The 53,594-nt window shown below is 36.6% G+C and overlaps 4 protein-coding genes and 1 long non-coding RNA gene across 5 annotated transcripts; 3 read left to right on the top strand and 2 right to left on the bottom strand.

Annotated features, from left to right (window-relative positions):
• The first annotated feature begins 12,209 nt into the window (after positions 1-12,209).
• LOC119990087 (cytochrome c1-like) lies at positions 12,210-13,390 on the top strand. The gene is made up of 2 exons (XM_038835909.1): positions 12,210-12,369; positions 12,558-13,390. Exons 1-2 carry the CDS (start codon positions 12,355-12,357, stop codon positions 13,053-13,055), a joined length of 513 nt encoding a protein of 170 aa, XP_038691837.1. The 5' UTR covers positions 12,210-12,354; the 3' UTR covers positions 13,056-13,390.
• Positions 13,391-27,691: 14,301 nt separating this feature from the next.
• LOC119989197 (E3 ubiquitin-protein ligase UPL5-like) lies at positions 27,692-34,990 on the bottom strand. The gene is made up of 3 exons (XM_038834564.1): positions 32,899-34,990; positions 29,748-30,337; positions 27,692-28,246 (listed from the first exon to the last, which is right to left on the bottom strand). Exons 1-3 carry the CDS (start codon positions 34,772-34,774, stop codon positions 27,983-27,985), a joined length of 2,730 nt encoding a protein of 909 aa, XP_038690492.1. The 5' UTR covers positions 34,775-34,990; the 3' UTR covers positions 27,692-27,982.
• A 7,527-nt stretch (positions 34,991-42,517) lies between these two features.
• Positions 42,518-48,057, bottom strand: LOC119987906 (PKS-NRPS hybrid synthetase CHGG_01239-like). The gene is made up of 4 exons (XM_038832813.1): positions 48,007-48,057; positions 45,567-47,923; positions 45,330-45,472; positions 42,518-42,825 (listed from the first exon to the last, which is right to left on the bottom strand). Exons 1-4 carry the CDS (start codon positions 48,055-48,057, stop codon positions 42,518-42,520), a joined length of 2,859 nt encoding a protein of 952 aa, XP_038688741.1.
• A 265-nt stretch (positions 48,058-48,322) lies between these two features.
• LOC119987905 (F-box protein CPR1-like) lies at positions 48,323-49,531 on the top strand (the record flags this gene model as incomplete). Its single annotated transcript, XM_038832812.1, has 2 exons — positions 48,323-48,516; positions 48,888-49,531. Coding segments are annotated over exons 1-2 (678 nt in total), but the record flags the coding sequence as incomplete, so codon positions are not given.
• Positions 49,532-50,966, top strand: LOC119988158. The gene is made up of 2 exons (XR_005465560.1): positions 49,532-50,141; positions 50,368-50,966. It is a non-coding gene; the product is annotated as an uncharacterized LOC119988158 (long non-coding RNA).
• Positions 50,967-53,594: the final 2,628 nt, after the last annotated feature.

Below are 53,594 nucleotides of genomic sequence, written 5' to 3'. Positions count from 1 at the left end.
TCTTTTTTTCATATTTTTATTAAATTTTTGTTCAGAGCATTTGTCTTATTAGATTATTTAATGATTTCTCCTTTCTAAAGTACCCTAATATCCTTAACCTTTAACAAGAAAGGCATTTCAGTCCAAGTCATCTCCGGCGAGTCAAAACGACGAAACCACAAACGAAGAGAGCAGGCTGCGAAACTTAACAAAACATAACAGTCGAGCTCGGTGGTGATGGTCCCTAATTGGGATCCTTCGGTACTTTGTTTCCAAGCTTATGCGCTCGTCATAACAAGTTCCTGGTGGTAAGATCTTCGAAGAAGGGCAATTCAAGTAATCAAATCCCTAATATCAACGGCATATAACTGGTTATACCTACACGATGTTGATTTCTTGTGTTTTGGTATTTTCAGGCAAGTGATTGTTAGGGCTAGGAACTTGCGTGCCAGTGCCAATTTCATACCTTCCAAGTCCTTTCGCGCTCGAAAGCTCTATTACAGCAACGAGGTTTGACACTTTTGATGTTGAAATTTTGAATTGCTTGTAATTACTGTACTTTGAATTGATGAAATTCATGGTAGTATCTTATTGACGGGCGATGCTTGAGCTTTGAGAATGGAATGAGTTTATTGATAATTCAGAGATTATAAAGAACTCGGTGTCTGCCTGTGTATTGTTAGATATGCTGAAAAGTAAAAAATTATCCATGATTGAAAAAGAATGCATTTACCAGGTTAGTTTGTGTTCCAAGTTTTATTCTTTCTTGCTAGGATGATGATTGAGTTCAGTATTTGTTGTTGCACGTTCGCAGGAGAATGGTTTGTTACATGTTCCAAAGGGCCAGACTCAAAATCCACAAGCACAAATGTTCTCCGATCCAAACATGGAGTACTGAGGACTGAATTTTTTTGCCACTGTTCTTTACATGATTTGTCAAATGAGATTATTTGGAGTCTTGTTTGAATGTTTCACCTTCTGGCCAGACTCTTACTTTTGCATGGGTCAATTGTTTCACCCTCTTCTCCATGTCCGTTGATTCGTTGTTTCTGAGTTTGATTTTCTTTACCATTGTATGATATGTATTATATTTCAGCAAAGATACCCTTTCCACTAACTCAGAGATTCAGATCAATGTTCCAGAATGGGATTGATTTGAGCACTGTTGACGTTAGCTATGTCAGCAGCCACTCATGGTACTGACTCTATCATCCTGAACATAATGCATTTTCCTCTTGGGGCAGGGATTTGATTCTACAACCCCTGACCAGTCAAAAAAATATTCTGGACACCGGCTTGGTTCTTATCTTTAATTATTTACGATAGCCTTCATCTTTAAATTTCAATTATTTCCTGAATTTGTTTGGACTCATGGGTGTATTTAGTCTCATCCTGGTTGAAGAAACGGGTCAGTATTTTCCTTAAACTTCATTATTCCAACTTTATCATCATTCTGTTTTAATTCTTGCAAATTTTTCTGCACGTTGTGCTGATCCTTATCATATTTTTTTTATATGATTGTTCTTAAAATAGCAACGTATGAATGTATGATGCAAATGAGTGGCTTTGGCTTTGATCCGACAAAGGTACGAACTTTACTTTATGAACTTTACTTTTTTCTCCTCTGTTTATTTTTGCTTGTGTAGGTTTTCCCTTGAGATGCCGAATGTAAGTGCACGTTTTTTCACTTTTGCTATTTTTCAAGTATTTTCTTTCTCCTCGAATGACTTCATGGATATGATTTGTCTGAATAATGTGCTATCAAATATCGATGTAGTTACACTGCAACTTATGCGTTCGATTACTAGAAACTTGGACATTATATGAATTTTATCTACACTATAGTGAAATTGCTTTAGTTTTAATATTTTTGCAAATATATTTCTTTAATATGGAAACCTACCAACCATGATTCTATATCTTATATTTCAAGTATGTCTCTGTTATATACCGTGTATTTCTTTACTTGTTGCTGTTAATGGTTGGATGAACTGACAGATATGTCGGTCTCGGTCTTCCATCTTGGGAATTTCAGAGGTTAGGACTTAGGTCGTTAAATTGTGTTGCTCCTGTTTTTCTTGTTCTCCCTTATGTACCTACCATTGAATTTGTAGAGGAAAAGCGTAAAGATAACAAAATATGTGTAGGTGAAGGGCATCTGAAGGATTTATTTTTGGTGGAGTTAGGTTCCCCAAGAATAAGGCATTGGGGTTATTGAATGGTCAGTGCAGAATGCCTATAGGATCTTGCAATAGGCTATATATGCATTGCTGTGGAGTGGAGCATAATGGGCTTGTTTGGTTACTTTGGTATCTTAGATGACCAGTATTTTTTATCTAATGAAGGCACCGAGCTGGGAAGCCCAGGCTATAGTCATTTCATGAGTAGTAAATGATGAGGCTAGGACTTGGATTACAAACTAGCCTGCTGAGGAAGACGTTTTTCTGTTAAATGGTTTGATGAATGAGTTAAGAGTGAGCTTCTTTTCTCCTTTCTAATAATCTAGATGACATTAAACAAAGGAAATAACAATATATGTTAGTCCTTGCATTCCTAATTTGCTTTTTGGGTGATGCTTGGAGTTTCTATAATACTGGTGCTTTTGCTGATTGAGGCAGTGTTGTTAAAGGCGAAAGGCGCATGACCCGTCAAACGTCAGAGGCGCTTGTGCGCCCAAGCGAAGCTAGGCACAATTTTTCTTTACAAAGGAATAAAAACATGATAAAGCTTGAAAATCCTCTAGATCCTCCTCCATCTCATTCCGTTCTTCTTCTTCTTCGTAGCCCTCCATATCATCCTCTTCCACATAATCCTCGTCTTCCTCTTCAACTATCACTCTACTACTTGAAGTTGATGATGTCACTTCCTTTGTCATTGTTCCCATTTCCAATCTTGTTGCACGCCTAGTATTTATTATTGCTTCTCCAACCATTGATGCTCTTGCCAAATCACCCCATGTCAAAATCATCTTTAGCAAAAACCAATTCATACCCTGCAGTTTCTATCTCTCCAATAAACCATTCATTACCGCCATCAATATCAATCAAAGAAATTGGATTAATGATGTTCCGCATATCATGACGAGCCTTTCAAGCTTGATTGAACTTAATATACACTAGATCATGCAACTTTTTATGCTCAAGTCTGTTCCTTTTTTATGTTTGAATCTGTAGAATAAAATTAAAATATAATAAACATTAATTTATTGATTATATATGGCATTATGAATTTATTCTAAGACCTATATGTACGTAGTAATTGCTTAGTACTTAGCTGTTCGAACATACTCCAATTACATTCACACCCAGCAGCACTACATGTGAGACTCAATATTTTGATCGCAGACTGCTGCAAATGTGGTGTACTACCTCCAAAAAACCCACCATGTGGCTACAAAGTATCTAGTTTTATCAACAAGGAGTCTAATAAATTTCAACATAATAGGAATTAAAATAACTTATAAGATATAACTAACCTGGGGACTTTGTATTCCTTGCTCGAATTGTCATTGCGTTCCCAAATAATCCTTCAGCTTTCTTGTACATATCAACTTCATTCAAAGTTTGATCTTGCACAGCAAGGCCAGGAACTAATTTTTCAATGCATTTGAGCAATCCTCTAGTAACTTCCTTATAACTCTAAATAGATGGATTGCTATAAAAAACACTCGGGGTTAAAAAAATGTCCTACTGCATGCAATGGATGATGGAGTTGCTTTTCCCAACTTTGGTCAATGATTTTGAACACCTATTCGTACTTGTCTTGATTCTCATTGAAAGACATCTGAATGACCTCTTTAGCTCTGTCCATTGCTTCATAAATGTATCCCATGGTAGGCTTTTTCTCATTGTTAGCTAATCGAAGCACTCGTACAAGAGGACCCATGACTTTTAAAATGTATGTCGCATGATTCAAAAAGGATAGCATTATGATAATCTCACATGCCTTTTACCCTTTACTTCCTTTGCCAATTTGTTTTTCATCCACTTCTCCGACGTGTACATATTTCTATGGTTGTGCTTTTGTAGGTGGACTTGTTGCAATTTGCAAAGTGAGGTAAGTTGTTGCAACTCTTGTAACTACATCTCTCACCAATTCTTTATTCTTGGCGAATTCTCTCATCATATTCAAAGCCCTAAGATGGTTGTAAATAAATCCAATGACAAAAATGACTCTCCAATGTTTGTTGAACTTGTGGAATCTTTCCAATATCCTCCAACATGAGATCCACACAATGGGTTGCACAAGGTGTCCTATACAGATTCTTCCTCTTTGCTTTCACCAACTTACCTACAATGATATGATCAAATGAAAACGGTCAATGAACAATTGAATATTTAACTAATTAAACAGTAAATAAAATCACATAAAGTAAATTAAATTTATAAAATGCTTTCCAGCTAACAGATAATTAGATCAATTGTCAATGATCACTTGAACAACACTCTCTCCAATTTTATCCACAAAGCTATTGAGCAACTCAAATATCTTCTCTCGTGTTTTTGTGAAAGAGGATGCAATGATGCATTGATAGATTCTATAAACATGGTTCCCAATGAGAAATTCACAAAGAAATTGATTATGCCTCTTTGCTTCCTATCAGTCCATCCATCCGACACAATAGAACAACCATGTTTTGCCCATTGCTCCTTATGACTACTCAAAAGATCTTTTGCATAATCCAACTCCTTTTTAAGAAGTGGAACTCTAAGCTCATGATAACTTGGAGGCTTTAAGTTTGGGCCATACCTTCCAATTGATTCAATCATTCTTTCGAAACTATCCATTCAAGCAACATTAAATGGAATCCCAGCTTGATAAAAGAATCGATCTATATGTTGAATTGTTCTAGCCCTTGCCTCATTGTCACAAGTATTTGCCTCAATTGTGTTCCTTTTCCTTCCTTTGGGGTCATAAACAAATCCATTGGCGTTTTTTATTGCTTGATGATCCTTTACTACTACCACCCAGTGTTTTCAAATGCGAAAACGTAAGGCGATGCATTATCAGCTCCACAAGGCGAGACGTAAGTATTAATACGTTGAGGTGTAAGTTTCTCGGGAATATATTTTTTTTCTTAAAAATATATAAATATCATATATTTATATTAGTATTAAAAATAATTTTGTATGTGAAATATATGCATATTCATGTAAAAAAATCTATGGTACTAAAATACTCTTGATTGATTGATTTCTTTCCAAAATGGAGACACTAGCAACAAATATGAATTCAAAGTCAAACAACGTATGAACTGTATCATTTTAAATTTAAATAAGAAGAGATGTGGGCTAGTAATAAGATAAGCCCAATTGATTAACATGCATGAAAGCAATCCCAAGGTTCAGATAACACAAGGACGCGCTAAGCTTCAACAAATTATCATATTTTATGTATTTCTTCAAAAACACGTATGCTTAATTGGTTTCATTTAATCAATACCCTTTGGTGCTTTTTCATGCCATTTCGCACCAATTCGCACACCGAAACGTGCATACAAAAGTTTTTGAAAACACTGCTACCACCTAAAGGTCCCAAATTTAATAGTCTACCACTTTTTTGTTCCATTGTTCTCTCCAATTGTGCTACACTATCTTCATCAACATCATCCCCAAGTTCCTCCACATCTTCAAAATCAAACAATTTGCCATGAGTTGTATCCTTTTGTGATATCCTCTTTCACGTACCTCTCCAATTCGACTTTAACTTCTATGGGATATTTTTTGCATGACAATGCATTCTTACAGTTTCCAATATGATGTTATTTTGCCCAATAAATTCCTCCTTTAGTTGTCTTCCCATAGAAATTACAAGTCACACTATTAGTATCCCTAGGATCCTTCAAGTAATTATACTTCCAAGTTAGATTGCTCTTCATATAACATCCAGATGATGTCCTTGCCGCTGCACTCCCTTCACTGGCCTTTATCCTTATCATATGAAAATGAAAAGAATCTAAGAAAGTATAAGTGGGACCGTGCAATGTTGTTAAGAGGTGCCAAGGAGTGCGCTAAAACGCCTACCTTCAACTAGGCGTGGGCTAGGCACGTGCCCCAGTGAAAAAAGGTAAAGTTACATGTTTTTGAAGATTTTTTAAGCGTAAAAGTTTAAGCCCTAGATCTCTGCTACCTCTCGTCTCTCCTCTATTTCCTCTCTCCTCTTCTCTGCTAGTTTGCTGCCTCATTTCTCTTCTCGTCTGCTACCTCGTCTCTCGCCTCCTCTCCTGTCTCATCTCTCTCCTCTGTTGTCGTCGACTTCAATGTCCCTCACTGCCTCTTTATTTCTAATACCGCTCCTAGTCTCCCACAGTCCCATTTATACTTTCTTAGTTTCTTTTCATTTCCATAGGATAAGGATAATGGCAAGTGAAGGGAATGCCACGGCAGGGGCATTATCTGGATGTAATATGAAGAGAGATCCAGCTTTGAAGTATAATTACTAGGAATATTAATAGTGTGACTTGTAATTTCTATGGGAAGACAACTAAACGAGGAATTTATCGGACAAAAACAACATCAAATTCAAAACTATAGAAATGCCTTGTCATGCGAAAAGTGCCCCATAGAAGTTAAAACTAGAATTGGAGAGGTACATGAAAGAGAGAATCACAAAAGGATGCAGCTCATGGCAAACTGTTTGATTTTGAAGATGTTGAGGAACTTGGGGATGATTTTGATGAGGATAGTGTAGCACAATTGGAGAAAACTGTGGAACAGAAAGGAAGTAGAGGATTAAATTTGGGACCTTCGAGTGGTAGTAGTAAAGGATCATCAAGAATAAAAAAAAGGCCAATAGAATTGTTTATGATCCCAAAGAAAGGAAAAGGAACAAAATTGAGGCAAACAAGCATCAATGATGCAGGTGCTAGAACAATTCAACATATAGCTCGATTCTTTTATCGATATTGGATTCCATTTAATGTTGCTCGATTGGATAGTTTAGAAAGAATGATTGAAGCAATTGGAAGGTATGACCAACTTATAGCCTCCAAGTTATCATGAGCTTAGAGTTTCACTTCTTACAAAGGAGTTGGATTATATAAAAGATCTTTTGAGTGGTCATACGGAGTAATGGGCAAAACATGGTTGCTCTATTATGTCGGATGGATGGATCGATAGGAAGCAAAGAAGCATAATCAATTTCTTGGTGAATTGCTCATTTGGAACCATGTTTAAAGAATCTGTCGTTCCATCATCTTTTACAAAAAGAAGAGAAGATTTTTGAGCCACTCGATGGCTTTGTGGATAAAATTGAAGAGATGAGTGTTGTTCGAGTAATCACTGACAATGGATCTAATTATATGTGTGTTGGTAAGTATTTTATACATTTTATATACTTCATGTTATTTTTTACTGTTTAATTAAGTTAAATATTCAATTGTTCATTGTTTGTTTTGGTTTGATCATAGGCTTCATAGCATTGTAGGTAAGTTGTTGAAAGCGCAGAGAAAGAATTTGTATTGAACACCTTGTGCAACCCTTTGTGTGGATTTCATGTTGGAGGATATTGAAAGATTCCACAAGTTAAACAAACATTGAAGGCGGCCATTTTTGTCATTGGATTTATTTACAACTATTTCGGTTTGAGTATGATGAGAAAGTTCACCAAGAATAAAGAGTTGGTGAGACACTGAGTTACAAGATTTGTAACAACTTAACTCACTTTACAACGAGTCTATCTACAAAGGCACAACCTTAGAAATGTGTTCACATCAAAGAAGTGGGTGAAAAGCAAATGAGCAAAGGAAGTAAAGGGTTAAGGGGCATGTGAGATTATCATGAGCCATCCTTTTAGAATCATGTGACTTACATCTTAAAAGTCATGGTTCTTCTTGTATGAGTGCCTCAATTAGCGGACAATGAGAAAAGTCTGCCATGGGGTACATTTATGAAGCAATGGACAGAGCTCCAGAGGCCATTTAGAAATTTTTCAATGAGAATCAAGACAAACGAGGCAGTAGACTAGTAGAGAAGAGGCGAGATGCAGCGGAGATATAGGGCTTAAACTTTTAGGCGTAAAATATCTTCAAGAAAAAAGGTAACTTTACCTTTTCTTTCTGTGGCGCGTGTGCTCTAGGCACCTTGCGCCTAGTCTGGGGTGCTCGCGTAGGCCACGCCTGGTTGAAGGTAGACATTTCAGGAGAGGCAAGGTGAGGCGCGGCCCGCCTTGGTGCCTCTTGGCAACATTGGATTGAGGGTGAGGAGAAATAGGATTCAGTTAAAACTTAAAACTTAAAACTTGTTGGAGATGTTTAATATTTGTAAAATGATAATAGGGTTAATATTTTGGTTAGAAGTTAAAACATGTTGTAACGTGAGGAATTTAGGACTTTTGGTACTGTTGTGAGTGGTTCAAAAGTCACATGGTTACTATAACAGTGTGTGAAGAAGAAGAATGAGAACACCTGGTGCGTAAGGGGGTTTACAGTGGTGGGTGCAAGTAAAGAGAGGTGTTGCAACCTTACCTTTGCAGTGCAAAGCTGACTTTTCTGTGTTTGAACTTGTGACACATAGACATAGGTTATAATAAAGTAAGTCTTCCAGTGCCCGAAGGTATGCCATTTGAGAGAACAGAATAAATAACTAGATATTTGTTGCCATATAATTAATTAGTAATAAAAACTAGATAAAATATCCTCATATAAATTTCTAATCACTTAAAATATATACCATCCTTCTACACTAGTACACTTTCCCTTTCTATGAGACACATGTACATGAAAAGTTCCTTCAAACTTTATATCATAAACTCTCCATGGGACTCATTGGGGTTCTTTTTATCAGCTTTGCATGATTCAAGAGGCCATGGTTCCTTAGTGCCTGAAATGGCTCTGCTTCATTGATAAGCAGGTAGCCAAAAGAGTTAATGAGTAAACCTCTGAATAGGATGGTTTCCTTTATACATATATGTTGCATGATTGGGGTTTAGGATGGACCTGAAAGAACTTATCTGATGAGATTCATCTTATTCTTTCCATGCTTCCATTCAACCTTCAATTAGTGTGGATTATGTGGCATGTTATGGAGGATTGGTATTGATGTGAATAACAGCATTGTGTGCTTGAAAGGTTTTTTCACACATTGCTGGAAATGGGTGTTATTCACTTATTTGTGTTTTAGTTAGAATTAAATTGAAATGTGTAGATCATTGGGAGGTGGGTGGCATTTTCTTTTTGGGTTGAATGATGTGACCACTCAGTCGCGTCTTAATATAGGGATGGGTCATTTGTGACTGCAGTACCATATGCAACATGATTGTCTCCTAATCATGTGTCTTTTTGTTCATGTCAGAGCTTGGTTGCTGAGAAAGATGGTCTTGACATATTTCAAAATGACTGGGCTCTCCCTAAATTTGAGCAGCGCGCTGAAGCTACTCTCAAGAGACTCATCAGCTGAGCATTAGCCATTTGTGTAACTAATTGAGGCTTACACAGAATGTGGTTGTTCACTGATATTTTCCTCCATTCATGGTGGCATGTCACTGCTGGCTGTGAAGTTGGCAAGATTTCAAATTCGAGTTGCTGGGGATGGTTTTCTTCTTAAAACGTTGTTAATTAATTATGTTAGTCACAGGAAATTTTCCTGAGTGATGGCCATATCTACCTGGATCTCTTTTTATGTATAAGTATTCTGCTTAGATTTCTGTCGGAATATTTTTCTTGAATAGACATAATTGTTGTGTGATATGTGGAAACAATTGATATCCATTTTCATGTGATGTTGGACACTTAAAAATGGGGGATTAGACATTTTTGCAGTTTTGAAGCAGTGATGGTGCTTTGCTTTTAGCAAATGATTATAGATCAGACATTCTCAACAATCTCCAGAAACTTTTACACGTAAAAATTATACCAAGCAGTATACTACAAAAGAGAATCTACACCAAATAGGCCATTATCTTTAGAGGGCCTCTAAATCATCACCAACGGTTTAAGAATGGCCCAGGTAGGTTACCAAATTGACTAAAAAGTAAAAGGGATGCATTGCCACCATAACAGGGGAAAAAGAAAGAAGGAAAAAAGGGACATGCCGATTGGTCTGAGTTCAAACAAAAGCATGTTGCCATAAACTTAAAAGCTAATATAATTGGGCCACCCACATAATGCTATGTTCTAACATACCATTATATTATCACATCTCGATAAAAGTATGCTACGCAAGAAGAAGATTCATGTCCCCTGCCAACATTTCTGAGCCTTTCAATTCAAACTCATGGGGCATAATCAGAGCACATTGCACATCAACAATGAAATATGTCCTAGTACCACCACTTTTATGATGTTTTGTTTCTAAAGGTAGTCCTATCAAAACTCAATAGGCAGCAAAATAATATGTATTCTCGAGTTAATGTCACTTTTGACCAGTGATAGATGAGTCATGTTATAACTCAGCTCTCAACGTTTCAAACGTTTCACTTTGACCTTTAAAATTACACAAGTGTAACACGGCTAGGATTTGTTGGGTTTAGGTCAGTCAACTTGCTTATGTGACAATAAAAAGTCAACCTAATCATTTTTTGACAACCAAGTGTACAGGTGGAAATTCTTAATCATTTTTTATCAATATAATACACACATGACAACTGAATACAAGGATTCATAGGAAAGTTATAAACACTGTATCTTCATATGATTTCTGGGCATACAATCTTAAATCTTAATGTCAGGGGTCTCTTCTATTCAATGACCAAAAAACTATTGAATCTCCTTTGATTCCAAATGATTCAGCTAATTAAAGTGCCACATATGCAATTATTATTTGTTGGAAGAATAATATAACGGCTCTGATCGTTGTGGGGTCCATAAGGTAGGTCCATCTCCACCGTCCACCTTCATCATCATCAACCTTTCTTTTCCTCCTCTTTTTTCCACTTTGCAGAGTATGCATCGATCGGTACCTTTAGTATAAGGCTAATAATTATGGACCCTTTTTCACACCACTCCTGCCTTTGCCTATATATACAGATTATAGATCAAATAGAGAACATGAAACATAATAATATGAGTCAATATTGTATTTTGAATCAATATCGCCCTTGGATCCACCAACAGCTATTATGGTGTTTGCAAAAAAAATGTAAAATTATTAATGAGAAGTGGTTTGGTTGGCACTCGATTGAATTATACATATGCGTGTCTAAAATTCGATTTCAATTGCAAACATATTTATGTGTGATATTTCTAAAATAAAATGTAAAATACATAGAATTCGTATAATAATAATGTTTATATTTGCCGGAGATTGTTGAAAATTTTAACCAAAAGCATAAATAGGATGTTGAAACTTGAAACCTGGACGATGGCGTTTAGTGAGGACATGATCAGGGTAAGGGTAGGCGTGATGACTGCGATCATGCGTGGCAAATCAGACCGCAGGCAAGTGGGTCCCAAGTCACGAGGTGTCCTACCTGGAAAGCATCTGCAGGCCCCACAAAAAATGCAATCGCAGGGGGATGGGGCCAAATATCAAGGAAAGAAAAGCCAGACACCACAGCAAATTTGCAATGTTGTGTGGGCCCATGATAAGAATTTTCAATGGTTCTGATTGCAGTTTGGTGATGTAGGTCCCACTTCATGCACCGCCCAATGGCTAATACCCAAATTGTAGCAATCAAACGGCTTTGGATTAGAAAATAAAAAAGGTATAAAAACCGAAAAAAAAAAAAAAAAGCAAACAAATTGACCACTATAGTAAAAGTGGCCCTAATTGTGTCTCAAATCGCTTTTGCAAAAATTAGGCAATATAAGTATTTATACTAATTGCGTCTTGGTCTTCATTAATGATATATTAACAATTTGCATGTTACTTTATATTAAAATTAAAGGTTAGCTAGGGGGGTCAGGCCAGGTTAAAAGTTAACATAAAACTAGTATTAATCAAACATGAAAATCTGATCAAGAACATGAATGAATGATATAGTCCAGCACGAAAACACACTCAAAAGAAAAAAATATATATATATGATTGAAAACGGCCTCCACTATAATATACGTGTTAAACTTGCCAATTCACACAAATTCAACCATTCATCATTGCTTTATTACAGTGTAAGTAGCTATAAGAATCTAGTACCATCCAAAAAAAATATAACAAAATTGTGTATAATTTAATTAATTCAATGCAAGAATACAACTAGATAGGCAGAGAGATGGTAGTGTTCATGTTGTCAGGGTCACATGAAGTGCCCATTTGCCAAGATTCTCTTTAAAATACTAAATAATTAGATATGTTAATTTAATTTGTTGAGGTGTCTACTAATCCACTATAAATACCTCTCTCACATTCACCATCTCCTCACTTCAATCCCTTTTCATCTCTGCAATTCATCTTTAATTTCTTTTCTAAACCACTCCTTTTTTACTCTTTTAATTCCCAAATGGCCTCTGTTGCGGTATATAAAACTAATCAAGTTTCTCTTTCAAATTCCATTTTATTGCCTATGTTTGTTAATTTGTGTGTGTGTATATATATATATATATATATATATATATTGTATTGGTTTTCTTAGATCTTGAATTTTCAAGCTAAATAGTGATCATCAATTAACCATGAAAAGTTGGTTCATATATATGTTTGCAGGTTGAGTCAGCTCCAACAACTTTGCCAGCTGAGACAAAAGAAGTGACCAACACTGAAGAGATCAAGCAAACAATAACCCAAGAAGAGCCAGAGGTTGCAGCACAACCAGCTGCAGCAGAGCCAGTGGTTGATGAGCCAAAAGAGGGAGCAAAACCAACCGTGGAGGAAGCCGCGGCCACTGATGCCCCAGCTGTGGAGGAACCCGCAGCCACCGATGCCCCAGCTGTAGAGAAACCCGTAGACACCGATGCCCCAGCTGCGGAGGAACCCGCAGCAGCCGCTGGCCCTGAAGCTGAGGCTCCAGCTGGTGATGCAGTTGATGAGGAAGAGAAAAAGCCAGTGGTAGAGGAACCAACCACAGAAGACCTGGCACCTGTGGTGGCAGATGTGGTGGCCCCGGCCGAAGCAGCAGAGGAGAAACCAGTTGATGAGGAAGAGAAGAAGCCAGTGGAAGACGAACCAAGCACAGAAGTTGCTGTTGAGAAGACTGAGGAATAGAGGGTTCTTGTTTTGCATGTCAAAGTTGGCAAGTTTTTATTATTATTACATTTTTTGTTGATTTAATATGGTGTTTTTGTTTATTTGAGGGTGTTTGGATGATATTTGGACTAGTAGATTAAAATAATATTAGGCAACTACTTGGATCCACATCAGCACGCTTGCAAAGTGGCTAGTATTCAATGGTGGGGGAGATGTATATGCATGACATGAGAGGATAGTCATGACCAAGTTGCTGCATTGTGGATTAAAAATATTGAGTTTGATGTTGGTGTGATAATTATGTATTCTCTCTAGTTTGAATGTATTAATATATATCGATATTTTTCACTTAATTTTATCGCGAACAGAGAAAATTATTAAGTTGTATTGATGTGCTTAGGATGAAATTAATATATCTAATTCTAATGTTCATTTGATTCATTATGCATTCCGACATGGAATCAACATACCACATGACTTGAGAGTCCTGAATAGTTTAGAAGACACTCATGTGTATGGTATCTCATAAGGTCTCGGGTTTTGAGCCTCCCTCCCCTGTATGTAAAGGAGTTTGTATTGATTACTTTCATTAGCGAATCAAGAAACAATTACAAGTATATATTTCCAGTGCTGCAACGTTCGACTGCACAAGGAGCCCTAGGAACTAGTGATGCTATGACACGTGTAAAGGTTACTGCCTAAATACAAAACTAGCTGTTGAGAGAGCTTATGTACAATTGGGCCTTTGTCAAATATTGTGAGATAAACTGGATTGGGCCGTGGAGTAATATCCTCTATACGCCCCCGCAAGATCGAGGATCCATCAAGAAGACCGATCTTGGGCCTGAGAAAGGAGAAGTGTTGCTTTGGCAAGGCTTGGTGAGTAAGTCTACGAGCTGGAGTAGAGTGTGAACATGATGAACCATAATCTGACGTTTGTTGACAAGGTCACGAAGAAAGTGTAGGTCTATGGCGATGTGTTTCATACGAGAGTGCTGAACTGCATTGAGGCTGAGATTGATGGCGCCAAGATTATCACAGCGGATGATCGGAGGTGAAGGAAGTCGAAGACAAAGTTCTGATAACAAATTGGAGATCCAAATTACTTCAGAAGCAGTGGAGGCGAGAGACCGGTATTCGGCTTCAGTTGAAGAACGAGCAATTGCACGTTGCTTGCGAGATAGCTAGGGGATTGGACTTTGACCAAGAAAAATGATGTAAGCAGTTGTTGAGGATCAGTCATCTGCATTGTTGGCCCAGTCAGAGTTGGAGAAGGCACGAAGAGTAATAGAGCCAGTTGAAGGAAGAAGAATGCCATGATGGAGTGTCCCTTTCAGATACCGCAACAACCTTTTGAGAAAATGTCAGTGAGAGGAGGTAGTCCTGGTCAGATATTGAGCAAGCTGATTGACTGCAAAGCTGATGTTCAGATGAGTAAAGGAAAGATACTGCAATGCATCAATTAGTTGACGAAATTGAGTACAATCTAATAGAGAAGGGTCGGAGTATTGCGACAGATGGAGACTGGAGGGAAGAGGTGTTGCCACAGGTTTGGAATCAATTATGTTGGCACGAGTGAGAATATCTTTGATGTATTTATGTTGACATAAGAAGAGACCAATGTTAGCGCGTATAACCCCAATGCCAAGAAAGTAGGAGAGATCCCCTAAATCTTTGAGAGAGAATTTTGTAGCAAGGGCAGCAACAATCTTGTTAAGAAGAGTGATGTTAGAACCTGTGAGAATTATATCGTCTACATAAACTAATAGATATAGAACATCAAAAAGCAGAGGTGAAAATAAAAAGAAAGCAATATGTTTTAGAGGTAACAAAGCCAAGCTGAAGCAGAGTGTTACACAGAGCAGTAAACCAGGTGCGAGGAGCCTGTTTTAGATAGTGAATAGATTTACGCAGCAGACAGAGGTGTTTGGGGCGATCTTTGTCAGTGAATCCTGATGGTTGTTTCATAACAACTGTTTTCGTAAGGGTGCCATGAAGAAAGGCATTGTTGATGTCCAATTGTTTGAGCGGTCAATGGCGAAGAGTGGCAAGGGAAAGTATGAGGCGAATGGTGGGGGGCTTGACGACGGGACTAAAGGTTTGGGAGTAATCAATGTCAGAGCATTGAAGATAGCCTTGAGCGACAAGCCTCGCTTTGTATCGCTGAATGGTACCGTCAGAATTTCGCTTGATACGAAAGACCCATTTGGAACCAATGGGTTGATGATGAGGTTCTGGAGGAATTAGAGTCCATGTATGGTGTTTGTGGAGAGCTGAAAGCTTATCCTTCATAGCGGCAGTCCATTAGGGACATTTGAGAGCAGCGTGAACTATAGTAGGTTCAAGAGAGGGAGAGACAGGATGTAGAGCAGAAAGGTGGAGAGTTTTTGGTTTAAAAATATTGTTCTTAGACCTAGTGGTCATAGGATGTGTACTGGCAGGAGGTACTGTAGTTTCAATAGGAGGAGGAAGAGAACTAGTAGAGAGGGATTTGATGTGGGGACAGGTGAAGAAATTGAAGAAGTTAGAGTGGGCGAACTAAAAATAGATGAGGTTGGTGAATGTGGAACAAATGAATCCACCGAGAGTGGGAGTGGATAAAGGAGGAATATTGTTGGGATTAGGAAGAGGTCCTAGGACACTAGAAGTGGGAGAAGGAGGTGAACTAGTGGACGAGACAGAGAGTCCAGGGAATAAGTGTTCCTTGAAGAGAACATGACGTGAGAGATATAATTTCTTGGTAGCAGGGTCATAGAATTTGAAGGAGCTCTCAGAAGGAGAATAGCCTACAAAGATACATGGAGTGGATCGAGGATCAAGCTTGTTTGTGGTCTACGGCCTGAACCAGGGATAGCATAAACAGTCAAAGGATTTTATTTTATGATAATTTGGAGGTTGATGAAAGAGAAGTTGGTATGGAGAAAAATTTTGTAAGGGGGTGAGAGGTTGTCGATTAATGAGATAAATGACTGTTTCAAATGCTAGGGACCAAAAAGAGTGAGGAAGATTGGCTTGAGATGACAAGGTTTTTCCTGTTTCAACAAGGTGCCTATGCTTTTGTTCTACTAGACCCACATGTTATGGAGTATAGGGAGAGGATTGCATTCAAGATATGCCAAGGTGTGAAAGAGTGTTTTTCATTTTGAGAAACTCGCCTCCATTATCCATATATAGAGTTTGAACTTTTGCATTGAATCTGTTCTCAACAAGGTTTTTGAACTGAATAAACATAGAGAGAGATTCAGATTTTTGAAGCAAAGGATAAATCCACGTATACCGTGTATAGTGTCAACAAACAACAAGTAGTATTTGTGTCCAAAGAGAGATGGAGTAGAGGCAAGACTCCATACATTGGAAAAAAATAATTTACAGTGGAGCAGAACTAGACAAAGTAAAAGAGCTGAAAGGAAGTTTACAACTTTTATTGATATTGCAAGCATTAGAGTCCAAAGATTTGTCCTCTATGAAAGGTTCTAAGTGAGCAAATTTTAATAGAAACTAAAGAGTTTTGAGAGCAGGATGTCCCAAGCGCTGGTGCCACAAATTCAAGCTTGTCCGTTGAGCAACATTTGTTGAAATAGGTAGTGATGAAAACTGATAGAGACCATTCTACATGTGCCTTGAGCCACCTGTGTTCCTGAATTCAGAGACTTTACAACAAAATAGTCAAGGAAGAATTCAATAGATACACGATTAAATTTAGTAAGTTGATGAACTGAAGTAAGATTCTTTTTCAGAGAGGGAACACAAAGAGTATGGGGAAGAGTGAATGTGTGATCCTTTGTGTGCAAGTTACATGTTCCTGGTGAGTTATAACCAAACCTTATTCGTCTCCAATACGCACTTTATCCGTTCCATTATATTCAAAGTGGATGGATAAATTCCCTAGCTCAGAGGTCATATGATGACTAGCACCGGAATCAACGAGCCAGGGCTGCATATTGGAGAGATTTGAGGTTGTGGAACTAGAAGCATAGTTAACACTTGGGGCATATTCTGAAGCAAATGACTTAAGTTTGCGACAAACTCTGGCTGAGTGTCCTGGTTTTCGCATATTTGACAAAAAATATAGGGTCGAGATCTGAAACCAACATTTTTGTTCTTGGAGTACTGAGATTGGGATCTCCCATTGAACTAATGAGATCGATTACCTCCCCTGTAGTTCCCATTGTGACGAGGAGGGAAAGGTTTTGAGTTTTGGCTCCTATTAGAGAACCCAGAGTGCTGAGAATGACCATTGTTTTATGGCTATTTTTTAGTATAGTTGGCAGTAGTCACATTGATAAATTGGCTTGACTCTAATTTCTTTAAGTAAGCTTCCTGACTGATGAGCCAGTCAGGTAGATCTGGAAATGTAATGGGGTTTTCACTGCCACTAATTGCTTCCACTATGCCTTTGTAATCAGGACCCAACCCATCAAGGATGTATAAGACAATATCATCTTCATCAATAGCGTGTTTGACGAGGGCAAGTTCATCTATGATCTGCCTAGCATAATGAAGATATTTTTTGATTATTAGATTTCCTCATTGTAGATTATGAAGCTGTTGTCTGAGTTGTATTTTTTTGGATCGAGAATTGTTTGCGTACAATTGATGAAGCTTGTTCTATGCGTCATAATTGGTAGAGACATCTCCTAAGAGATGAGAGATTGTTTCATGAAGAGGAGACAATCATTTAGAAGGAGGCTATCTTGTCTATCCCAGTAGTCAAATTCGTCAGTGTCGGATTGAGGTGGACAGGGATAGCTTCCATCCACAAATCGCATAAGCCGGTAGCCTCGAAGAATCGAGACCAGTTGCATTCTCCACAAAGTGAAGTTTGTGGGCTTGAGCTTTTGACCAAGCTGTGTATTGGCGTTTGTCACAATTACTGGTTTTCCATTGGCAACAATCAGGCCAGATTCATCCCCATGCATAGAATTTTGGATGAAATTTGGTAAACGAATTTGATGCTAGAGAAGATAACTAATAAGGTAAAAGCTTGAGATAGACTAAATCACCCACTACAAATTCCCTATCAGTCCTGTGCTCATCCTAACTTGAGCTGATTCCAAATTATGTTTGAGCATATCTAACATCCTATCCCTCTCTAGTAGAGTTTTTTTTTTTCGTAAACTCCAATCTAGCACTACTCTTTTCATAACTACCCATAACAAGAAGAGGATTACCATATAATAGCTAAAGGGAGTTGCTTTCGTAGAGGTATGATATGTTGTGTTGTAGCTCCACTCAACCCAAGGTAACCAATGGAGCCATCTTCTTGGTTGTAAGCTAGTAAAACCCCTCAAATAGGTTTCAAGATATCTATTAACAACCTCTGTTTGACCATCACTCTAGGGATGGTATCTTGAACTCAAGCACAATGTAGAACACTACAACATAGATAATTCCCTTCAAAAGTTGCTGAGAAATATTGGGTCGCTATCACTCACAATTAATTGTGGCCGCAACTTAAGATATATATTCAATGAATAATTGTGGCACTCTAGTAGCAATATATGGGTCTGCCATGGCTATGAAATGATTGTTTTTAGTTTATCTATCTACCATCACCATTATAACAAACTTGCCTTTCTAGTTTGGCAAAGCTACTATGAAGTCCATACTTATGTCTTGCCATATTTGATGAGGTATAGGCAATGGTTGAATGAGCCCTGGAGGGGAAGTAGTATCATACTTATTTTGTTGGCAAATAGTACATTCAGACACCATAAGCCTAATGTCATTTTTCATACCTTGCCAATAAAAACACCTCTTGATCTTATGGTAAGTCTTCAAAATGCCTGAGTGCCCAACTATTGGAGTGGAATGAAATTCCTCAAATATCTTGTGTCTCCATTTAGATTTAGAACTAAGCGATATCTTGGCTTTGTATTTTTAAAAATCATTGTCTAAATAAAACTTGGAATTAAGCTGAGAATTTGAAGTAGCAGGATCAGATTTCAACTCTTGTAATTTGTCAATTAACCAAGAATCCTTTTCATTGTATCTTCTCAAATCATCAAGCCATGTAAAATGAGGATAAGAAGTGTACTACACTCCATTTCAATGGAATCATGTAGAGGAGGAGATTTCTCTAGTAAAGTAGAAGATCTTGGAACTCTTGATAATGCATCAACAACAACATTCTTAACCAATGTTTGTATTGGATCTCATTATCAAGGCCTAGCAATTTAGCCATCCATTTTTGTTGAAATGGGGTATAAGCTCTTTGATGAAAGAAATGCTTCAAACTGTTATGATCAGTCTTAATCACAAAATGTTTTTCATGTAAATAGTTTTGCCATTTTTTTACAGCATGTACAATGGCAATCATCTCCTTTTCATAAGTGGATAGAGATTGATTTCTAGGCCCAAGGACTTGGCTAGTGAATGCAATCGGTCTACTATCTTACTGAAGAATTGCACCAATTCCAAAACCAGAAGCATCACACTCTACGTAAAAACATTCAGTGAAATCTAATAGTGCCAAGACTTGAGGAGATGCCATAATTTATTTCAGTTTCTTTAAAGCTTCAGTTGCCAAATCATACCAAACAAAACCATCATTCTTAGTAAGTTGATAGAGTGGTTGATAAACTTTGCCAAATCCAGGAATAAACTTCTTGCAATAGCCAGTTAACCCTAAGAATCCTCTGAGTTCTTTGACATTTTTTGGAACATGCCAATCTACTATAGCTTGGAGCTTGGATGGATAGCAACACCTTCCTGGATACAATATATCCCAAACATTCCACTTTTGAAATCCCAAAAGTACACTTTTATTGTTTCTCAAAAAGTTAATGTTGCTGTAAAATTTTGAAAGTTTTATCCAAATCCTTCAAAAGTTATTTCCCAAGTTTCACTATAAACCAATATGTCACCAAAAAATACCAAGATGAATTTTCTTAAGTAAGGTTTAAAAATGTCATTCATTAAACCTTGAAAAATGGTTGGGGTATTAGTAAGCCTAAATGACATTACCAAGAACTTATAGTATCCCTCATGAGTTCTAAATGCAGTTTTCTCCACATCATTATTGTGCATTCTAATTTGGTGATATCTAGCCCTAAGGTCAAGCTTTGAGAAATACTTTGCTCTACGTAATTCATCCGCTCCATGTAATTCATCCAGAAGATCATTTATCAAAGGAATTGGGTATCTTTCTTTACTTGTCAACTTATTCAACTCGTTATAGTCCATACACATCCTCCAAGTTCCCTCTTTTTTCTTGACCTAAAAGGACTGAGGAAGAAAAAAGGATGTGACTTGATCTAATTAAATACAGAGTTCAATAATTCTCGTATAACTCTTTCAATTTCAATTTTCTGAAAATGGACCATAGTGGTATGGTCTTCTATTTGGAGGTGTAGAACCATGCAGCAGTGGGATTCTATGATCACGAGGCCTCTGTGGGGGTACTATGGTAAGAGTCTGAATAATGGAATCATACAACTTTAAGATTGTAACAGTCCGCCCCCTCAAGTCTAGTAACACTTTGTCCCATTTTGGACTAGCCCATACTGGCCCGCACGACTTTGTCTTCCTAGAAGGTCACACATCCCAATATTGCTCTCGCAGAAGCACGCTTAACTACAGAGTTTTTATGGAATTTGGTGCTACCACTCCAAGGAAAACTGGTTGTTATTGATTTAATAGTTTGGCCGATTATATTCTGCACTTCCTCTCATCCCCTAGGCGATGTGGGATTTATGAGATCTAGGCCCCTCGCCACTCAACATCTCGACAACACCCCTAAGCTTGCCTAACAGAGGCTTGTGGCCCCGCCCACACGAGCCGATCAAGTACTACACTAGATGTAATACTGCGTACTTTTAGAGTCCTTGTAAGATTGACACACGCTGAGTATGTATCCATTTGAGCCAAGTAGATAAGTTTGAATAATCAAATTGATTGGTTAAAAATGTTAGAATTTAATATCAAGTGATTCGGGGTGATTATAATGGTTTGTGATTCATTTTTGGAGTATTAAATTTTCTTCGAAATGAATTCGGATCGAATAGGAGAGGTGCTTGGGGAAAAAGATGTAAATAGGGACTACAGTGTCAAAGTCTGATCGATCAGAATTGGTTCCAATCGATCGGAATTCATCATTGACTTTAAAAGTTTTGGAAAAATGGGCAGGTGTTCGGACACCTCCCAAAATTTGCACGCGTGAATGCTTTTAAAATATCCATTTCACAAATTTTCTTTTAGAACTCGAACCTAAACACTTCTAAACCTTTTTTTACTTGTAAAAATCCTTCTTCCAACCATCCAATATCATGAAACAAGATAAGGTTCTTCCTCTTACTTGTTTCTACACCTTTGGTAAGTCTCTTAAACCTAAAAGTTTGAAATTGGGGATTTGGGTGATTTGAAATTTTTGGGTTATGGGTATTTCGGGATTTTTGGGTTTGAATAAATTATCATAGGTTGTTAATGTAAAATTGTGTTGTTTATGGGTAATTGACTCAATGGATAGTACTCAAAAAGCGTTGGTACGCACATGGATCAATTTGGTGATTTTCGGTAAAACGCCAAGGAGGAAAGATAGGGGATTTCATATCTTTGGACTCTTAAGCTTCAATATTGTTGTTATTGCTTATTCTTGAGGTGGTAATCCTTGTGGAAACCACTCTTTGCATGGCCATAAGTGAATTCATTGAATAAATTGTTCTTGTATCAGTATTTCGGCTTGGTGTTTTAAATGGCCATGATATATTGTTCTTAGACTTCTAATTAATTTAATTCCTAGTGTTTGGTGTATTTTGATCATTGATATTCTTGGACTCTTTCTATTGATTAAATTCATATTCCTCGGTGTATTTTGAATTATGGTACTCATTGTTTTCATTTGATTAGGTTGTTAGAGTTATTTGTGAAATCTTGCAAATTCTTGGACTCATTTTTATAATAGTTGTCCGTGGTGTCTCTCTTGGAGTTTGTTGATCTCCCAATTGATGAACATTCTTGATTTCTCCTATAGAGGAAAGTGGCACATGCATTCATGGTTTTAATATGATACATGGGTTTTAAATCTCTGCATACAATGAGATTATATGTATGTATATATATGTTTAAATACATAAGTCTAAATATTATATGTAGTTAAATATTTAACACTTGGTTTTCTTGGGTTCAATAGGGTATGGGACCTAACTGGGCTTGAGAAGATAAAGCTGTGCAGACTTGTGAATCTCGGTGTGATTGGGCTAAAGTTTAACTACCTATAATATTTACATTGGGTTTTTCTAGGTTCTATGGGGTATGGGCCCTAGTTGGACCTAGAAGGCAACTTGATTTTCTTAAAAAATTCATATCTTAGACAAATGGGTGGATAAGGGGAGATGGATGTGGAAATATTTTAACTCTTGAAAATACATTATGCATCATGAATTTTGATGGGATTTTGCATTGGATTTGTGAATTGGATAAATGTTTGACACAACCGATGACTCGTGCCTAATTGAGCTGAGCTTCGGGGAATAGGCTAAGGAACCAAAGCGGCGAGGGTTTAGTATTGAGCAAAGCTCTCGGCCTGGGATTCATGAGGGTCTAGGATTGAGGAAAGCTATTGGCCTAATATTCTTTAGTCAGAAGTAGGCTATTGGAATTATATACTCCAATACCTACGTTAAGGCTCTGAATTTCCTATTAGGTGTACTTATAACCTAGTTAAGCAATCATTGATGATCGGTGAAAGACCGAATGAGGATCAGGTATGACTAAAGAGTGGATTTAAAGTCAAGATTTGAGATACTCGGTAATTGGTCGAAATGTATTTATTTTATGGAAATAATTACATTGGTTTTGAGCATACCTTGATGAGATATTATATCATTTGTTACATGGGCATCATTTGTGGATCGTCATATTCGGTTTATTCCTGTTGTCTTCGAATTTTATTTTGAATTCCTTTCGACACAGTTCATTAGCTTTTTATAATCTACTGGGCATTTGGCCCACCCTCTTCTCTTTCGTTGTTCCTTGTTTACCTTTGTTTTTAGGTGAGCAGATTGAGGAGCAATTGTCAGACGCGTGATGTGGGCATAGTCCATTTTGCTCTATTAGCACTTTGAATTTTTTAGTGGAACTACCTTGTTTACTAGGATATTGGTTAATTCCACTCTTAAACATATTATGATGTTTGGAATGGTATTCTTGCATATGTTTATGGATTATGTCCTATGTTATTTTGGTGTTTAGACACCAGATGAGACATTCCTAATTTGGATGTTCGGATACGTATTGTACATGGATAAAATAGGTTGCATGGTTTGCATCTTTAATTATGCTTTTGAGAAAATTTTCTGGGCCACATTTTGGCATCTTTTAGATGTGGGATTCTTTCGACAGGTTGGCGCCATTGCTATGCAATGTTGCGCCACGTCCGTCATATGATCTCGGGACATTTTTGTCATTTCCTCACGTTTCCCTTTCCCTATGGAAATGGGGCATGATGTAACACCCCTCTTTTAAGGTGCCACATGACACGGTAAATTGTCCAAAACTCAATCTCGTTACCTTTGACCCAATCATCATAAGCCTTATCGAGCAAAATTAAATAACTACAACCTTAATCATTAAACATATTTCTTATTCTTACAATATCTCAAGTTTAAACAAACTTAACATAACATAAATTCTAATGCCCCATCTCTAAGGCCACGTCCTCCTTATTCTCCTCCAAAAGTCTTGAATTATTTTTTTACATGATTGAAACGTGCAGGAGAGGTCAACCCAGTTATATTATCAGTTTAAGAAAATAAAAATGACATTTTCAAAATATACTTTTAATTCAGGAAAGTAAATATTCAAACATCTCAAAATTTATTGTTCATGATCATAGAGAATTCATGTTTACAGAGTAAAGGTTAGTCATAAACTATTCCCTTATTGGGCTTAGTCGTAACTATCCTCAAACCACATTTCAGAGTATGGGTTAGTCATAGACTAAACCCATACGAGGTCTAGTTGAAACTAGCCTCGAATTCAATCAATCGCCTGAGTCGATATAAAAATACCCATTTGACTCAATCATTCCCATAACCAGACCAGGGTTGAGGGTAGCTATGTGCACATGCTAATTACATAAATTCCACATATCATTTCATCGAATTCTCAACATAGAATCAATAGGTACATGAATAGTTTTTAAAAGTGTCAATAATCCAAAACGAATTTACCCTTTTTAAATTAAGGCAAATACTTTTCATTTTTTCACTCAACACCATATTCCAAGACATGTTTCACTAAAAATTAGACAACTAATACCATTTTTGTGAGTAAAAAATTTATTATAATATCATTCAACCACCAAAAATAATCCAAAATTATATATATCTTACAAACGATTTATTTGTTCCTCCTAAACAATGCTTATATCAAATCGATTTCGCAAATAAAGTATCATAAGAAATTCCACATTTTTTTTATATAAGACATTTTATAAAAGCTCATAAAAGATTTAATATGTTATAGCACAAGGGCACCTCATCTTTTTAGCGTTTACTAAAATGTTAAGCGGGTGCTTTCCCTTTACATTTATCGATAACCAAATCAGGACCTTCATCTACTTGCCCTATTTAATCAAAAAAATACATGTATTACAATCAATCCCTAAAGTACCATGAACAACCATGGTTGTCATTTCATAGTTTATTAGTTAGAATAAGCTGATGCTAATCTACATATAAATTATTGAAAATTTTTTAAGTTTTAAAACATTACTTCACTGGCTTTGCTTGACTCCAATATCTGAGGCCTTCGTATCCTCTCTAAATAAATTAAATGAATTACATATATAATCATGGAGGAATGAACTATAAATAATCATGGATTGGCCATGCAAATTGCTTCTCTATTCTCCACCAGTAACCCTACAACATTTTGTTTATATGTCATTTCAAAGCTTTAAATCCCTATAACTCTTGATTAAAATTTCAGCTACAATTCCACTTCTGATTTATTACACACATAAACAAGATCTCAAAACCAACATGCCAATAGATTGAGGAACACTAAAAAGGCATAAAACAATCTCATATAAACAAATTCCTAACCACAATTCATGTTAACACCAATCCACCAAATCTATTCATAATCTTATCAACTTTGAGAATAACTCATACTCAAATCAATCATGAATCAGCAACCTTATATGCACTATGATTTGTTTACCTATAACTTATATATGAAAATCAAAACATGTCTACTATCTTCGATTTATAGGAAACTTATCAAAAATAATTCCTTGAACACAACTTTATCCGATTCAATCCTCTACCTCAGTAACAAATAAACCAAAGCCAACACCTTGCTCAACAAGTCCTATATGCATGACAATACCACATATCAAATCAAATAAGAAATCCATCTAATCCAAATACCATATTACCACCACAAAGATGGAGTCATCCAAAAACCTTACCTTTTCTATAACTAAATCTCTGCACCTTCAGCACCTCCATATATCTCTGGAATACTCTCTTTTAGAGGGTTTGTACAAGAACAATTGAAGAACACACCTATCCTTTTATAGATCAATGCTTAATTGAATTCTTCAACCCCTTGAAATGCCCTATAACTCTTCTTATCATTAAAACCACTACCAACCTATTAACGTTGCTCATAATCACTCCACTAATACCTTAAACGAACTTTTTAATTTTATAAACCAAGCATACTAATCAGCATACCCTTAAATTTACTTAAAAGAAAAAATCTATGATAGGTGTCCGGACATTTACTCAATGTGTTCGAACAGCTATCATATTTTGCATTACTCGAGCGAAAATTCACGGAAAAAAAAAGGAATTTATGGGCACCTGGTATGCTGTCCGAACACCACTTGTCCGGGCACCTGCTATGTAAAACGACAACTATTTAATCTAATTCATTTCCTATATAACCCATATAATTATACTAATTTCAATTATAAAAATAAATATATCTTCTACTCATAAAATTTGAATATCTTTATTATTTTTATTAAGTCAAAATATTGTACGCTTGACACTATCAATTTACACATGGCGCCTTGTCATTGGTCATTAAATTTTTGGAATGTTACACGTGACAAAGATATCTTGTAACTCCTCTGATTGAGATACAATTAACTCATCACCTCCACTGACACAAGCTCAGTTGAATATGGTAGCATGCATTTACTGTTATTACTTATATCTTTTTCCAATTGCTAAAAAGATATTGCCTGTAATAATGGTTGATTCTAGACCCATCCCTCTATCTTCTACTTTACAGAACCAACTATAAATTCCACGGTGAGTAGTTTAAAATCCCACAAAATAAGGCTCATAGTATATAATCACTGTATACTTGGGAATACATCACAACCTCCCAATGGTAACACCAATAAATCAGTTTGGAAGTTCTACTTTCCCAAAGAAATAGTAGTTGCTCTATAACATTCCATACATTTCACTTTTCCCCCATCAATCATAACTTCATATCTTATTATCTTATCAATCATCCAACCAAATTGTTCCACCAACCTATGGTCCATAAAATTATGAGTGCTGCTAGAGTCCATCAATACCACTACTGGATGATTTTTCAGTAAAGCATGAACTTTCATTGTTTTTATAGTATGTTTTGATGCAACATCATAATGGGACAAGTGCTAAGCTCCATTTGACTAAACTCCAATTCTAAATCTGTATGTGATGGTTGTAATATAATAAATAAAATTTCACTAAAATTAATTTTAAGCACAATTAATTTTGTTAATTAATAAAATCATTATTTTATTAAATATTATATTTTATGATTTTATAATGATTTGTTATTAATTTAATCTTAAATTTAATTTATTACAAAATTTAATTAAATTAACGTGTTAAATTTAAAAAAATATTTAAGGGAAAAATATAAAGTCAAAACATGAGCCCCATTGATTTTAAAAAGAAAATTTTTAAAAAATTACATTTCTCATCATTTATTTGTTCGAGCAATCATAATAGTAAAATTTTACTGAGCTAACAAAAATATATTGGATTTTATGTTTTGTTAATGTGGTTATATTGAAAGACGTGTTTTGTTGATGTGATTGTACTAAGAGACGTGTTTTGCTGATATGACTGCATTGGAATTTTGTGTTTTGATATAATTTTGTTTGGGACAACATGGAGACATGAAATGTTGTTGACCTCCATGTTAGATGGAAAGGGATAATGTATTGGGAGATGTGTTATGTTGAAGTAGTTGTATTGAGATATGTGTTTGATTTAACTTTTTGTGTAATGGAGATGAGATTTTTATTGATCTAGTAAAAATGTTCTATTCCTTTGTTCTTGGGGCCGATGTTCAAATTTAATTTGACAAAATTTATTTAAATAAATGTGGGCTCCACATTACTTTGACATATCTGACAATGTTTCTTCTACTTTGGTGGGCCCACATTAATTTTTTTGAAGAAACCAAAATGTTTATGATGCATATTTGAATGTGTCCATTCTCATTGTGATGTCTCTTATCTCAATCGATCCATGTATTTTCTCAAATGTTAAAAACCCTAAATAGTTAGAGCGTTCACCTTGTTAAAGGAAAGAAAAAAAAAAAAAAAAAAGCAACATTTCAAGAAGGACGGGATGTGGGCGTCGTAAATTTCCAAGGAGCTTGGATGCTAAGAGAGAATCTGTCTACTGACATTACTCTGAAATCATCAGTTGCCCCTTATAAATAAATGATAAGAGATTTTCTACATTCTTGATTCCATTATTTATGCTAATACCCATATACACAGTTGAGCATGCATTGACATCTAAACCCTCAATAGAAAACTACAAATAACCATCACCACCTCCAGACAGAATACATTAACAGAAAAAGATGAGGGCTTTCCTATAATCTGTACAACCTGCATAATACCTTTCCATGTGCAGTAAAACAACAACAAAAAAAAAACCATTTTTTATCTGAATGTAGGAGGGAGTGATACTTTACAAAGTACCAAAGCTGCAACCAACATGTTCTTGGGTGATGACGCGAAGACGATCTTGCATAATAGTCGCGGAAGGATACGGTGGGAAACACAAGCGGTAAAAACATGTGTGAGATGAGGGAAGACGATCATGGGGCTCTGAGGACTTGTATATGTAAAGTCGAGAAGCTAAACCACGGAAACCCTCAACTGGAAGATATTTCACCGATGTCCAGAAGAAGAGGAGAACCTTCTTCTGCTTTTCTGACATTTCCCCAACAATCTACAATGCACCAACAAGATTCATAAATATAATTTATCATATTAAATATTACATATATATATGTATGTGTGTGTGTGTGTGTGTTTAAACACATAAACCAAGACTACGTCGTCAAATGAAAATGGGCGCAGCTACTGACATAAGTAACATGGTTCATTGATAGACATTCAACATCCCAAGTTGTGAATGGCCCAAAAGTGATAGAACTTAGTTATTTTGATTTTTTTCTACTCCTGGATGATATTCAGATATAAATGATAGCTCCTAAAAAGAAGTCAAAAAAGAAAAGAGAGGGAAAAACAAATAAAAAACTAATAAATAAAAATGAAGTAGAAGAGCCCAACATTGATGCATCACGCATTGAATTGTGCTTATGCTGCTCCTTGAGCCAAGTTATTCCGTTATTCCTCTCTCATTTCACTGCTTTACAATACTTCTCCTTCTCAAGTTTCAAAAAATGCAGAAAGAAAAGATGACACCATAAAAGTTTCATCCTATTTCTAGCATATTTTATGATGGATCCATCCCTACTCGATGTAAAAAGATAAATAACTTCAGTATACAAGGCTCCTACAGTAGGCGGGGTTGGGGGGATTGGGGCAAATAAAATATAGCTAGCCATCCCTACTTGAGCAACAGATAAAATATAGCCAGCCTAATAATATACAAAGCTATGTTTCTACACTAAGTCATAACTCATAGTACTTTCATCTGAAATGATATTCGAAACCATAGAAATGTAAGGTTTGTCATATCCACTACTGCTTGTAAAGTATCCTTTCCATTTCCTTATCCTTCACAAAGTTATGAAATGCCCACTCTAGAGCCAATGAAACATCCCTATTCGACCTTTGCAATCAATTTGCTGAAAGCATAATCAAAATCCAAGACTTTGTCGATTGTAAATCCGAATTCCATGTGACCTGAACTAAAAGTCTACGTAACAGCAAACAATGTTCTTACTGATCTAGCTATACCTTTCATAGTGCTTCAAAAAAGTGTTTAATGGAGACACAAAAAGGCAAAAATAAGGCTAGTTATCACAACTCCTCATCTACCGAGTAAGGAACATAGATAACGCTAGTATTTCAGATCATAAATACAGTCAAATAGAAAATGAAGAATAAGAACTGGGCGGAAGACTTACTTTTAAAAACAGTTCAACTTCACCTCTACAACTTTGCAAAACACCCACATTAAAAAAGGTAAAAAAATTGGTAAACCAAGAAGTTAACTTTGAATGCATATTTGTTGAAGAAAAGCATAGAGTGGTGCATAGGAGCCTTAAGTTCCAAACAATGGTATCCAATATGAATGCATCTTTAGTTCCAAACAATGGCAAAACAATATGTAACATGCTTCTGATAGTGGAAATAATGAAAGAAATAGAACAAAAAGAAAGAAAAGAGAGATATACAGAGGTGAAGAACAGCAACGAAGACAACCAAAGGATGCATTTATAGTTTAGAGTTAATGAAAATACCACCCAGCAAGAATATACCTTCCAGAACCACAGCATCTGAGGATCAGTTTCTGTGTAGCCATTGAAATCAGTATGTGCTTTCCAATCATCAACACAGATGGCACTTCCAGTTCCATATAGCATCCAGTCAAGATCTTGAAGCTCTAAACTATGGAAGAAACACGTCCGTTTGTCTGACTTAGAAAGAATATCAGCAAAACCTTGAGCAAAATGAGAGACCTGTTCAGAAATTGATGTAACAAAACGATGTTGGATAAGAAGATCAACATATTCTTCTCTATTCTTGCTATTCACAACAATATTTTTCCCACACAGGCAAAGCTCCACAGCTTTCCTGGAGCCTAGCTCCTCAACTTCTGTAACAAATGTCAGTCCTAAAGCATCTGAATCAATAAACTCAGCATCCATCTCAAGGATCTGCTTACAGCTATTATATAATAATGGATCCGCCTCCTGAATATCTTCTACAGAAAGTTGCATTCCAGCCAATTGCAAGAAAAATACTCGATCAAAGGCAATTCCCACTTGTACTTTATGCATCAAAGCTAGAGCAATTACCCGACCACAGAAACTAAAGTACTCCAGATGCATGGGATCCACCTTAGATGCTGCAAAAAGAAGCGAGTATCACATGACCTATACAGATGCACCCTGTGTAGATATACTGACATATAATTACAAAAAACATGGTTATTTCAATTCATGGCAACCATTGACCCTGAAAACAAACTACAACATTACCTTAAATGCTAATTCGCAATAATTGCAACATGATAACATAAATCACGAGCAAAAAACTAATTGTGGCAAAAAGGTAGCGGCAGAGTAATCGACTGGGTCAGTGGTTATGGAATGATCTGATAGTTGAACTGGCAATCGCAGATCAAGATTTCAAATTACCAGATCAGTATGTCAACAAGAAACAATTGTCCCCCCCATAACTTTCCTCTTTAAGATTTGATTCAAAGAAAAGAGTTAGCAGCCTACAAGGAAGTGGTAAAAGTTGTAGCAGCAAGTGTTCTTTGTTGGTACAAATACATTAAGGTGGTTTCAATAGAACTGTTTTAAAAACATGGTTGCAGCAGCTAAAGATTTTGATCACTGTCTAAAGCAACAAAATTAAGATAGAAGAGACGTATACTCTTTCACTTCAAGTCATATGAGATATTTAGGCGAGGAGCTTCTGGATAAGTGTAATCATGCATCCAAGTGGAATGAGAATTATGAACCTCAGCCTCCATCTCTTCAATCTTGTGGGAAGCTGGCATTTTTCCAGAAGTCCATTAGTGCAATTGGCACTTATACTAACAAGACCAAACTGGAAACGGTAAACCATAAGGGTTTAGTGCGGGTCATCAATGTCAAGTGTCAACAATTAAACCCAAACAAGAAGGAACACTTCAATTTAAGTTCAAAGAGGGGATAAAGTCACCATGGTGCCTTAAAAAGTTCCTTAACAATCAGGAAAAAAATTTAAAAAGAGCTGGATAGTGACCAAGAAAAAGGAATGAACATCTGATAACGCCACAAAAAAAAAGTGTTTTGAGAGGTAATCTTTCACTTGGAAAGAGGTTATTATTCTTGAAGTCCACACAAATGAAACCACACAAAAAAGTTTCTGATTTTATATCATAGGAAATACAAGCATAATCATTCACTATCTCACCATTACGTAGTCCACTAGTCCTAAAAACAAAGGTTTAAGAAACTATGATTATCCAACAGATGGTTAATAAAGGATGAAAATTTTGGGAAAGCAAGTTTAAACCACTGAAACAGCTTTCTCACTTTGCAAAGCAATAGCCTTTAGCGAATTGTCTGATTTTCCTTTAGAGATTTTGGGAAAGAACTGATGATCAAACTAAAAGCTCCTGCAGTCAAGCCAACCCTTATATCTGAAAAAATATTCAGTTTTTGACCAAATGCAAAGCACTACAATTTTTATTTTTTTTTAACGTTTGAATAAACAAGCCTTCCCATGAAAACATATATCACTTCTGAAGTAGTATGGAGCTCAGTTTGTGGTACAGCACCTCCAACTATCCAAACTTCTTGAAGTATAAAGTTTTAAACTAGTCATTAATGCACATAGATGATATCCTGTAGGTCGAGAGTCAGCAAAACAACATAGCAAACCTAACTTAACGAATACACAACATGCAATACTTAATGGCCTGATTGCGCTAGGCATTTTCCATTTTAATTTTCTATATTTTATTTTCTTAGAACATATATTTGGTTTGTATGATTGGAAACTAGCAAGACCGATCCAGAAGAAGGAAGCCAAAGGAACTGCAGGCAGTTTGGCAATCCAGAAGGTTGGAACTTTTGGCACTTCAGATATAGTTTTTAAAGAGAACAAAAGATGAAGAAGAGAGCGCCAGAAAGAATGACAGAACTGAATTGTAAAACAGGAGAGAGGATGACAGCCATGGGGGAACAGTTGTGGATTGGCATACAGGTTTGATTTGAGAAAGAGAGAGAAGGAGATGATTATGACAGAAAGACTTGTAACAAAGATGAAAAACGAAAATGATGACTCTGCGTTTTCATTTCTTTTCCCAAAAAAAGGTTTCATTTTCCGGAAAACAATTAAAGTAAATAGCAGCAAACAATTTCCATTCATGTCTCATTTCAATAGAAGCTGAAAACAAAAAAAAAATGCCAAGCTAATTAAGCCGGTCATTCTCAGATAACCAAACAATGTTGTTACATAGAATTCCTTGTGCCATACCCTGTTGTTTGTATACATCAAACTGCATCAAATTCATATCAAATGCTTAGTTGCTTACGCCAGCCGAATATGGTAGTCACAACTAGAATTCATGCCAATATCATAAACAACTACCAACAAAAATTTTTTACGACACATGGGTTGACATTCATCTGTCATTTAGAAAAATATTTATATAGATATCTGTTCAAAGAAATACACCAGCTGAAAATGGTAGCCACATTCCAGAATTTATGCTCATATTATACAAGTACCAACAAAATATAAGTTGAAAGATATTGGTTAACGTTCATATAGTCATCCAGAAAAGCTTTCATAGAGATATCCATCAGAAAGAAAAGGAAAGCATTTATCACAGAATCATAAGGAACAATGGTAATGAATTGGTCAGGGAACGCGTGTTCAGAATCTGTTGAAAAAATAGAGGTAACTTACAAGAATTGGGATAAAACCTTCTACGATCATTTGGGCATGCTGTGAAAAGTGCATTTTGCGGATTGAATATAGCTTGGCATACCAGTATGAACCACTCCCTTAAAACACCAGGACCAGTGGCTTCCTCATTTTTGAATTCCAAAAATAAACCACCATGTAGAGCATCAGGATCCGCACGTGCTATGTACTCAAATGACTCTGACAACAGTTGAGACCTGTCAATAAGCATCTCGTGTAGCTCATCATAATCTTCTCTTACCTCTGGAAGCAACATCATAGCCAAATGCCTCCTGGATTCAAAATTTGTAACTTCCTTACGCTCAAAAAGCCATTCATTATCATCAGTTCGCTTAGCATATCTAACAATTAACATAGACAAAGAAGCCTTCCTATGAGTTAAAACCCCCCAAAACTTCTCCTCAGCCCCCTGATATAGTTTGGAAATGTTGTTCAATTCTTTCAGAATTGCAAGATACTGTGACCATCCTGTACAACCAACTTCGCCTTCTGTATTTGAATTCAGGTGCAAACGGTCCTCCAACTTTTTTAGGCAATTATCCATTTTAAACAGCATGTCAACAAATATAACATGAAGAAGTCCTATCTCTTCCCCATGCCATGGATGGCTAGAACCAATCTTGTTCAGTGGCATGGATATAGGACAGTTGGACCCTGCTTGCTCCACAATTGCCTGGCGGAGTGGGGGCAAAAACGCGACAAGATCATGAACATCATTCGACAAACGCCCCATGCTCGCAGGTGACTCTTCGCTCATAACCAGGTCTTTAGACAACCCATTTGCTAGCTCACCAATAAATGGGAAAAGGTCTTGAATCACAATTACTGGACGAATATCCCCTCTATCCCCTCCATCCTCTTTATCACCATTATAAATCAACAAGCCATTGCACACAGCAGTCTTGGTCAACAAAGACGCTAAAGTATTCCGGCAATGGAGATACAGGGGGTCTTCACAACCTATCTGCCTAAGCAGCTTACAAAACTCTATAATTATAGTGGATACACATTTTGTATACAATGACTCAGCTAGATTTGTTTTACTGATTGTCAAAAAATACTTAATACAATGATTAGCACACTCACGGTTACCTTCAATTGATGAAGTGTAAAGGGTAACCATGGCAGTAGGTGCCCACGATGCCATGAATATGTGTATGTATTCAAATTGCAATTCTATATCTTTCTCTGGCACTCTAGAGAAGAAATCCATCATACGGTCGGTGATGTATCTCGAAGGTGTAGTCACCTCCTCGCCCTTGCAAAGTTGGTAAATTTTTGAAATCATACAATCTATGGCATTCCACCCGGCAGGGTGTCTTGTGCTCCGCATTCGGCCCACCATGGTGAGGCCAGCATCATTTTGGATGGAGCAATCTGCTAAAGACTCATCCCACTGTAGTTCTCTTCCCCTATAAATTAATCGCTGCTCAAATACTGGTATTCCAGTCATGACATAAAGCCGTTCAAGTAAAGAACCTACCGTCTCGTCCGAATTAGCGTGCACAACCAATGTATTTCCGCCCGAAATTAACTTGATAAAGAACTGTACCCTTTTCGTGCACTCCGGTTGCTGGCAGTCCAATAATAATGGTGAAGATAAAGAATCGGCTCGGTAATTGAGCTGATTGAAGTTGGGTGAGATGGAAAAAGTGGTTCCGCCACCGTCGCCATTGGATGAGTCACGGACAGCCGAGATTTCGTCCCTCCGCATCCGAACAGAGACTAGTTCCGATAAATAAGTGTCCTCATCGTCCTCCACATAAGCGGCGTAATCATCCAGCTTTCGCTTTGAAGGAATATGGAGATCGTCCGGGGATGACGATGAAGTGAAGGATGGTAGTTGACGGAAAGACATCCGAGGATGATGGCCCCCGACCAGTTACGGTGGGGGAGAGAGCATATGCTCGATGTTTCGAATCCTCACAGAGAAAAATAGGATAAAAGATGGCAAATTTTCAGAATATACGGTGTTCAAAGCGGCGGGAGAGACGGTGATGATGATGGAGCCTGCTGCTGGTGAAATGGTGGTACGTGAGTTTCTCTATGTTCACAGCCGTCAAGACATGAGACTGTTCGGTTAGCTATTTTTTATATATTTTTTAATATGTTCGTTTCTAATTTCTATGCGAATGGAGACATGGATATAAAAGACGGCGACGATTAATTTTCGATAATCATGTTAAGTTGTTAACTAGTTGCGTATCCGTACTTGACGGACCGTGTGTTACAAACTTTACTATCTCAAATAAATCAATCTAAAAGTTCATATAAGCATTTAAAGAAATTAATATACTTTAAAAAATGGATAAATAGTAAAAGCATGCGGGAAGTGTATTGTAATAAATAATCAATCATTAATTTGAAAGTATTTATAATTTTTACCCCACTTTTTAAAAGTTTTTTAACAATAATCATGTCTAAGAATGATTTGGAATTGGAGCTCAAAGATGATCCCCATTGCCCAAAAAAAAATTTCCATTAGTCGATCCCTTTCAATGTGAATGGTGGTATAGTTTTTGATATCATTCAAGCTATTATTATTGGAATATCATGCCATTAATTACCATGTTTGTTTTTAAGCAATTTCAAGCTATTGAAATTTTATCAGCTTTCACATCAAGGAAAACACCACCAATGTTGAATCATGTCATAAAAATGAACATCATCTTGACTTCAAAGTAAATGTTTATGGATTGAAATTTGAAAGTATGAGTTTAAATACAAGGGAAGGAGATGGGGAGGCTCGAACTCAATACCTCTATGAGAAACCACACACATGAGCGTCATTTGAGCTACTCATGGTTCTCATGCAAGTATGAGTTACCTTGATAGCTCTTTTAGCTCTTCCTCATATAAACATTGTATTAAATTAAAATCCAACCTGGCTAGCTCAAGCAAATTTATGTTTCCCGTATCATTTTTTGGGTACATTTCAATGGATTTCTTTGTAAGAACATTCGACACCCTCCACCTAAAAAGAGTTCGAACTTGCTCCAATCTTCCCACTAATGTTTTTAGGATGGTGATACTAAAATCTCAAGCTTCTTCCAAAATATCTTCTCTATTACTTCTCATATGTGAAGAAGCTTCATACAAACTTAGAAATCCTACCACATCCTGACGTAGACTATCCATGAACTTATCTTTTCTACCATCCTCGTATATCACAACTAAAACCAAAATCACTATGAATTGCTTGTTTCTACAAAATAATTAATCTCCTAGTCATATATCACAACAATTTGGTGGGTGCTTCAATATATCAGATATTGTCTTCTAAAAATAACCTCTCTTTTTTTGTCATCATTAGTATGTTGTTTACATACATCTTACACATCTACCACATCATCATCCGTTACCATCCTTCTCTCCCTTCCAGGGGCAAATGGGGATTTTTTTGGCTTAATGAGTAGTTGGATCACTAAGACATTCTATTAGATACAATTTGGTGGGTGCATTAAACCCATAAACCTTTTATCTATTGAAGCACCCACCAAATTGTTTCAAATAGAATGTCTTAGTGGTCCAACTACTCATTAAGCCAAAAAAATCCATCAGAGCATGAGATTAATAATACTGAATGGTTTTAAATACCATGATTTCATAATTTTTGAAAACAAAATAAAAGAAAATCATGGAACCGATACAATTTAAGCATACAGGAAAGTATCTGCATTGACAAAACTTTCTCGTCTCAAAATAATAACGATAAGACAACACATTGAGGCCTGTTCGGATCCCTTGTTGCCTTCTTCTGCTTATTCGACTGCCTCTTACTTTCCCTGTTGTCGAACTGTCTTCTTCAACCTATGAAAAACATCCACTTTCAAATCATAATTTTCACTCCGCGTATACATAATTTAACGTAAATTAACTCAATAGAGAATAACAATATCAAAATTATGAGTGTATGTGATAATTTACCTAAATAAATTATGTTCATATAATTACGAGATGGGATGATTTCACTTTTGGTCGCTCATTTATTATGATCAAGTCAATTTAGCTAATGAATTCTGAAAAGTTTCAATTTCATGAACTATTTTTTCATATTAGTTTAAATTGATCAATTTGGTCACCCACTCATCAAAAATTGTTTATGTAGTTGCATTTGACTTTTAATTTTTATCGATTTGGCTGATGTGGCATGGTTTGACGTGGATTTCTAAAAACTAAAAATATTTTGTTGATGTGAAAATTAAAATTTAAAAATAAAAAATATTTTATCTAAAATTATTTTTTGATATAAATTAAATTTTAGTGATTTAATTTACATCACTGTAAATTACTTAAAAATTAACAATAAAATCATCAAAAATTAGCCATTGCAATTCATGTATTTGTTTTAACCAAAAAAAGAAAATAATAACTACAATCTAAAACTAAATTGCATAAAGTAAAGTTTGTAAATCAACCTTTCCCAAATGATCCAAAAACAAATATCCAAAATAAGCATGTGCATCCAAGGGCGGAGCCAGGATTTGATATTGGGGGACTATTAAAACTTGACAAAGGTCTGAGCCTCTGGGGCAACACCCTCATATATTTTTTTAGGATGATTTACAACGTTACACCTATTTAATTGACAACACATATTTGCTGAGATTAGCTGATTAGACATTTAGGCTTACTGAGAGTTGAGAGTCTTGAGACGAACTCATAAAGCAACATGGACATAATTACACACTTGCACAGTTGTACCAGCAAAGGAGAGTAGGAGACGAAATGGTTCATCAATTAAGCAAGTAGAGGCTGTGCTCGTACAAGAAGACAGTAAAGACTTAGACGGTGACTTAGCCAATTAGGGCCTTAGGGGGTAAAGTTAATCCTTAGCCGCTTAGTGCCTTAGACAATTAAGGTCTTAGATATTTAGGTATGAGCCTGTATATAAAGTGTGTTTTTTTTAGTTAGGTGGTTAAGTATATGTTTAAATATGATCCTCTATATAACTGTATATAAGTGCATTTTTATTTATTTATATATAAATATATAAGTGTGTATATATATATACATATATATACCAAAAAATTTAGGGGACTACAACTCCCTTGAATTTGTCTTGTGTGCATCATAGACGTATTCATCAGTTCATTTGCGTCAAAGACACCAATACTACAAAAGATAGAAAAACATGGTCTATCAAAAGCAAATTCATCCATTTCATTGTCTGGCACCACAAATAGATTCTTAACTTGACATCAAGATTGAGGAAACTCTGGATGAAGAAGTTGCAGCACCAATTGTCTTCCTTTCATCTTTGGTCTTCCTATGGGTTTTTTATAGGATGGGGGCGACAATGACTCATATTAACTACGTGTTCAATGCTTATGTCATAAAAAAGCCATATCATAATCAAAAAAATGACGAACAACATACCTAGTCTAAAGTGTTCAATGGTTATGTCATATCAGATCAAATCATCTAAGTTTACTTGGTAACTTAGGTGTCAAAAAAAAGTCATATCAGATCAACTAATAGCGAGACTAAAACTAACAATAAATAAGAGGTAGAAGACAAAGAAAAGCATACCTAGTGAAGAGGTTGAAGTATGTCAGAATCGAGCGCAACAATTGGATTGAGTCACGAGTTAATCGAAGTAAGAGAGTATTGTGCAAGATTTGTAGTGAAGCGAAGCGAAGCCAGAGAGTATTGAAGTGAAGCCACAACAATCGGATTGAGCGCTGTGCAAGATTTGTAAATAGCCTCCAAAACCCTAGCTCCAAGAGAGTGATCCTAAATATTGTGTAGATGATTGAAAAATGATTCGCGACTTCTCAATTTAAGGCTCACTTTTTTTTGTTGTTTTTTAAATTTTAACTATATTCCATGTTGTGAATTGTATCCACGTTAGACCATGCCACATAAGTCAAACAGATCAAAATTGAAAGTCAAATGCCACATAAGCAATTTTCGGTGAGTGGGTGATCGAAATTGATCAATTGAAACTAATCTAAAACATAGATGATGAAATTGAAACTTGGTGACTCAATTGACTTGATCATAATAAATGAGTGATGAAAAGTGAAGTTTGCTATTATGAGATTATGTCATATTACTTCTTCAATTCTCTATGTACGAGAACATCTCACTTGTTGTAACTCAATGGACGAATCTAGTTTCCATTTATTTTGGAAGTGCCCCTAGACTCAGCCTATATGGAGCACCAGATTGGCTCGTGTCTCCTATCTGGTTGGTACGGCTCTCTCCCTCAATCTTGGGTCGCTCAAATGGCTCTCTCTACCAAAGGAAACTCTTGGAGATTGCTTCGGGCTTTACTATTTTATTTGGCTTTCAAGGAATAAGTAAGTTTATAATGATTACAATATTTCCATATATGATGTGTTTTTTAAAGCTTCTATGCTCCACTTTGATTACTCTGTTACCATGGCCTCCTCAGGTGCTCCTTGCATCATCCAACGTTGGCTTCAACACCTTTTGGTAGGCTGAAAATTAACGTGGATGTTGCCTGGTCTCTTTCCAATCCAATAGCGGGAGTAGGGGCTGTTATTAGGGACTCCCAATGTAGAATTTTAGCTTCAAGTTACAAGAATATTTCGTTAGCGGGAGGGAGTTTATTTGCTAAAGCCGCCACTTTACTTTTTGGCACAGAACTTGCTATCGCTACGCAGGTTCAAAATTTAATTCTAGAAGGGGATGCTCTCATTATTGTCTTAGATTTAAAAGCTAAAAAGATTGCCTTGACTCCTTATGGAATGTGTGTGGAATCAACAATTCATCTCATTCAGAGTCTTGGGTATGAGGTGGTTTATCCCCAAGGATAACAACAAATTGATAACAACAAATTAGCCAATTCTCTAAGCTCGTATGAGAATGAATCTAGTGCAACCGTTATGTTTGTAGGACAAGTTCTTACAGGGCATTTGGTTGCTAATCTAGTGAGTATGAGTGTGAGGCGAGTGTGAGTGTGAGTGTGAGGCGAGCTTGAGGCGAGTGTGAGATGAACATTACCATGTTTGGTATGAAATGAAGAGTGAGTATGAGTGTTAAAATTGTAATTGTACAATTTCCATACTACCTAATTTTTTATACATAAAAATAAGAATATATTAATTTAATGGTTATGATTACTTCTTAATAAGGGGTATAATAGTCTTTTGAGTATCAAACTCATTCTCTCATGTGGAGATTAGTCTTTTGAAGTTGGACTGTAGTAACTTTTGGCGCTTACTTTGTTAAAATATACTTTAGCTGATCATTATTCTGCCTAAGATTGCAAGCATGATTTACTTGGGTTTTGTATGACTTTTGTGTTGGAATATCATTTGGAGTATAATATTGGAAGCTTACATTGTCCAAGATTTGTTCCAAGCGTACAGACCCAGTTTGTGAACATTACCTTGAACCAAAAATGTTGAAATGGTCTATGTTGATCCCTACCCTTTTTTGTGGACATCATAATGCATATGATTTTGGGGGAAAATATTTACCTTGATTTTTTAATACATTGTTGCTATGCTTAACCGTTTTCAATGTGATGTGTGAGTATATATTTTGGCGCCTACATTGTGACCATACAGTTTGTTTGATATACTATGATGTACAGTTTGAAATTTTGAATCTTACATTGTGCAAACAATTACCCTGATTTGTTGATATGCAATTAGTTACTTTACATTGTGCAATCAGTTACCTTATTCCATTGGTGCATACATTGCTATCCATTAATTTGATTTTCTATATCCTACTTTTTTAATAAGTTCAGTGTATACCTACCCAAAATCATTGAATTTTTGAAGCTTACATTGTGAACATTATACGGGCTATGTATGGTCTAAGAAGGAATATCCAATTTAGTTACCAAGCAATTTTTTGATATTTTGAGCTTTACATTGTGCAATCAATTGCCTTGCATTGTTGATATAGTCTATGTTGATCCCTACCCTTTTTTGTGTACATCATAATGCATATGATTTTGGGCGAAAATAGTTACCTTCATTATTTGATACATTGTTGCTATGCTTAACTGTTTTTAATGTGTATGTGTGGGTATATATTTTGGCACCTACGTTGTGACCGTACAGTTTGTTTGCTATGCTATGCTGTACAGTTTCAAATTGTGAATCTTTCACTGTGCAAATAATTACCCTGATTTGTTGATATGCAATTAGTTATATTGATTTGTGCTATTAGTTACCTTATTCCATTGGTGCTTACATTGATATCCATTAATTTGATTTACCATATCCTCCTTTTTTTAATAAGTTTAGATTGAATTTCCAAAATCATTGAATTTTCAAAGCTTACATTGTGACCATTATATGGGCTATGTATGGTCTAAGAAGCAATATCCAATTTAGTTACCAAGCAATATTTTTGATATTCTGAGCATTACATTGTTCAATCAGTTACCTTGCATTGTTGATATGTAATTAATGACCGTGATTTTTTGCATGGGTGCTTACATTGATATCGATTCCTTTGTTTACCAAGCAATATTTTTGATATTATGAGCTTTGTATTATGCAATCAGTTGCCATGCATTGTTGATATGCAATTAATGACCTTTATTTGTGCATGGGTGTTTACATTGCTATCCATTCCCTTGATTGTCCATCACATTTTGTCCCCAGGCAGTACTTTGGCTAGTCTGCACCATTTCAAATGGCATCCAAAAGAAAATGTGAAGATGGTTACCCGCTACAATACAAATCAAATCTTGGGGCTATCGCGAGAGTCATTAAAAAGAAAAGATCATTTAAAGTGGCTACAAATGACACCTTGCTGGAATTTATTCAAACAATTGATAGGGAAAACTCCTAAAGTGTATACAAGGAAGAATGACAACGTCATATGCGATATTATCCGAACGTATGATGTGACAGAAGCTGCTTTCATGTTGGTAGGAAAAAGGTTCGTCTAACTTCAACGGACGTGACACTTATATTCAGAGTTTTGTCAGGAGATGAAGAAATGGTCATAGCAAAACAACGTAGACGCACAGATTCAGAATTTGTGAAGAGGGCATTCAATAAGGACGTCAAGATGATGAAAGCAACTAATATTAAGGCCGCAATAGACAAGGCACTTGCAATAGAAAGTGATGTTCATGCAAAAGATGTAGCGCGGTTGTTAATGCTATATATCCGCTTGACATTGTTTTTCTCAACTTCAGCAAATGGGCTTGCATGGGCATTCATTCCATACGTTGAAGATTTAGAGAATACGAAGAAGTACAATTGGTCTGAAACAATTGCCAATAATCTGATGAAATCAATCAAGAAGCGTTCAAATACTCCTGAAAAGGTTAATGGTTGTATTACCATTATGTCGATAAGTAAACATACATTGTTTGCTTTTCATTTTTGTTATGGTAATTCTCTAGACTTACACTACAAACTAATTACTTTTTTACTAAAAAATGTAGTATTAATTCTGCGAGCATACGACTTTGTTGAATTCATCTGGTAACACTAGCTTCCCAAGGTTCCTAAAATGGACTCATAACATGGTTGTGTTTGTCCGTTAATTTGCTTATCTCCCACTTCCCCTCTTTAGATATACAGGCACTCACCCTAGCCTTACAATCATTCTTCGCATTCGACCGATGGTTTATAAAATTCTTCGACCGAGTAATACACTAATCAGATCTACCATAAGTAAAAGTCACGTACCTAATCATCCCATCATTGTCCTTATTAACAGTCCTACGCTTCACAGAAAATCCATTACTGTGTCCATATCTCTTGTAAAATTCAAACACTTCATCCAGACTTTGAAATACCATCCCAATCAATGGGGTCTCTGTGCCTTCGCAAACAATGTATCCCAATCCCTCAATGCTCTCATCTGAACTATCATTAACATTGTAGTTCATCTTGTTTGATATGTCAACTTCCTCTTCCAACCACACTGGATAGTCACCATTGTCCCCTTCCATCATTCCACCTGCTCATGGACCAAACAGAACATAGTGTAAGTTACCTACCCAATTAACACAATGTTTCATAGTGAAAATAAATTCCCAATCATGAACATGCATTATGACCATTGCGGAACCAAATAGAACACAATGTATAATAATGACCTTGCATTGTTAGATGAACTCGAACTCAACCCACACTACATAAGATCCAACCTAAACCCAGATATCTTAACAAAATCAAATCTTTTACTTTAAATGCATATTCAAATTAACACATAAACAAAGTACATAACACAATGTATAATAATGACCTTGCATTGTTTCTCATTTACATTTTAGATGAACTCGAACTAAACCCACATTGCATAAGATCCAACCCCAACCCAGTTATCTTAACAAAATCACAGCTTTTACTTTAAATGCATATTCAAAGTAACACATAAACAAAGTACAGAACACAATGTATAATAATGACCTTGCATTGTTTCTCATTTACACTTTAGATGAACTCGGACTCAACCTACACTGCATAAGATCCAACCTTACCCCAATTATCTTAACAAAATCACAACTTTTACTTTAAATGCATATTCAAAGTAACACATAAAAAAAGTACTTCAACTCGAACTCAGCTACGTTGCTAGCCTGCTGCTAAGAACAATGCAGTCACCACTGTAAGGGATAAACAAACCATACCTTGATAGCAGCTGTGAACCCACCCAACCCACCACAATTCGGTTCCCACAAATTGCATACACTCGCGTTAGCTTAGTTTCAAGATCTCATAAAAGTAAGAGAGAGAATTTTGGTTAAATGACAGAGAGAACTTGTGCAACTAAAGAAGCGGGAATTGTGAGCGGGAAATGATACCCTATGCAATAACACTCCCTCATTTATTTTTGTTTTTCTACACATTGGCATGCTGACTCCTCATGCCATCTCATCGCCACATAGACCTGAGATTCTTTGGGACATATTCCTTTGGTATATTTAGAGTGCGTTTGGTTTAACTGTTTTCCATATGGTTTCCGTTTTCATTTTCCAAAAATGGAAAATATTTCTGAAAATGCGTTTGGTAGATAGAAAATATGGAAATGGAAAATACAGAAAATAAAAAATGTGTTGAAAACAGAAAATGATAAAAAGTAGTTTTCTCAAAATAGAAAACACGGAGAATACGAAAACACGGAACTCTCCGTCGTCGTCTTCGTCCACGAGCTTTGACTTCCTTTTGGAGCTTTTCCCGAGAATTCTCAACCAGCGCCTGTGCCTTCACCTACGACTGGAGTTCCGAACCTGCACCCATTGGGCACCGTCCAAGAGCTTGTTAACTTTCTATACACTAGACCTTGGATGGCAATTGGTTAAGCTCTATAGTGAACTTTGCCAGGTTAGCAGGGAAGTTTCCAATCAGATTGCATGCATTTTATTTAGACTAGAATTTGAGCTGCAATATTTGTTAGGAAACGGTGATATTTGGCCTAAAAATTGTTTGATTTCTTACACTTACAGTCTACTACTCTGACACTTGTTGTAGTCTACTACTCTGTCTTGATCTATTCCATTCAGAATCCTTTTCACCATTTTTTTTGACAATTGTTGTCTGATTGATATTCTTTCCCTCTATATGGTTCTTGTGTTGTATCCTTCTAGGTGGAGGATACTGTGTTTTGCCTTTGTAAAACCATCCGGCTTTTAATGACACGCGACATTAATTGATCAGGTCATATGGAGAAAGCACGAAAACTTTTCGATGAAATGCCGCACAGGGACACAATCGCTTGGAATGCGATGCTGAGTGGCTATAATCAACTGGGTCTTCACAGGGAAGCATTATCTCTCTTCCATCATAAGAGAACAGTCGGTGTCAAACCTGATGAGTATAAATATATTAAAAATAGACATAGTTTTCTTATTTATAAATCAAATGTTTTTTTTTTTGTTTTAGAAAACAATTTTGAGTATTTCAAACCAAACATGTTTTCTTTTCTTTAGAAAATAAAAAAAAATAGAAAACGAAAAACAAAAAACAAAAAATGAAGATAAAAAACAAAATACAAATCAAACGGACCCTTCACATTTTCAAAATTCAAAAGGTTCCAAAACCATCTAGATGGACCCATTTATACTCGCAATAAGGGTAGCTTTAGTCACACCCCACTTTTTTCTAAAGATACCCCAGTTTATCAGCAACCCATTTTTTTAAAAATTTTCCTAATAGCACCCAAAGTACAGAAAAAATTAGAAAATTTAGGAATACACCCCATGCCCATAACAATGATCAAAAACAGGGGATTACTTGCATTACCATTCAAAAACAGAGTATGCAATTCATTAGTTAGTGCATGCTTAGCAAAATTAAACAAAAAAAAGGGCACATAATGCAGCTAGTTACATGATTCCTAGACCAATATAGATCAAAACAGAGCCACATTTGAAGACAAAAAAAAAAAAACAGAACATTATTAACCACATTTACAATAGACAGAGACACTTGATTAGTCAATGACCTCAACAGTGGCCATACTTGTCTTCCTTGCAGCCATGATGCTCCTGAACTTGTCTATCCTGTTAGTGTACTGTGTTAGCCAATGCGTAGCTCTTGTATGCCGATGATCAAGCCACATCTTTGAGACAGGTGGTATTGGTGAATCATCAACTAATTTCACTCTAACAAAATGAGATCCATTGATATAGCCAATTGTGAGTATATCTTTGCTGGCCTCAAATGGTGGTGGATCCCTTAGTGACAGAAAATTCAGACATTGTACGTCTGATATGTGAACTACTGGATGCAATAACATTGCCCATGTTAGGCATGGTCATCCAATGCCTCATATCAGCATAACTATCTAAACAATCAACAGAATCAATAAGTTCATCAGAGGATGTCAGTGGAGATAGTACCTTGTTGTATTCATCACGATGTTTCTTCAGCTCTTCCAAAAGATCAATACATACCTTCTTCCAACCATCATCACCTAAACCAAGAAAGCTGGCAATTACTCTATATCCACAATGTCCATCTCCTGGAACATCAGTTATATGTGTAATGTGTGGACGAATAAATTCTGGAAACCTTGTGACCCAATTAGCAGTATTAGGCTTCCTGGTTCGATGCACTTTGAGCTTCATACTACTGCCAACTTGAGACTGTTGTGTTCCTTGAAGATCTTCAAAGACATGATTCTCTAAAATATGTTCAAATTCAGAAGGTTCACGCTTGGTAGAGACAGGATTTGTAAACCTAGGCTTCTTAGCACGCTGTTTCCTGCCCCTCACATCAACCTTCTTCTTTGGCTCTAATGCATCTGTCAATACAGGTTCTGCAAGTACTTGTAGTTGTTTCTTCAATTCAAGTTTCTGTGGAGTAGTTGCATCTCTCAATCTCTTGTTTATTGCTTCCATCTCTGTGTCTATTGTCACCACCTGGTTTGAATCATTAACATACTTATTTAAATTCAATTTCTTCCACAGGTTGTGGACATCACTAATAGGTATGCTTCTGCCATCTAAGAGATAAGCTCCAATCATGTGTGCACAAGGCAAGCCAAGAGTGAGTAAGTTCTTGTGATTGCAAGCAGCAGGATCCACACCCATATTCTGCGCAACCACTACTTCTGATTCTATTTTCACCAAGGCAGCTGTTGATACTACTCCAACCAGGTTCCTGTACAAGTGATTTCTGAATCTAAGTGGCACTCTTGTCAAACTCTCTTCAAAAGATGCCTTGATATCAAGTAACTGACCCTCTAACAGTAAGTGAATAGAATCCAAAGATGTAAGAAAACCATGTATAGAATTTGTCAAATGTCTCTTTAACTTTGCATGGCTACCTTCTACACGGTTAATATTTGTGTTTCCTAGGTGTAGGTGTTGATCAATCCAGGCTGAAACAAATAACTCCTTATAATTGCACAACCAGGACTTTGTCACATAAGTTAAGGCAGCTGGCCATGCCTTGAATTTCTGAATTAACAATGTCATATTGTTGTCATACTCCAAACAGTTAGCAGAGTGCATCAATTTAGCAAAATGTGCCATAAAATCATCAAAATCAGCTTTGATCTTAAAAAACCCTATACATTTACTCAAAACATTTCTCTCAATATGCACACGACACAACATTCTCTTTGCAAGAGGGAATACCTGCCTCACAGCATTCAGCAGAGCAAGCTCACGATCCATAACAAACACACCTGGAAGCTCCTCTTCATCAAATAGTTCCTTGAGACTGTTGAGAGCCCATTCATAATTTTCTTCCTTCTCTGAATGCACATAACAGAATGTCAAAGCAAATGTCTTATCTGTGGAAGTCACCCCAACTATTTCAAGCAACGGCAATCGATACTTGTTCGTCTTGTACGTACAATCTAGCATATATACGTATGGAAAAGCTTTGGCCAAGTTAATTGAAGGAGAGTATGCCCAAAATAAATCTTGTACCTCATTTGTCGTAGGATCACTGCGATGCTTAGTCACATACCCAAGCTCTGTCAATCTCTTGAACAATTGTTGCATATGCGTTCTCCCACACAATTCCTTGATCTTCAGCAAGCTTCTGGCATTGTAGATTGTCCTCAAAGTAGAGGCATTTCTTTTGTCATTCAACTTAATTTGATTAAGGATTTCCCTGCTTTTCACTCCTGTCTTACCAAGCCTTTCCACAATATCCTTCTCTTCTTCATTCAGCCTCCCAACAAAGCTATGACCCTCTCCTGACTTCATTAATTCATGATTGTGATTCCCATTCGTGACATCTAACTCCCATGTTTTTGTATCCCTGTCCACCATCTGAGCTTTCAGCCTGAATGGACAGTCACATTTCTTGGTTGACGACCTCCGTCTCTTTACAACTCTCTTACCCTTCTCCTTCGCAACTGGTTTTGCCCTATACTTGCCACTCCTCTCACACCCAAATATAACCCTAGGATTCCTATTGACATCATTCACATCCGAACGCAGGACAACAACCACCACACCATTCGAACGCCCAGTTTTCCTAACCCATTCTATCACCATTTCTTTACTCTCGAAAGTCAAATCTGTGGTGAAGAACCGAGATGTGTCATTGTCTTCCTCTGCATCAAGATAATCGTTCTCTACATCCCCCTCAAATTCCTAGTTCGCAACCTCTTCTTCAACAAAGTAATCATCATCCTGCAAAACCCATATGAAGAAACCCTAAGCCCTAAACAACTTACCACAACCCATTGTTTGAACAATATCAAAGAAACAGACCGAAAACTCACCATTGCAGTGAGAGCTTCTCCGTCTGTGGTAGATCGTCTCTGTCGTCGATCTCGTTCTCGTTCACTTTCTCGTAGCTCCTCTGTTCAGAGCGTTCTAGAGCATTGAACGAAGTGGGGTGTTTACAGCCTCCAGCTCAAAATATCACTGGTCAATGCAAAGTCAGAATAAGTCGGGGTGTCTTTGTAAAACAGCGGGGTGTGACTAAAGTTTCCCTCACAATAACTATCGGGTCCGGGCCCATTTATAGTCGCAAATTAAGGGGAAGTGGAGCCGGAGAGCGTAGTCGATATTGAAAGAAAAAGCATCACGCGTAAACACGCCCAAGGAACTGTCGTTCATTTCTCTCTGCAAATGCAATGAAGTTGCCGAGTTAGTGAGCTGTGAGCATTTCTTCGATCGGGGAATTAGCGTTTAGTTTAGGACCAAAATGTCTGATCATCCAGAACCTGAAACAAGCGCAAGTAAGTCTTATTTCTCTTGAGTAATTTTTGTGTTCATGCATTTTCGGTATAGAGATTTTTTTTTTGACGACGGAGTTGAACGGTTTCATTTTAGTGCATGATTTGATGATCTGAGGGGCTTGGATGTTTCATTGTGAATCGGAAGTGCAATTTTGCAATTTCATGCCTTGTTTTTGTCTTTGGAACTACATGGAACCAAAAAGAATACAGTAACATGTAACTTATAGAAAGATTGATGAATGGAATCAATTTGGGAGTTTAGAAGTTATCATGAACCTTGTTATTTTTCGCTTAGTTTTAACATTTAGTGATTTCATAATTACATCGGAGAGGAGTTATAAAACTCATTTTCCATATCTTTGGCTTGTCAGGGAAGAGTCGCAAACTCAATGAAGCAGTCATGTTTTCAAGTGTGCCTTTGGAACTCATACCAGATATACTTCTACGATTGCCTGTGAAGCCTCTGCTTCGTTTCAGATGTGTATCTAAGTCCTGGCTTGCCGAAATTGATGGCCCAGATTTCATCAAGAGTCATATGAGACGATCCATCGAAACCACAGCCAATCATCATCTCATTCTGACCGAAGCTGATATGGTGGATGAGTGGAATATGAACAGATACCCTCCAACTCGTATGTTCTCAGCGAGTCTCGACAAGGGACTTGGTCAACCCCTAAAAGCCCTTAGCAACCCTCTGATTTCTGTGAAATGGACAACCGAAATATTGGGCTCATGCAATGGGTTGCTTTTATTGCAAAACAATGGCCAAGATCTTGTACTTTGGAACCCTTTTACCAGGAGGTATAAAACAATGCCCACTGAGGCCATTGATACACCTACTGCACCTCGAAATCGACATTCACCCACATATGGATTTGGCTATGACACCATCCGCAACGACTACAAGGTTGTAAGAATCATCCAATGTTTTCCTTATGATAGTGGGCTTACAGAAGCCTGTGAAATAAAGGTATTTAGTTTGACTATGAATTCTTGGAGAAGGGTTCAAGTACCCTGGAGGATACGTAAATGGTCCAGAACCTGGGCTGTTAGCCTGTGGTGCTTCACGTTGGTTGGTACATCTTTACCAAAGTTATGCTGATGGTAGAGAGGAAATAATTGCTTTTGATTTTAGGAAGGAGGAGTTTCAGATGCTGCCGCTGCCTTCTTTTACTGAAGTGTTCGACCATAATATTCTAGCTGTCCTTCAAGGATGTTTATGTGTGTACTCAGTTTAGGCTACAACTCAGGTTACACTATATGTTATGAAGCCATATGGGGTGAAAAATGAGGATTGGACCAAGGTGTTGACTGTTACGCAAGATGCTATTCCTAGGGATTTTTTTGAATACGTTAGGCCTTTGATGTATTCAAAGAGCGGTGATAAATTACTCTTTGAGGAGACCTTCCAAAGACTTCTTTGGTATGACTTGGAAGAGAAAAAAGGTTTCGAGATTGAGATAGGAAACAAGCCTCCTGCATTCCTTGTAGAGGTTTGTTTGGAAAGTCTTGTTATGCTAGGTGAAGACGATAGTTTTGATGGATGTGATGAATCTAATAGTGACGATGAATCTCATGGGATTGAAGATAAAAAAACTAGTGGATGAGAGGGATATGACAATGGGGTAAAATATCCTTATTTGCGTAGTTGTGCACTATTCGCTTGTCTATCCTAGTTTGATGTTTCGGTGTTTCTTCTGTTTCAACATTTTTTATTTTGTAATTGGCCTTGACGAAAATTTTCTCCTTCCTTAATTCTTTATTTCATACACAAGTAGTTGTATTAGGTAATTATTCACATTTCTCTTCCTTAAAATCTTTATTTCTGATATATTTCAAAATTTCCATCAGAGACGAAGCATTAGACCTCATGCTATTGGCAGCAACAGCTGTAGGAGAAGGGCAGGAGGCAGCTGAAATACAAGGAGGCAGGCCTGCTGGTATTGATGACCTTGACCGGTGATGATCAATTGATGTGAAGGAATCAAATTGATGGAAAACAGGGTAAGGGACTAAATAAGAAGTCCAGGTAATTTGTCAAAGTTTATTTGATGGATTGCTCTTTCATTCATGTAGTCAGTGAAGTCTTTATGTTTTAGTGATTTTTGTGTTACACTTACAGATTAAGTTTAGATTATACTTGAGCAAAATTAAGCATATTACCCATGTATCATACAACCCTAGTAACATTAGAGAGAGAAAAATATGAAGAATTGATTTGGCCAACTTTTCTGTTTATTGAAATACTTTACTTCATTTTTTCTCATTCATCATGTAATGGCCTATTATGTAAAAGTTTCTATTTCCATGTCTTCTTCAGGTTGGTGAAATTATTCTCATCTTTACTCATATTTGAATGAATAAAGCAGGACTGGATGGGGAAAAAAACTTGCGAGTTACTGAATATTGTTGAAGATGGTTCATGGTACTGTTTTTTTCCATTTGTTTTTGGATTACTTTCCTTGCTTAGCTAATGCATTTCTTCCATGATTGATTAGTTTTTTAGTCCATATCCTGGAAAAGATGAAGGTATCATGTGTTTTTTTTTTCTTGGACATAGATTTTGAAGTCAACGTAGTCTCTGGTGTTATTTGTTGTCTCATGTGAGAAGTGTTGTTACTCGTTCCTTTCAGGTCACTGTTGGACAGCTGAAGGAAAGACGGGCCCTGTCAAAAATTTCTGAGTTAGTATTACACTCTTGAACGTTTAGCTTATCTTACTACTAACTTATGCAAGGTTTACTTGTATATCCTTAATCTACACTCATGGTTAAGTTTCTAGTACACAAGAAATACAATATATAGAATTGAGTTGATAATTTCTATTTGAACATTTTGAATTGATCAATGCGAATATGAAACCGTTGCTTCTTGATGTATTATCATGGTTCCCCGCCATGATCTGATGAGTGTCTATGACTATGGATCAGTAGTATTGTGAACAACATGAATTTAGTTTCTTAATTAGTTTCTTGCGAATATTGAGAGCATGACCAACAATGCAGGTCTGAAAAGACATAACATAGTGGAAATAAAAAAACACAAAATGAGAAGCTACTGCAGAACAGACTGAAGCAATCCAATTGCTAGCCTAGACAAAAACAATAGGTATATCTGGTGTATCAGAAATCTACTCTTTGAACCGGTGGAGCGGCCAGAGCAAAAGCCAACCAACAAATCAGACAAAAGACTCATGGTCCAAACATTTCTTATATCCTAGTCAAGAACCAATAATTCAAAGTTTCAAACAATAACATTTCTTATATCCTAGTCAAGAACCAATGATTCAAAGTTAAAAAAGACAGAAAGAAAGAAAGAAAAAAGATGGTGATTATAAATTTTTTGTCAACGCAGGGAGGGTGATTTATAATTGTCAACATGAGGATTTGTTAATGATCGGAAACGTATAGAAATCGCTCAAACAAAAACTAGAAAATTCTGGTACCAGGAACACAGACCCTGAAACTGAGTAAAGAGCCCCGTGGAGAGCAACTGAAAAATTAACACTACTGTTATGGAAAAGGAGTGCACGAGAATTGAAGACTTGGTGGACCGAAAAATCACTGTAGTACAAGAGGGCCCAATTATGGACACAGCGTAGGTTACAACTTTAATCCCCTTGACGTTGGAAATTTAGAATGTCGGATGTCGGAAGAGTTTCAAAGTCTCGAGCATAGAGAAGTATGAAGGAAAAGGAGACCCAGTAGAACATGTCATCGGATTCAAAACAATAATGGATTTCCAGGAGCCCTCGGAGGAAGTGCGCTGCAAATCTTCTCAGTTTCTCTCACAAGAATTGCAAAGAGATGGTTCCTAAGTCTTTATCGGGAGAGTATATTCAGTTTTGGTGAGCTATCTCATAATTTTAAGTTTACAATGCACTTCGTCAGTGCCAAGAAACTGACCAAAACTAATAATAATATCATATTGATGAACATCAAGCAAAGGAATGACGAATCACTCCGGACATTCATTGTCAGATTAAATCAGGAGTGTTTGGAATACCTGACTTATCTGTCTCAATAACAACAATAGCTCTTGTCCGAACCATTAGGCATCCAGTTCTCAAATACTTTCTTTTCAAGAAACCGCCAAAAGACATGGCATCTCTTTTCAAAAGAGTTGATAAGTACATTATAGTCGATGAGACGATGGGAGAAGCCAATAATGATCCATATGCATCTTCGTCCTCAAAGAAAAATTCAAACAACCGAGATAAGAATGACAAAAAGGGGTCCCTCGGATGGTTCTCGGAAAACATACCACATTCTCATTACAACTCTTATACTCCCCTGAACACATCAATAAAAAGAGTGATGAACGAGATTCAAGATCTCGATGAGATGACAAAAACAAGTGACAAATACTATAAATTTCATAAAGGACCATGTCATGACATCGACGTGTGGCAACAACTCAATGATGAGATTGAAAGTCTCATTCGATGTGGACAACTTAAGAATTTCAACAACACTGGAGAAGAGAACAGGAGACGAAAAGATGACAGAGATGATGACCGACGATCGAGAAGACGAATGGATGATTCATCTCGAAGGCAAAATTGAGGTACTGTAAGTACTATTAATGTGTTCATCAGAGAATTGGTGTCCGGAGGAGAAAGTTCTTCCAAATGAAGAGCCTATGCTCGAACAGTTAATAGTGTCGATGATAAGAAGAAGAAGCATAAGAGAGACAAGGAACCTATCTCCTTCACTGAGATAGATGCCGATGACATTAGCACTCCTCATGATGATACACTAGTGGTCAAAGCAATTATTGCCAATTACACTGTGAAAAGATGCTGATTGACAATGAAAGTACAACCGATATACTATTTTATCATGCCTTTAAAGAGATTAACCTTCCCAAAGAAAATTTAGAACACTTTTCATCTCCGTTATATGGATTTGAAGGAGACCAAGTCCTACCTCTCGGAATAGTCACACTCATGGTCACTTTGGGAACACGTCCCAAGTCAAAAATTTTTTCGTGTGATTTCTTGGTAGTTGATGTCAAAACTCCCTATAATGCACTTATTGGGAGATGATAAGCTTATATATTCTCACATTTTATTACTCT

This window comes from Tripterygium wilfordii, chromosome 21, assembly GCF_013401445.1.
Source record: "Tripterygium wilfordii isolate XIE 37 chromosome 21, ASM1340144v1, whole genome shotgun sequence".
Taxonomy (NCBI): Eukaryota; Viridiplantae; Streptophyta; class Magnoliopsida; order Celastrales; family Celastraceae; genus Tripterygium; species Tripterygium wilfordii.
The sequence above is the reverse complement of the archived record's forward strand: the minus strand, read 5'-3'. Positions and strand labels throughout refer to the sequence as shown.

What these genes read in the sequence shown, in the direction of transcription:
- LOC119987906 (XM_038832813.1), bottom strand. Translation starts at nt 48,057, where the DNA reads ATGGTGAGTTTTCGGTCTGTTTCTTTGATATTGTTCAAACAATGGGTT. An exon ending in TGTTCAAACAATGGGTTGTG is followed by an intron (nt 47,924 to 48,006) that starts GTAAGTTGTTTA and finishes GTTGCGAACTAG; the next exon opens with GAATTTGAGGGGGATGTAGA. An exon ending in TCACATATCAGACGTACAAT is followed by an intron (nt 45,473 to 45,566) that starts GTCTGAATTTTC and finishes TCATTTTGTTAG; the next exon opens with AGTGAAATTAGTTGATGATT.
- LOC119989197 (XM_038834564.1), bottom strand. Translation starts at nt 34,774, where the DNA reads ATGTCTTTCCGTCAACTACCATCCTTCACTTCATCGTCATCCCCGGAC. An exon ending in AAGGTTTTATCCCAATTCTT is followed by an intron (nt 30,338 to 32,898) that starts GTAAGTTACCTC and finishes TTCTTTTTGCAG; the next exon opens with CATCTAAGGTGGATCCCATG. An exon ending in AGATGCTGTGGTTCTGGAAG is followed by an intron (nt 28,247 to 29,747) that starts GTATATTCTTGC and finishes GGTGCATTGTAG; the next exon opens with ATTGTTGGGGAAATGTCAGA.